At 50.6% G+C, this 62,362-nt stretch overlaps 1 protein-coding gene and 1 non-coding gene across 2 annotated transcripts; both read left to right on the forward strand.

Annotated features, from left to right (window-relative positions):
• Window positions 1-27,729: 27,729 nt before the first annotated feature.
• On the forward strand, window positions 27,730-31,998 carry C28H10orf71 (chromosome 28 C10orf71 homolog). Its single transcript, XM_069460899.1, has one exon. It carries the CDS (start codon window positions 27,730-27,732, stop codon window positions 31,996-31,998), a length of 4,269 nt encoding a protein of 1,422 aa, XP_069317000.1.
• Window positions 31,999-37,140: 5,142 nt separating this feature from the next.
• LOC138376709 (U6 spliceosomal RNA) lies at window positions 37,141-37,247 on the forward strand. The gene has a single exon (XR_011231692.1). It is a non-coding gene; the product is annotated as a U6 spliceosomal RNA (small nuclear RNA).
• Window positions 37,248-62,362: the final 25,115 nt, after the last annotated feature.

Here is a 62,362-nt window from a genome sequence, read left to right on the forward strand (position 1 = left end):
CTGTATCTGGAAATGGAGCTAAGAACGCCTCCCCCAGGTGGCTGTGAGGACCAAATGCGCGCTGTGTGTGAGACGCCAGCCCCGCGTGCAGCTTCTAGTGGGCACTCGGAAAATGGAAACAGCACTTTTTTCTTCATTCTTGATTTCTTAAGGCCCGATATTTTCTAGACAATGGTAGAAGCGAATAAAACACCAGTGATCTAGGAACAGTTGCCCATGTTCCTATTTAACGTCTGAACGCAGAGCAGTTGCCGACGGAGAAGCTGAGACCCTCTCACCAGGGGCACCACTGCCCGATCCCGGGGTGGGCGTGGTGCCGCGAAAGGGGGGGGCCACAGTGGCCCCATTTTAGCGGTGGGGGCGAGGGGCGTGGCCCGGGGCACAGCCAGCCCAGCGGTTGCCAATGGACACGCGGTGTGTCATTTTAAATTTCCTAGCAGCCAAATTCCAAAAGCAAAAAGAAGCTTATAAAAATAAATTTTAATAATATGTTTTATTAAGCCCAAAATATGCAAAGTATTATCATTTTGACATGTCACCAATATAGAATATCACTGAGATGTTTGACAGGGTTTTCTTCTTACCGAGTCTTCGACATCCAGGGTGCATTTTACACTTACAGCACATCTCGATTCTGATGAGCCGTGTTGCAGGCGCTCAGTGACCACGTGGGGCTGGTGTCCACGGAAGTGGACAGAGTGGCTCTGGGGCAGAGGCCGGCAAATCCAGCCCTCGGGGTCTGTGCAGCCCTGTGAGCTAATGTGGTTTGTACATGTTTCAACAGTTGAGGGAAAAAATCAAAACAAGATATTTGGGACATGTGGAAATTATATAAAATCCAAATTTCTGAATTTAAATTCTGAAATTAAAAGTTTTATTTACAGTGTTTACCCCTCCTATTTGTTCAGAGAGTCTCTGATTGCTTTCCTGCCACCGTGGCAGAGCTGAGCAGTTGCAACAAAGACTCTGGCATGCGGAGCTGCAAACTCCTGTGTGTCAGCGGTGCTCTGCAGGGCAGCTGCACTCGACCTGGTCTCCAGGAGCCCCCGTGGGGAAAACAAGCCGCACAGACCCAGCTCCACCGGGAGGCAGACCTCCCGGCTGGCTGCCATGGCTTTGTTGTATTTGGTAGTGTTTTATTAAACTCGATTGTCTTCATTTCACACTGCAGGTTCTGTTTCTTTTGTTTAAGCCTTTTATTGTAAAGTCCTAAGCAAATAATCCTAAAGGAAAGGCCTTGAGGAGAGGCCCCTGGCCAGGGTGGCCCTCGGGTGACTATGACAGTCACCATCCTGGCAGCAGGCTGGTCAGATGGAGAGGATGGCAGTCCTATAGCAGGGGCCTCAGTGACCTGGGTCTATGGGCTGTTTTCAAGCTGTGAGCTACAAACAGTGCCCTCCCCGCTAAACCCAGCCCCTCTGAGCCAGGCATTGGACGGGCATTAGCAGGCAGCATCCCTCCAGTGGGCACCAGCCCGGTGCTCCTGGAGGAGGGCTCCGACCGCACAGCCCCTCACCAGGTGAGCCTCCCAGCTGGGCCTGAGCCCAGAGCACCCTTCTCCGGTGATGCCCATGTTGCCATCAGCCCTGGGGACACCATGTACTGTGCCCACACTGGGGCACAGAATCCCCACGGCTCCCATAACAAACCAGCAGCTGAAGAGGTGCCCTGGCACACTGTGAGTTGAAGGAGGCTGCGTCCTGAACCCGGGCTGGTAGAGTGGTGAGCTGGGGACGTAAGGACAACAAATTGGCTGGACAGGCAGGCTGGCAAACCCTCTCTGCATCCTCAGTGCCACGGTTAGCTGCGTGGCATCCCGGGACCACTGCCAGCCTCAGTTTCCTCCTCTGTAAAGAGGATGCATTGGATGCTGTCACACAGGACAGAATGAGGGTTCTGTGGAACTAAGCACAGAAAGTGTTTCCCTGGCACACAGTGGGTGCTCAGGGAATATCAGGTCCTTTTGTCTTGTCTTTCCTTGGCTCCCTGACAGGTAGCAATTCATGGGGACAGAACAAAATCATGCCAGGACCTAAGATCAAGGTGTACAGTGTGGAGGTTCACTTATGCAAGGACTGTGCAGCCGCCCAGCAAGCGTTCCGGGGGAGGTGACGAGCATGTTCATGCTGCTGCTGTTCTGATTACTATTAATATTATCAAGCCAGGGAAGTGCGCCAACCTCCTGAAGAAGTTTGCGGAAATGACTCGTGAAGAAAGCCGGGCCCTAGTGCAGAATGTCTCCCTGCGAGGAGCTGTATATAACCAGGACACAGGGGTAGAAGAATCAGGTGAGTGGCCCGTGTTATTTGCAGGGACGTGAGCTTCAGATACCCAGAACCAGCAACTGGCTTGCAGGACCCATTCTGCCTTGCCCTCATTGCCAGCTTTCAAACATTTCTAATTAATACAGAACATTTCTAATTTGCTGCAAAATTAAGTTAGCAATCACCATGTGCGTCGCTGCACTAGCTAGACCAATTTTACCCACGCTGTTAGGCGGATGCGCTGCCTTCACGATGTTCCAGAGGCCTTGCTGAGGGTTGTAGCCAGTGAAGTCCCAGCAAGGATGGGACACGGTGAGCACGCTGCCTGAGGACAGCCTTATTTATGCTCCTGCAGAGTGTGCAAGCCTCCTTGTTTGTTTGGACGGCCAGGGAGCGCTGGCTCACATAGCACCCACGGTTCCACATTTAGAATTGTGTCTTCATTCACATTCTTTCCATGCAGCTCACGGCTCCTGGACCGGGAGAGAGTGGTCACTTTTCCTGGCCAGTCACCTGAACAGATGCCAGCCCCAGGCCACGCAGACCCCGAGTTCTTGATCTAGGGCCTGGGCTGAGCTCTCTGGCTGTGTGTTCTTGCCAGGGGTGGTCCACACCAGTGTACCCACTGTAACTGGTGCAGACATGGGGGTCTGTAGCATGGGACAGGTGGAGGCATTTTCCCGGGAGAAATCAGATTCTGCAGGGGTCAGCAAGTGCCCAGGCCACGCTCTGAGGGTTGCCTGCTCCCAGGACAGGTCCTTGCTGGGCCAACTGTGTTTTATTATTCTCCCCTGACCCCTCCTGCTGACGTCATGGACAGTGCTGCCTGCTGCCGCCCGGCCCCTTGAATGTTCCCCTCGTCATCCTCATCTTCGAGGTGTTCCTTGCTCAATCAGCCACTCCCAGCAAACACCATCAGCTCCTGCCACTTCTGGGATCCCAAACAAGACGTGAGGGCAAGTTCTCCACCTGGGAAGCATTAAGAGTGGGCTGGGGAAAAAAGGTACCGAGGAGGGCGGAAGGCAAGTGAGGAAACTCAGATTCCTGCTGAATCTTTGTGCTCGTGTCACGCACACCCGAAGCAGCCTCCTCCACAAAGTGAGACTCAGTAACGCAACATTTCCTAACATCTGGGACAGAATGCTTGGGGTCAAACAGATGACATAGGAACTGGCTACAGATTTGTTTCAATGTGTAATAGGGAAAAAAAATTAATATGAAATCCATGATTTCTCAGGTATTATTGTTTCCCATAAAATTCTGTTCAAAATAAAAAAAAAACAAGTTGATTTAAATTTTCTTTAAAGAAAAATATTAAGTAAATATTGATACAGATGGTTGAAGATGTGTCAAAAATCCTGGGAAAAATGGGGAAAAAAATAACAAATAAATGACTAATATTTGGGAAGCTTCACAATATAGGAACATATGTGTGTACATGAGCTCCTCTGATCCTCAACCCACAGAGCATGGGCAGCTCTCCACCTCAGAGACGGGTAAACTGAGGCTCAGAAAGGTTAAGTATTTGACCCGAGTCAGATGGCTAGGAAATAATAGAGCCAGGGCTCCAAGTCCTGGGTACTATTTTAAAATGTTGGCTCACATCTTAAGTTGATTTTTTTCATCTGCCAAGTTGGCTGCTGTGTGTTTTGACAAGTAGGGGATGTGGGTGGGCGGGTAAAATTGAGGGGTTCCCTTTGGGGCTCCCTCAAACCAGCTCTGAGTGTTGAGCAGTGAGCAGATGTCCCTGAAGAGACGTCCTGAAGCTCTCAGGGCAAAAAGCAAGTCCCTCGGCTCCGGGGAGGGGGAGGGTCTGGATGCCCCGGCTGGTTGGGCTGTGACACCTCGGTCTGCAGGGCAGTGAGGAGCTGTTCTTGCTGACTTGGTTTGGACAAAAGTGCACAGACCCAGGTCCCTGTGACTCTGGCCGCCAGCGGGCTCAAGGCTGGAGGTAGTGCCAGGCCCCGAGTTGGGGCTAGACAGAGGTTGCTGCCCTTGAGGAACCACGGGGTACAGAAGTGGCAGTCTGCAAATAGATCTAGAGATAGAGTGCACTGCAGACTTCCAGGGGCTTTGAGCACTGCACAGAGCTGGGTACCCAAGGGGACAAGTCACCTCCACTTTCTCAGGTCACAGGGCAGGGGAGCCTGAGAAAGGGCTCTTGAAAAGAAAGAAAAAGTCTTGCGTTAAATCCTGGCAGTGACCAGACTCTTATGGGGCCAGCTTGGGAGGGTAAGGAGGGCAACCCGGGAGCTGGCACGGCACGAGCGAAGGTACGGCAGGTGGAGGAAGTTTGGGGGTCTGCGGGCAGTTTGGGGAGCACTCGTGACCCCAGGCCGAGACAGAAAGCAGGTATTGGGAGGGCAGGTACAAGCCTATCTCAGAGGTGTGGGGGCCAGCCCCTCCCAAAGATGGAAGGGGGAGCCCTTGCCTGGCAGAACGGGACTTGTCCACTGGACTTGGACCTTGCAAACAACTTGCCACGGCCAGGCTCACCAAGTGGACACTTACCTTGCCTCGTCCCCGACTATTCCATATCCTTCTGCACCTCTCACCCTGAAACCCAGCCTGGCCTTCCCCCGGCCTGCAGCTGGGCATATTATTTTGCTCCAAAAGCACGGCAGAGTATGGCTCCTTACTCGAGGAATGCAGGCTGTGGTCGTCCAGAGCCGATGATGAAACGGGCTATTTCTGCCCCGGGACATCAGCAGGCCTCCGGGCGCTGGCTCCAAGGCACACACTCTCCTGTTTTTAATGTTTCCCTAAACAAATGTTTCCCTTCCCACCTTGGGATATTTTTATTTGACTCTAGGTGCTGGAATAGCTTTAGAAATCGTTCTGGGTTGACGTTGGAATCATGGTTAGGGTCCAGGCAGGCAGCAGCAATTTCTCACTCCCAGAGTTATCTATTACTCGTGGCTGATCTGGATGTAAAAATAGCTGCTGAGGCTGTTTGTTTAATCTGACTGTTACTTGACACCACGCGGGTGTTGCAGTGGGACTGTTTGCCTCTTCCCCACCAAGAGCTCCATTTGGTTTCCCCCGGCTGGTCTCTATTTAGGTAAGCTTCTCGGACTTCCAGCGTCTGGCAGGCTTCTGGGCACTGATTTTCCTCAGACGGGTAGGTTTGTGAGAAGCAGGAGGCTTGGGGCTTGAATCCACTCTCCTCTCCTCTCTGGGCAGCGCAGCTGAGGAGGGAAGAAGTTCTGGCCACTGGGCAGCGCTGGGTCTCTCGTTCCTGGGGCAGCCTGAAGGGTGAACGGCCGGGACCCGCGGAGAGCGGAAGGTACAGTCGGGACACTTGTCTGGCTCCTTGGCGTGGGCAGGGAGGCCCACACTCATGGCAGCAGGGCCACTCGTGCTGGGCAGGTGGTGTGCTGGGGTGCTGTTCAGCGCCAGGCCCTGTGCAGGGCAGCGTGTGTGTCAAGGGTCGCTGGGCGTGGGGGTTCTCGGTGTGCTGGACGTGCCTCGTGGACCGTGTACAGTGGATGTGGTACATACACACGAGACTTTGTCCTTACATGTTGTCTGCCAGGGTGCTCTGTTCCCACACGGCCGAGTGAGCACAACGCCTGTGGATGTGCCCAGGGCCCTGCATTGCCAACCGGGGTGACCCCATGGTCACAGGTTTTGAGGCTGGCTCTCTGGTCTCCCCCAGGTCTCGGCCTGGCAGGGTCATACGAGCTGTAACAGAGAAAAACTGGTGGTTGGGACGTTGTGGCTCATGGACTCTGTGAGCACGTGTGTCCCCAAAACAAATCCTCCTCGGCTGCCTGTTCTCACGCACCCCAGGAGGTCCCCAAGCAGACGCCCCCGCAGGGTGGACTTGAAAACTCTAAAGTCATCTCTCTCTCTTTTTTTTTTTTTTCTGGTGGAGGAGAATTGGTCATTGATTGAGAAGAGCAGTGCTGACTGTGTGTGGCAAGCTAGAAAGGAGAATTACTATTCAGGACTTTAGAACACCTCCCTACGGGTAGGAACCTGGAGAGCAGATTAAACAAACGTGCCTGTTAAAGGAGGCCCGGCTTTCCAGCATTGGAGTTCCCAGTATGGTAGCGGTTGGTAAACTACAGCCTGTAGGCTGGGTGTCTGGTTTTGTAAATAAAGTTTTATTGGCACACACCCAGGATTGGTCATTTGCATATTGTCTGTGGCTGCTTTCACACTGCACCAGCAGAGACCACATGGCCTGCAAAACTGAAAACATTTACCACGTGGCGCTTCACAGAAAAAGTTTGCTGACCCCTGCAATATAAGAACGTTTCTTGGCATGGGTCTATTCAATACAGAATGTATTAAAAAGCAGTGAAAGTTCTTGCTTGGAATAGGCTGGGGGCCAGCCGCTTCAGGACCAGGTGCTGGCTGGACCAGCACCTCCTGCCCCTGCCCTGGGCCCATTTTTCAGGTCTGGCTGGTATAGGAGATGCCCAGTTTGCTGTTGTGGTGCTGGGAGGGTTAGTTTAGCTGTGGAATCACCAGATGCACAGAGTGTCCGTGTGGCCTGGGCTGAGCTGGGCAGATTGTGCTTATCGGGGTGGTTTATAAATAGCCATCACTGGGTGACCAAGTCCAATACGCATCTGCCCCTGGGTCTTTGGGGTGGAACAATTGTGCCTGCTCTTGCATGACCAGAAGCTCGTTGGGAAGGGAGCCACTGTGCACGCTGGGAGGAAGGGGGCTGGTGGAAAGCTGCGTCCTAGAAGCAGAGGGGCTGGGGTCCCCTGGAAACCCAGGGAGAGAGAACTATCTGAAGGAGACAGGGAAGGCAACGCCGACTTTGCATCCTCTGCCTTGATGCCTTTTCGCCAGGACATGGACAAGTGTCTGCGTTTTCTGCTTCTTTGCTCCTGGCCCTAAAGAATCCCTGGAGACCCTTACTCAAGAGGGGAAGCCCCACATCTTGAATAGCCCTATTCCTCCAGCCTCCGCCAGAAATCTCAGTAACTCAAACCTGCCAGCGGTGCCAGGACTGGGCCGTCTTCCTCATTGGCTCTTGGGACATTACTCCATCTGCCCAGGGTTATGGGAGGGAGGTTAAAGCTGTAAGAGAAGGCCACCCTGCAGGCACACAGTGCGCCCCAGCAGGGCTCACAGAGGCTGGAGTGGGTCTAGGTCTTATGTTCATTTGAGGGTTTAAGCCCCATTTCACCAAACCCAGCCAGTCCAGAGCCCTTAACTCAACCTTATGCTTCATTTATTAATGGTTAATTGTAAAAACCCAAACACATCTTAATTTCTACTTGGTTCCAGGGATTCACGACACGAGCTGGTGGGGTGCAGAGGGGGAAGGACAGGGCTCAGTGGAGGCACAGTCAGGAAAGAGCCAGAAACGAGTGTGTGGAGCCCATGCTGGTGCTGAGATGTGTCACCCCAGCGTAAGTCACTCGAGCATACCCTGGAGGGGCTGCGTGCGTGACGCACACGGTGTGAGTAATACACGGCCTCCTGATGCCAGGTGGAGGCAGAGAGGCTCCTCAGCAGACCGCGGTTCTCAGGGGCAGCCTGGAGACGGCGTGGTGCCAATGCCTTCCCCTCTGTGCCTGCGAGGGACGGCCTGGGGGAGTGTGCTGGCAAGGGGGTCTCACGACCCAGATGGCTTTCTCCCCAGGACTTGAGAGACCTCCCGTAGTATGAAGGGAAGGGAGCTCCTTCCAGACCATGGCATGTGACAGTGGGTGGGGCCTTCCTCGACATCCTCCTTTCTCTGCATGGTGGATCCCTGAGGGTCAGGGTCAGCCCAGTAGGACGTGAGCCCAGCTCAGGCAGCCAGGGCCCCAGAAGGGCTTCCAAATCCCACGGAGGTGCCCACAGGTGGCTTCCGCGGGACCCCAGGGGCTCCCTAGGGCCTCCCCCCTCTGGGCCTTCTTCCTCTGCCTCAGTTGTTCCACCCTTCCCTGAGAGGCCCCCACAGGTGGGCTTGAGCTGCGAGGGACTGCAAGGCTGGGCTGCGGGCAGGGTCTGTCTCTGCCTTAGCAGACTAGGAACCCCCTTCTCCAGCCATCTCAAAGCCTCTGCCTGAGGCTTGAGGAGGGCAGGGGAACGGGGGCTCCTAGATGGCTGAGGAAGCCGCTAAAGGAGTCCCGAGGCTGCCCTGCCCTCCCCGCTCCCAGCCTGTCTGCAGCCTGGTTTCAGACCTGGCACCACCGAGCCCCATCTGCAAGGGCCGGTCACAGCCGGGTCATGGTGGAGCTGCCCCTTGGCGTGCCCTGGCCTGAGGCCGCCAGGCCACAGAAGCACCACCAGCTTGTCCCCTCGCCTGGCCCTGTTGGCCCCTCTCAGAGGCAGGTCAGGCCCAAGGCTGCAGAGGTTGAGGGGCCGGATCAGAGCCACTTCCCTCATGGCAGGCGCTGGCTGTGCTCCTCCACGTGTCTGTCTGGCTTTAGTCTCCCTCACCCAGCGTGGAGGTCTGGTGAGCCCTTCAGAGAGGCAGGCGCTGAGGTTTAGGGAGCTGAAGCCATTTGCCCGGGGATGCACGGTTAACGAGGGGCTGAGATTTTAACGAGATCGGAGGCCAAAGCCCAGGGCTTATCCTAACTGCCTCCCCATCTCCAGAACCCCTGACAGCCCCAGCAGATTCTCTAGGAAGGAGGCCGTGCCACGCGACAAAGGTCAAAATCCTCCTAGAAGAGCCAAGCAAGCCCAGGGAGGCACACGGGCTTCACCCAGCTCCTTAGACCTTCCAGAAGCTGCCCAAGGAGAAGCCTGCTGGGACTACAGGACAGGCAAATCCACGCTTACAGGCCAGCTCTCCCTTCTCTCAGCAAGCCCCGGACCTCAGCTTCCTCCTCTGTCAAATGGGAATAAGAACAGCTCTCACCTCAAAGAGTCCTGCGAGCATTAAATGAGCAAATGTATGAAAAGCACCAGGTATATGGTACAAATACAAGAACTGCTTTCTCCACTCGATTGTCCTGTTTGGCGATATTTTTTCTGCTGCTTAAACTCAGGCTTGGGTCTGTACCTTTCAGAGGCCACCAAGGAGAAAGCCCAGTGCTTCCAAGCCCGGCCGATCTGTGCTTACTGCTCAGCCAGAGAGCAGCTGGCGCCCCGCAGGGCTGAACCTGCAGTCACAGTGACCGCCAGGCAGTCACATGTCATGATTACCTCCCCTCTGTGCCAAAGAGGGTCACAGGTCTGAGCACCTTCAGTACTTGGGGCGGAGGCCTCGCCCTAGAGGGAAGTGATGCTCCCACCGCACGGCAATGCCACAGAGCCAGGTGCAGGACGAGGGCAGACACAGCAGAAGCCATGGCCATTGACAGCCATGAGAGCCCCGCAGCCAAGACGCCGTGACTCATCAGCACAACCTCAGCTACTCGAGACCTGGAGCTCCTTCTGCAGGTGTGGTCTTAGGACTCGCAGGTGGGACCCAGCCCTGTCTGACCAGCCCCAGGGCACTCTGAAAAGTAGGAGGACCCTGCCCTAGGAAAGGAGAGGGTGGCAAGGCTCTGGTATTGCTCTCACACACAGCACCAGGTGCTCCAAGGAGCTGTTTTCACATCAACACAGCCACAGGTTTAAATAACCGTGGTTGTTGGAGGAGCATCTTTCAGCTTTAAATTCCAGAAGGATAACCTGGGTGGTCATTTCTGAACGCTCTTTCTTGCCATGAGGAATTCCGTGAAGAAGGAGGCTTGATCAGCTTCTCCTGACTGTGTCTCCACAGCAAGGAGGCTCCTGCCCTGTCCTGCCCTTCCCCTGGCTGAGCTCGCCTCACGATGCCTGGCGGGTTGGAGAAAAGACAGCAGTCGCTTGCCATCTACCTCCCAGCCTCCTCCGGCAGGGATGCAGGTGCAGCTGGCCTCTGACCTGGGCAGGAGGCGTAGGAATTCCCAGGGGTGCTCCGCACACAGCTTCCTGGCATCCAGGTGGGTGTGGCCTCTGCAGGAGAGTCGGTCCTGCCTTCTCTGGCTTTACTAAAGCAAATGCTCCCTGGTGGGACGACAATGGCAGAGAGAGAGAGAAAAGAAGGTGCTAGGATAGGGGCTGCCCCCCCTCCTCACCCTGCATGAACCTGGTGGCAGTTGGAAGACCACCCTGTCGTCTGTCTCTCTGCTGTCACTTCATCCCACAGAGACCTGGGCCTGCATCCTGGCTCTGCTACTCTTAGCTGTGTGACCTTGAACTCATTTCTCAGCCTTTCTGACCTTCACTTTCTCCACCTAAAGTTCCTTTGGCAGCAGCCCAACCTAGTTTGGCAGTTGTGACCATCGAGCAAGGTCGTGGGTGCACAATGTGTGGCAGGGTGGATGTGGGGGTCCTGGTAGAGTGCTAACGCTTGGGGGAGGCGCTTCCAGCTCTGCTTTTCTGCCTGTGGCACCAGTTTACACATGGGGGGACTGGGAGCATGGACAGTTAGAGGTCTCTACAGCACCCCTGCCCTCCATGGCTCTGGGGGGTCCTGCCTGAACCTCGTCTCTCTGCCAAGCCTGGCACGCCCCCCTCCCGATATTGCCTGGCTCTCTTCCCAGGGGCTAGAGAGAGGAGGGTTGTTGAGGGACACCCCCACCCCCATCCCCAACAAACTCAAGTGCCGCTTCCTCCAGGAGCCCCTTAAGTGGGCTCTTCTCTGGACAAGGCCCTCCAAGGTGGAGTTCGGTCCATAGGTTACAACCACCCTGCAACAACCACTTCCTGATCCAAAAGGGTTTCCACAGGCATCAGCTGCTAGGGCTGCCATAGGAATTCACAGGGGCGCTCCTTAGCCAGCCCCACGGTTACCAAAACAAGACCGAGACTCAGACAAATTGAGTGGCTTGTCCAAAGTCTGTCTGGTCCTGAAGCTCTTAACTAGAGAACCGTGCGCTCCGTTAGGTAAGGGGCAGGGGAGTGTTTCAAGGCCTTTGCCCCCGTGCTGTGGAATCCTGAGCATGTTGGGTGCAGGGAACAAAAGGACACCCTGTGTCTCAAGACGAGCTACAAGGAGACCTGAAGATAGAGCCAAGAGTAGGGGATGCAGGGTGGCCAGGGGCAGGGGGCTCCCCAGAGGGGCAGTGTGGTGCTGAGCCGAGGATCTTACCTGCAGCAGGCATTTCAGAAGCTGCTGGAGGAGGCTCTCTAAGTGCAGGAGGCAGGGATCCCTCTGCAGCAGCCCCAGGTTCGAGCCCCACACCACCAGGTATTAAACTCTAGGCTCCACGCTCCCCTTCTGTAAAGAGCAAGAGTAATTCCTGCCTCATGATGGAGCTGTGAATATTAATTAAATAATAATCAATAAATATTAATCAATAGCACTGGGTTATAAAGTGCCTTTATACCAGGTGCTCAGTAAAGGGGAATTTCTCTTATTCATTCATTCATCTAACAAACAAATGGCCCCGTGCTAGGCACAGGCACTGTGTAGCCACTGGGGTCACAGCCCAGAAGCAGAAAGGCAAGGCCCCGCCCAAGGACCCAACCCCAGCCGGGGTCTCCTTCTCTTCCCCACGAAAATCTGGTCAGACCCCACCCGTCACTGCATTTGGTCCTCGGGTCTCCAGTTCTCCATCCGGATGAAAATCTACCTGACTATAAACAGGGCAGCGCTCTATGGGGCCTAATTAGGGACAGCCTGAAAATGCCACTGCAAATCATAAGTCATTACTGAGTCCTGGAATCACTTACTAAGTTGCAAATAGTTTTCTAAATGAAAGAATAGAATAGAGTAGAATAGAATAGGATGGAAATCATTAGAGCAGTATAGGTAAGAAGGGCAAGTTTTGCTTCCTGAAATTGTCCTTGACACATACGTGTCTCTGAGCAGTGATGTGTGCTGTGATGCCGATATGTTTCTTACTGCGTGTGGGGGGAAACTTCCGCTCCGGGAAGACGCGTAGAAGCTCACAGGGCATAGGCGTCGCTCACTCGCTGCCCGGCGGGCGGGCAGGTAAAGCGCAGGGCTGCAGCTCCAGAGCTTTCTGGGCCTCCTTGTGGCACAGGCGTCCCCCAGCTGGGGTTGACGGAGGACCTGGTGGGTTGGGTGGCTCTGAGAGTCTCTCAGCAGTGCCTACCTCAGGACCAATTCCACGGAAATTCCTTCTCTGGAGTGGGGAGCCATCCTGGGGCAGGGCAGTTGTCATTGTCCCGATTTTACAGGTGTAGTGACTAAGGGACGTGCCCACTGTGGCGCCACCTGAGAACCAGGTCTCAGCAATCCCTACTGCCCAGATTGCCTATGTAGTTCCTCTCTTGTGTCAGGCCCTGCCATCTCCGGAAGCCAGGGCAAGATTCCCGGGAAGTGTGGGAAGGACGGGCACACGAGTACACGGGTGAATAAATAAGCAAAGAGCCAGACGCTCCCAGGTCCCAAAGCAGCGGCTCTCAGCCAGGTGTGATTTTGTCCCCAGGAGACTTTGGCAAGGGCACGTGCCAGGTTGAGCAGCCCCGTTAGGAACAGCTCCACGGGTGCGCAGCATGAGCTGCGACTTACAGGTGAGAAACCCGAGGCCCACACGCCTGGTGTCCTGTAGTTGTATTCAGCGAATGTGAGGCAGCGCTAGGGTCCCACCAAGATCCCGGATGGACCCACCAGTTTTGTGGCTCCTGCATCTCTGAAATAGCTGTGTGTCCCTCCCCTGGTGCTTGCCCTGATCTGGCCTGGCAGCGGGCGTGGCCCTGCACTTTGGGTCTAACAAGGAGGTCCGAGGGTCAAAGGCTGGGCAGCAAAACCATCTCTGCTCATCTAACCCTTTTGTCTTCCCAGCCTCCCCATCAGCCGATGCCCCTCCCGGGCAGGGCAGTGGGACCAGTACTCACCCAGCTCTGGGAAAGGCGTGACGGAGCGGGCAGCAGAGTTGTTTGGGGTCACCTGCTGTCCATTCCAGATCTTTTCTGCTCCTACTTTCACCTTTGATGCCAACGTAGTTGCTCCTATAAAAGTAAACTGGAGCATTTCTAAGCCTCCAAGGAGAAGCTAAGAGCCCCTCATTCGGGGGGCACCTGGCCACTGAGGCTGGGCCCCTCGGCGTCTGCAGAGAGCACCTGAGGGAGCACCACAGAGATGCTGGCAGTGCCAGGCTTGAGCTCCTTGCTGGTGGGAGGGAGCATCTAGAGACCCAACTGCCCTGGCCAAGTCCAGCCCGTCTAGCCACCAGGAGCTCCAAGGAGTGAGCCCAGATAACATTCTACCTGCAAGAAGTGGTCAGAAACAGCGTGAGGATGTACAGCTGACAGCTCTCGGGTCAGCCTCGTGGAGTGAGCCTCCGCCCCAGTACCTTTGTCAAAGCAAAGGCAAGTGCAGCCACAGCCTGCTGAGACTCGGAGGGGTGCCGAAGCCCCCTGCACCGTGCAAAGCCCACCAGGGCACACCTTGTCCCAGCTCTGCCTCGGATGTCACATCAGCCATAGGAAACTGTGCTACAAGCCAGTGTTTTTGCCCCAGAGAGCCAGTTATTAAACATTGCTTGGCCTGTCCTAGTCATCAGAGAAGAGGAACGGAAGCAGGGAGGGGACAGGTTGTGGGGGACTCCTTAAGCCCAGCCCGATTCTCCTTCTCTCTTCTTTTCTCCTACGACTGGGGCCGCTCCCTGAGTCTGTGATGCCAGGTGTCGGGCACCCTTGCGTGCAGGGTGGCCTGAGTTAGACCAGACCGGGCCTTTCCTGAGCCAGGCTCCCTGGCCTCTCACTGCAGACACGGCTCTGGCCCAGGCCTGAGCTATATTCAGAAGCTCCTGGGAAGGACCTGTCTAGACACAGAAGACCAGTTGCCCAGGCCAGAGTCAGCAGAGAAAGCGTCTCTCCTCCACACTGTCCCTGAGGGCAGCAGAATGTGTGCAGCCCCTGCAACTACCAGGGCCCTCCGCTCACAGCCAGTTCTGCAGGTCTGGCGAGCCCAGGCAAGCCCAGGCAAGCTGGTTTCTTCAGCCACAACCCCTGAGGTGTACAGGGATCAAAGGCCTCTGTGCATGTGACATGGTTTGTGGAAGGTTCAGGCTCCTGCCAGGCCGGTGCTGCACCAGGGCCCCCGTACCAACACCAACCACATCCTGCTCCTGGGGCTGCGCACAGCCAGCCTTGCTCCCCGCAGGGCACAGGAGTCTCACGGTGAGTTTAAGAGCCCTTGGCTTGCCTGGGCCAGCACCTGGGTTGTGGGCCATTCAAGCCAGGCCGGGCTGCAGGCTGACACCCTGTCCCCTGGGTGCCAAATATCAGACCAGTGGAGCCAAAATGGCCAAACCAGATGTGCAATGACTCGTGTGCAAATCAAAGCTGTGTTTTACACCCATAAGAGGCACTGCCCAATGGAAGCCAATCAGAAGTAAATGTGATTTTACAAAGCAGCACCCTCCCAGGATTCATCTGCTTCCAGAGGGAGAGGGCCCAGGCCAGCCCTGCCCATGGCTGTGTCTGCTGCCCCAGAACAGGGACGGCACGTAGTACTAATAGGTGCTCAATGAGTCACTGCTGAATGGATGAATGCAGGAAAGAGCTTCCAGTTTGGCTTCGAAATCCCATGTTTTCTTCCAGTAGAATCTAAATGAACTTAAAATTTCTGGTTTCCAAAAGTCAAGAGGGGTTGCAAAGAAAAGCAATTGCCACATGGCGGAAGAGCTGAGCAGGACACAAGTGCACCCAGGCCAAGGACTGGTGTGGCCCTGCCCCAGCAATCACGGCGGTAAGCAAAGGACAAGCGACTGACCCAGCGAGCCTCAGTCTCCTCGCCTGTGAGATGGGGAGGAGGCCTCTCCTGCCGAGTATTATTGAGAAATAAGTGAGCACAGGCAGGTGCAGCTGTAGACCTGGGGCTGCCACTTCACAGACACTCCTCCTCTGCACCCCGACAGAGGAAGTCAAAGAAGTCACTTTTGCCATTTCATCATTCACTGCTATGGACAGAATGTCTGTGTGCTCCAAAATTCATCTCCAACAGGATGGGGTTAAGAGGTGGGGCCTCGCAGAGGTGATTAGAGCATGAGGGTGGAATCCCTCATGACAAGATTAGTGCCCTTATAAGAAGAGACATTAGTGAGCTTCCTTCCCCTTCCCCTTCCCCTCCCTCCCTCTCTCACTCTCTCTCTCTGCCATGTGAGGACACACAAGAGAGTGTCCATCCACAGCCAGGATGACAGCCCTCGCCAGACACCAGATCTGCCAGTGCCCTGGTCTTGGACTTCCTAGTCTCCAGAACTGTGAGAAGTAAATGTGTGTTGTTTGGGCCACCCAGCCCATGGTATTTCTGTTATAGTAGCCAGAGATGGCTAAGACATTCACCTCATAAAACGTAGAACATAGACAAGGACATTCCCGCTGAAACAGGAGGGCTATTGGCAATTGCACAGAGAGGTCAAGAGCTTGCCTGAAAACTAACCAGCAAGTCATGGGTCCGAGCAAAGCAACCAGTGTTGTGTGGGGTGGTGGAGGCTGTGTGTGCCGTGCAATGTGCATTTGTGGCCTGGAACAGGGTCTCCAGGCACCACAGACAAGGAGCTGTCACCACTCACTGCACTGAACTGCTCCTGAGCAGGCCCGAGTCAATGGCTCAGAAAGCCAACCCAGAAAGAAGAGCAAGAGGAATCAATTGCAATCTGTTAGAGCCTTCTGGGTGCGATAAAGCCAACCCCGTCATCCCCACTGTCTTCCTGCTTCCCCTTCACTAAGAAGTGAAAACACCATTCAATTAAGGTAATTAAATTCACCCAAAGATCTTGGGCTCAAAACCACACTACAGGCAAGTGGTCAAACCTAGCAGCAGAGCAAACCCCAATGGCTTCCTGTGGAAAGTCGGCAGAGATGGAGAATGAAACGGCATCTCCGCAGCTCAGGAGCCCAGGCAGTCCCAGCTCTGCAGAGCCCGGCTGCCTGAGCACCCCGCAGCACCAGGGCACCCCAGACAGGAGCAGCCCCGTGTTTAGTGGTCAAATCAACAGTTCCACCCTGGTGGTTGTCTGGAAAAGCTGAGCTGAGAAGATCCCTGGGAAGGAAATGAAAACCTTCTTTCCTCCACCTGAATCCCCCGTTCTCCTGCGCATTCCAGCCCATGGGCCGTGAGCGGGGCTGGCAACACCTCCCAGGACACATCTGTAGGAGCCCAAGCCCGCAGGCCAGAGGCTCGGGGTTTCATCTAGAGAAAGCACAGTGTAGTCCAGTGGTGAGCGCACGCTGAATCCCAGCCCCAGTTCTTGTCTTTCTTTACATGTTTCGTGACACTGAGCAATGTCCTATACCTCTCTGTGCCTTCATTACTCCACCCAGAAAATGGTGACAGCATGGCCTACTCAGCCTGCCTCGAAGGGGTCATGAGACTCAAACAAGACAGTGGATGCTACAGTGTGTCATGAACTGCAGGGTGACATGGACACATAAGCATCATTGTCACTGTGTCATCCCAGTATTGACTCACCATACTGGCTTCTTCTGATTGTGGATCCACTTTGGTTGCTAAAAGTTGGTGAGGCCCTTAGGTTGCCAGATAAGAAAACAAAGTCCAGTGGAATTTGAATTTCAGATAATGAATAGTTTTTTAGTATAAGTATATCCCATATATTGCATAGGACATACTTATACTAAAAAAGTATTTATTGTTTATCTAAAATTCACATTTCACTAAAGATCCTGTATTTTTAATTTGTTCAGTGTGGCAGTCTGGCCATGCCAGACCACCAGCTGTTCCTTCCCTTGCCGTGGGCTGACTCCAAGGTCCCGGGTCCCAAGCCCTGCTCTGTCACTCGCCAGCTATGAGACTCCTCCCCTCTCTGAGGCTCAGTGGTCTCATCTCAGAAGTGAAGCTGAAAGTGCACAGCCACATGGGTGATTATGGTCCCTGAGCTGGGGCCTCCAGAGTCACAGTCCTCAGGTGTATGTGGAGCATCTGGAATAGGACCTGGCACATAGGAGTTATATGCATGAGTCCCCTCCCCCGGCCGCTTCCTGTCCTCACAGCCTGGAAGGAATGAGGATCCAGGTCCCACCAGCAAAAGTTTGGCTGCGTGACTCTCTTAGGCCGGGAAGACAAGGAGACCATGGGGTGCAGAGCCTTTGGCCCTCTCTCCACCGGCACCCTGAACACCTGCAGCAAACCTCTGCCATCACACTCTGTGGCCCAAGAGCTGCACTCAGCAACAGCAGCTGAAAACATTTACAAGTTACCAGCATACAAAAGACACTGGGCCAAAGACAAGCCAGGCCAGAGACCCCAATCCAAGGATCTCAAAGTCTAGTGGGAGAGATGGACTAAGGGGGAAGGGGGGATGAGATTCTACAAGGACTAGGAGAGCAGAGGAGGAAGTGGTCCCCAGTTGTGGCCAGGGGACAGAAAAGAACATTCCAGGCGGAGGGACTCCCACTCGGAGGAGCCAGTCCAGGACACGGTGGGTCCTGTAGCTTCCTTGTTCAGTGCACCACAGGCCAAGCCCCCCACAAAGAGGAACTTGAGGGTCATGCCCAGGCATCTGTAAGGGACTAGGGGAGAGAGAGTTATGTCTGCAAAAAGCAGCACGTCCTGGTCCATGATAGTTCAACAGCCTCATGTGGTGTGGCATGAAAAAAGCATCACGTGGGAAAACCTTTTGGAAGAGTTAGAACCCAGCAATGACTGTGCAAAGGGTATTTCAGTGCTCATCTTGAGAAAAAGCTTATTCATGGCGAGGCATGCTCAGATTTGATTGGTTTGATATATTCTGATTCAAAAAGATGACCCTGCAATAAGGACAAGACAAAACACATGCTTGAGCATAATTCTCCCCACCCCAAGGCTACAGAAGCACGCATACGTGCCCAGTTCACCCCGTGGGCATATTTATAGTGAGTATGGCAACAGACCCTTTGCCCCTCCCCAGGGGCTGAACTGGGAGGTTCATTCCACTAATTCCTGCCTGGGGATCCTGTTTCCTGATGTGCGCTGGTGTTTTGCAAAACCGGCTTGACCTGATGCAAGCTTGGCTCAGATTAGCGGATGCAGTGCTGGAGGTCCCTAGAGCAGGGTGCTGCTGAGTTCTGCAGGGTTGCACACACAGCACAGGGCAGAGCAGCGTGTCACCTGCTGACACCCATAGTTTAGATAATCATCATGTAATGACTATCCGCACTGTGGCTGTGAACAGAACCCAGGCTAATGTCAACAAATGTTTTCTGGAAGCTGGCCCTCCAGAGGGCATCAAAGCTACCCCCAACTTGGAGCACTGAGAGCAGTGACAGGGACAAACTGGGAAGTGGAGAAGTCATGAAGTCGCTTCTCATTTCTCCCTGATGTAAATGCTAACCGGCATTCACCTTGAGACTCAGTCTTGACTGAAATGTGTATGCCGGTGCCAGCTACGCCTTCCCCAGTCTGCCAGCAGTCTCTAAGAATAATCCAGTCCACCTGCTTCCACCTTTTACCACAGGCAAATTTTCTATATTTTAGGGCTTGGAATCAAAAAGCAAATAAAATCCACTTGAATTCAAATTCACTAGTTTAAAATTAAAAGTATCACAGAAGTGATACTTCTGTACTTATTGGATTGTAATTGACTGTCAGTACAACAAACCCTGCTAAGCCAATCAGTAGTGTGAATAATATCGGGACAGAGGTGGAGGGGTTTGCTTGTTTACTAACAGATGCCTCTTGCACTGTGCCCTGTGCTGTCAATACACGAGGGGCAGGGGTTGCAGGGCCAGGCAGACCTGGACTCCACCATCGTGAAGCCCCCATACTAGCAGGAGAAACAAAAACAACAAACCACTCAGTTAAATACTTAATTATAATCATGGTAAGTGCTGCAAGAGAAACAGGTATAGACTATTATGAAAGTATATCACAGGGGACTTGAAATAGCCTGAGGAAGCTGCCTTGTTGAAGGGACATGTAAACTGGTCTCTGAAGTCTATGTAGGAGTTAACCAGGTAGCAAGGAAAATAAGGAAGTAAAGGATTCCAAGGGGAGGGAACAATATGTGCAAAGGCCCTGGGGCAGGAAGTAGCACGGCCTATTGAAGAAGCTGGAAAAAGGCCGGTGTGGCTGGAGAGCCAAGTGTGTGGGGGAAAACAGTCCAAGATGAGACTGGAAAGAGGCTCTGCATTGAAGAGATTGATTTTCATTCTTTAAAACTGAGAAGCCATTGAGGGATTCTAAGCAAGAGGGTGACATGAACAGATCTGGTTGTTAAAAGCAGTATGTGGGTGCAGTGCAGGAATGAACAGGGAGACAGGACAGCAGTGTAGGCCACACAGCGACCATGGAGACCAGCGTATGGGAGAAGACTTGGAAATGGACGGGAGGCACAGGAGGAGGGAGAGGGAGAAGTCACAGGTGACTCCCAGGCGTCCGGGATCCCAGGGAGAAAACTGGCTTGCGGCAAGCTCCTGGGTTTGTTTGAAGGGCTGCGGGACTGGGGCATGGAGCTGTCCGGTGGGCAGTCGGAGGGGGGACTGCAGCCGGACAAGAGCCGGGCCTGGAGGCGGCATCAGCGTGCAGATCTCCAGGACACCACAGAGTGGGGAGTCACTGCGGAGTGAGGAGAGAAGAGGCCCTGGGCTGGGGGCCGAGGAAGCCAGCGGCTGGGGAGAGGAAGAGGAGAGACGAGCAGCCAGGCCGGGAGGCAGAAGCGAGGGGTCCAGGCATGAGTGAAGCTCGAGACGACAGTGGCCGAGAGTCTGGATGCAGCCTAGAATTTACAGCAAATGACCCGTCCAAGATCATCCGGGAGGAGCGGGGGTGGGAAATGACGGCGGGAGGAGCAGATGGGGCGTTTAAGAGATCAAAGCTGTTTCTGAAGGCCACAGACACGAACGGGAGTTTACCGTGCCGTGACTAAATACTGGTTTTTATCTCCATGTACTCATTAGACCAGATTCCAGGACCTTGTTTAGAACGCAGCTTAGCCACATGTGATTTATCCTCGGCCATGTTTCCTGAAGGAAGCCGCACCCTTTTTCCTGGAAAGTGTTAATATTCTACAAACCGGACTTTCCACCAATTCAAGTTCGCTTCCTTCAGACGGTTCAAAGTGGTGAGCAAGACAGCGTTCCCGCCGCCTCTGGACCACGTAGTTCAGCAGCGACAACAGCAAGTGGCTTAGGCAGCTGGCTGGGGGGAGCTGGAGCACAGGGGCACGGGCCCCCTAACTGTTCACGAGGTAAATGCCACCATGTCGTTCTGTACCTACGTCTCACCCACGTGCAGCACCAGATGGATTTTATCCTCAGAGCTCCGTGGGGCTGCAGGCGGTGGCGTGGGCTGATCAGTGACTCGGACGGGTCCATCTCAGTTTTTCAGGTGGCTGTAAGACGCAAGGCCGGGAATCTTCCTCAATAAAATGCTTTTGTCTTGTTCCTTTTTTCCTGTGCTTCAGTCTGCCTTTGAGGGAAAAAAATCATAATAAAGATAACCCAATTCGGAGCATTGCCATGAACACTTATTGAGCTCCTATTCATTGAACTCAGTATGCAAAAGCATGTAAGATCCCTTCCTGGGTTCAGGGACCTTTCTTTCTAGTTGAGGAGAGAAACAAGAATCGTCAGTGTCTGAAACACACGGTTGCACTACCCAGCTGTGATGACGTGGCAGGAGCTGTGGGAAGGGTAAAGCCAGCAGGCTGTGGGGACACGGCAGAGGCCCATCCGAGCCAGCCCGGCAGTCGGGGCAGGGGCTGCGCCCTATGGTGGCAGACACAAAGCGCCTCTGTGATTCTCCAACGAAATTGACTTCACGAATTTGCTCTATTATGATTATTAATATCATTAATAAACTACCTTGGACTAGATTCATATCCAGGAGCTACGAGCTGGGGAAGGTCTTATGGAAACCCCAGTGGTCTGAATTTAAAATTTGCACAGTAGATTTATTTTAATTAGTGTGCACTTCATTCTGGGCATTCTGAAAATCCTCCTGGGCAGCTTTTTGGTTCTTTTAGCTGTCAAAATAGATAGGCAAGCCTCCTGCCAGCAATAAATCGAACACTGTGCCACAGCTTGATGAGTGGACTTGAGTATGGCCACTCCAGTTCCCTCTGCTGCAAAACCCAAGTTGTCAGTTCAGTGGGAAAAGGACCTTTGGTCAGATTTTATACCATAAAGTAATTCACAACTGGGCCACTCATATTAGAAATCCCAAAGGCTTAAAACAGGTTCTTGAAGACTTATTGGACCATGAGCAAATTAATGAATATTAGAATGGATATAAATTGACTCTATGTTGGTTTTCACCAAAAATGGCTATATAGAAATTTTGTTGAGTTCAAGTGTGGATTTAAAAAAAATATTTTTTTGAAAGCCAACTGCATCATTGTATTACTGACATTTAAAGATCTCTTGTCCACTGACCACGGGCTTGGACCTTTGGTCAGTTGGGTTCCACTGAAATTATTTTTCTTCTTCTTTCTAGATGGGCAGTGAATATAAGCATGAAAAGAAGTTTTAATACTGCAAACCCGAAAAGCCAGCAAGGCAGGCAGCAGCAGCCCTCACTGCTGTAACAGGTATGGAACCCACCCAAGAGCTGGCTTCTAGAAACAACTGCGGTTTGGGCCACTGTGCTGAAGGGTGCCCCTGTGCGGGGCTGTGGGGAGTGAGGCCAGCTTTATGGCTTTCCCATCAGACTCCAGGTATATTAAATCAGAACTGAGAAATTATCTGAATAAAGCTAGCAAGGGCAGGAGGTGGCTCTCTTTTCCCTGCAGCAGAAGTAATGTGGTTATTTTCCGAATGCTCTGAAGATCGGATGCTTCATCACAGTTTGGAATTATAATTAAAACTCAAGATCAGCTAGGGCTCTTTGGCCACAAGCACAGTAACAGGAAATGGACAAATGAAGCAGAAATTAAGCAGTGTTAAAAGGCAATTGGAGGTCTTGCAAACTCAGGATAAAGGCCAAAGTTCAGGCTAGGAAAGATCAGGGACCAGGCAGCCCCCAGGACATCCCAGAAGCTCTGGTGCTGGGAAGACTGCCTGAGCTTCCCCCCAGCCTGCGTGACTCCGGGAGGGTCATCGCGGTTGATGGGCCCATCCTGGGTCTCACATCTGCTCTTGGCCCGGGATGCCTTGGCAGGCACCTTGACTTTCAGCCTCACCAAGACCAAACAGCACAGCAGGAGGAAGTTTCCCAAAAGGTATCAAGTGCTTTTACCCAAAAGAGGAGGATGGAAGCTGAGCGTTCAAAAAAAAAAAAGCAAATACTTACTTGCTAATAGTCAGGGGTGTTTAATCGGGTAGAGGTTGTTCACTTGACTCTAAGCTTCTAAACATGGGTGTTCAACCATCCTATTTTCTCCTTAATATGGAAGTGCAGAAACCCCAGTATCACTGAGTTTGGTCATTGCCAAGATGAAAAATCCAGCATTCGGGACACCAGGAGACTTTTGACTATATTGGTAGGATCTCGAAAGGCAGAAAACCTGACTTTCAAGGGCCGAATCCACTAAGGTCCCCACAGCCCCAGCAATACAAGTTCAAGCGGGTGGTGCTATCACGGGCCCACAGCTCAGCATCGCTGGCCGGGGCCTGGCGCTCCTCATCTGCCCACGCTCCGCGCCCAGCAAGTTGGCCTTCAGTGGCCATCGCCTACGCCTCAGGCTTAGGGCGCTCAGTGTTGGCATCCCAACCCTCAGTACCCTGGAACGTGACCTTTTTTGGAAATAGGGCTGTTACAGATATAATTGGTTAAGATGAGGTCATTAGGTGGTCCCTAATCCAGTGTGACAGATGACCTGATGAAAAGAGAAGATTTGGACAGGGACAAGCATAGAGCAGTGACAACGTGAGGACACATGAGGTAAAGTCTGCCGTCCCCAAGCCAAGGAGAGAGGCCTAAGGCGCGTTCCCCTCACAGCCCTCAAAGGACCAACCCTGCCGGCACCTCGCTTTTGGACTCTCAGCCTCCAGAACCGGGAGAAGTGTCTAAGCCGTCCGAGTGCCGCCTTTGTCACGGCAGCAGCAGAGAAACGGACTCTGCTTCAGGCTTTGCTCTGCATTCAAAGCAAGAAGAAAGGCACCGACTGCGCAGAGACGACAAGGATTGTTGCTTGGACTAGAAAGGCCAGCACTTTCCCAGAATTCTGCTGCTCCCCTCCCTGCGACCAGAGCCCTGTCCCCCGCCACACTAGCTGTGTGGGAGGCTGAGGACAGCTTTTCTAGTGGCTGCGGGCGAAGGGAAGGGTGTGTGCTCGCCCAGCCCCCAGGGTCTGCCTCCGCCCGCCACGTGGGCCCACGCTGTCCCCTCGCTCGCTCGCAGCCCTGTAAGAGCACATGAGCACGAGCTTCCCGGGGAGCTGGCAGCCCAGGGCTGCAGGGCAGGTGCAGAGAGGCCATCTCGGAGCAGGTCAGCGGCTCCTTGTTGGTTCACTCAGTCCGCTAGGACTCAGGGTCCTGTCCTTTCTCCAGAGCCACAGCTCTGTGCTGTCATTCACAAAAGCAAGCCGCCTGCCCACGAGTCAGCACTGGCAACTCACCAGAGTGCCGTGGTCAAGAGACAGGAGACAGCAGACCCAAAGACGGCTGGCCACCAGGACAGAGGGCAGCACTGGCAGCCCAGCAGCTCCAACCAACCCTGTGACCGACGGTGACCAGCCCTGTGTGGGGACGCTGTCCCTAACCTCATGGGGCCTTGCAGGGCCACGTGACCCCCATTCTCCGGAAACAAAAGAGTGATTAGAATCACGCAGCACCCATGCAGGTGGGGAAACACACTGAGGCTGCCCAGCCAGCCGTGGTCACAGCAAGGCCAGGTGGAGCCAGGCAGGGTCTGGGCTCCTTGCGTGCAGCCCTGCTCCTGGTGGGAACACTCTCACCTCCCGTCCCCCGGAGTGCTGGCAGTCTCGTGGCCAAGGCCAGCCAAGCCAGGAGGGACGAGCACAGCCCCCTGAGCTCCTGCTGCTGTGTGCAGGGCCACTGTCTGACAGTGTTTCAGCTGCCAGTTGAGGACTCAACCACACCCTGCCACATGTTCACTGACCCAGGCACCCCCACCTGGGCCCACTCCAGGGTCAATACTTGCAATTTTGTCTAACTTTTTATGCCCTCGTTTTCTTATTCCTTGTCCCAGGCCAGGCACTGTTCTAGGCGTTAGAGGTATGTGGCCCAGGAGGGAACAGTAAGGGTCCCAAAAGCAGCATCCTCAGACAGGATCCGGAAGAGCATGTTACGATGTGCCACCGCCCGCCCATTAGGGCGGCCACGATCAAAACAAACGAATAACAAGTGCTGGCAGGATGTGGAGAGAGGAACCCTCGCACGCTGTTGCGGGGAATGTACATTGGCACAGGCACTACGGAAAATAGTCTGGAGGATTATCACTAAATTAAAAATGGAACTATCATATAATTCAGCAGTCCCACTTCTGGCTATATACCCCAAAGAACTGAAAGCAGGTTCTCAAAGAGATACTTTCATACCCACGCTCATGGCAGCCTTACTTACAGTAGCCAAAAGTTGGATGCAACCCAAGTGTCCGTCAGTGGAAGAATGGATAAGCAAAATGTGGGGCACACACACACAAACATACACACACACACACACACACACACACACACGGTGGGATATTCAGCCTTGAAAAGGAAGGAAAGTCTAACACATGCTACAACATGGATGAACCTTGAGGACATTATGCTTAGTGAAATAAGCCAGTCACAGAAGGACAAATACTGTATGGTTCCACCTTGACTAGGTTTCTAAAGTTGTCAAATTCATAAAGACAAAAAGCCAAATTGTGGCTGCCAGGGAGAGGGGGAAATGGGGAGTTATTGCTTAATGGGTGTAGAGGTTCAGTTTTGCAAGATGAAAAGGTTCTGGGAGGTTGGTTGCACAACAATGGGAATGCACTTAACACTACTGAATGGAATACTTAAAAATGGTTAAGATGGGAAATTTTATATTACATATATTTCACAATTTTTTTAAAAAAAGAAGAGAATGTAATGAAGGGGCTAGACAGAATTGTAGGCAAAGTTAGGGGACCCCGGGGTTGCAGAGACACTCAGAGAGTGGGAGCCAGCCTCACCAAGACCTCGCAGGCAAAAGGGAGTGCTGTTGGAACCCAGCCAGAGGCCGGGCGAGGGCCGCAGTGACAGAGGAGCAGAGTGCTGCCTGGTCCCCACGCCGCAGCAAGGGGGGTGGGAGGAGATGCTGCTCCCCATCCCTCCAGGCTCCCACCTCCCACTGGCCACACACAAGGGCAAGTCAGAGTTAAGAGGCCCAGGTGATGCGGGCCCTGGAGACTGGATCCTCTTGGGGTGGCTCTGGGACAAGGCAAATCAGCGAATAGACATCCCAGCCATCCCTAAGCTCCTGGCACTAACAATCCAATGATGGGATAGGCAACAAAGAAATTAATGTAACTTTAGATGGTGCTCAGTACCATGAAGAAGATAAACTGTGCACTGTGAGACAGGTGACTGAGGAGGGAACACCCCGCGGACTTTCAGGGAAGGACTCTTCAAAAGGACACATCTGAGCTCCAGGCCCGTTTTAAGGAACTGGCTCACGGCACTGTGAGGCTGGCAAGTCCAAACTGTGCAGGGCCGGGCCGCAGGCTGGGCACGCAGGAAGAGCTGACGCTGCAGCCCCAGTCCAAAGATGCTCTAGAGGCAGAATTCCTTCTTCCTGGGGGACCTTAGTCTTTTATTTTTTTCTAAGCCATTTTCTTGAAGATTGACATACAAAAAGCTGTATGCATTTAATGTGTACAGCTCAATGAGTTTGGAGATAAGAACACACCCATGAAACCATCACCACAATCTATGCATGAACCTATCCATCGCCTCCAAAGGGTTCCTCCCACCCCCTTTAGTTATTACTTTTGGGGTGTGTGATAAGAACACAACATAATCTACCCCCTTAGCAAATTTCATGTATACAATACAGTATTGTTAACTGTAGTCATCATGCTCATCTCCAGAACTTACTCACCTTGAATAACTGAAACTTTATCCCCTTTGACAAAAAACTCTCCATTGCCCCCTCTCCCTAGTCTCTGGTTCTCTCTGTTTCTATGAGTTTGACTTTTGGATTCCTCATATAGGTGACAGCATTCAGTATTTGTCTTTCTGTGACTGTCTTATTTCACTTAGCATAATGTCCTCCAGGTTCCCCCTCTTGTCACAAATGTCAGAATTTCCTTCTCTTTCAAGGCTGAATAATATTCTACTGTATGCATATATCGTGTTTTCTTTGTCCACTCATCCATGGACAGACATTTAGTTTGCTCCTAGTCTGCTACTGTGAGTAGTGCCACAATGAACACGTGGATACAGATACCTCTTTGAGATTCTAATTTCATTTCCTTTGGATGTATCCAGAAATGGGATTGCTGGATCATGTGGTAGTCTATTTTTTATTTTTTGAGGAATTTCCGTACTGTTCTTCCTAGTGACTGCACCAACTTACATTCCCACCAACAGTGTACAAGAGTTCCCTTTTCTCCACACCCTCACCAACACTTGCAATCTTTCATTTCTTTGATAACAGCTGTCCTAACAGGCCTGAGGTCATAGCTCACTGTGGTTTGGATTTGCATTTCCCTGATGACATTGAACAACTTTTCATATACCTGTTGGCCATTTGCATGTCTTCTTTGGAGAAATATCTGTTCTGTTCCTTTGTCCATTTTTAAATTGGGTTATTTGGTTTTTTGCTACTGAGTGTAGGAGTTTCTTACATACTTTGGATATTAACCTTTTATCACATACATGGTTTGCTCCTATTTTTTCCCATTCTGTAGGATGCCTTTTCATTTTTGTGATTGTTTCCTTTGCTGTGTAGAGCTTTTTTTTTTTTTTTTTTTTTTTTTTTTTTTTTTTTTTTTTTGTTGAGACAGAGTCTCACTTTGTTGCCCAGGCTAGAGTGAGTGCCGTGGCGTCAGCTTAGCTCACAGCAACCTCAAACTCCTGGGCTCAAGCGATCCTACTGCCTCAGCCTCCCGAGTAGCTGGGACTACAGGCATGCGCCACTATGCCCGGCTAATTTTTTCTATATAGATTTTTAGGTGTCCATATAATGTGTTTCTATTTTTAGTAGAGACGGGGTCTCGCTCAGGCTGGTCTCGAACTCCTGACCTTGAGCAATCCACCCGCCTCGGCCTCCCAGAGTGCTAGGATTACAGGCGTGAGCCACCGCGCCCGGCCTTTAATTAATGTAATCCCATTTGTCTATTTTTGCTTTTGTTGTCTGTGACCTCAGTCTTTTTTTCTCTTAACGCCTTCAACCTATTGGACGAGGCCCACCTGCATTATGGAGGCTAATCAGCTTTACTCAAAGTCTACTGATTTTCCCAGTCACATCTAGACTAGTGTTTGACCAAAAATGGGTACAGTACACTAGCCAAGTTGACACATAAAATTAACCATACAGGCACCATTATACACCCAGACCAGCATGCAGTCTTGCATAGTGCTACTAAATTGGATATCCTGTTCACACTGTTCTTTCTTTTGCAGAGAAAAAATAAACCCGCTTGGTAATTGCATCTGGTTGACGAAAAGCTCTAATTTTGTGGGAACAAGGCTACATCCAACCCTTGCCAGAATCATCACCAAAGGCGCCCACTGACTGACGGGGACAGTCGTCCTAGAGCTGACAGATAATGCAGGGGAACAAGAAGTGCACGGATGGGTTCAGTGACTCCTCGAGCATCGGCAGCGTGCTGGACGATGCAGACAGGGAGGTGAGCAGCCTCACTGACCGGGCGTTCAGGAGCTTGTGCATCTCGGAGGACACATCCTTCCAGGATTCCGATCTGGCCCTGTCCCCGGATACCACTCGCCAGGTGTTTGGGACTTTCCACCAGGGAACAGTGAGCCACACCCACAGGAAAAGTGGCATTTGGAGCCAGTTACCATCACAAGGCACGGAGCATGCAGGCTGGGCAGCCACCTTCCAGCAGCTACCTAAGTATGTTCAGGGGGAGGAAAAGTACCCCAAAAGCAGCCCCCCGCTGACGCCAGCCCAGAGGAGACTGGAGGTGCCGATTGCTGGCCTGAGAAGCAGCAACAAGCCGATCTCCAAAGTGTCATCACTAATCCAGTCCTTCAACAGGACTGAGAGCCAACGTTGCGAGATCAGGCCTACCACCAGCAAGCCCCCGGCTCTGAAAAATCCCCCCAAATTTGCTCCTCTTCCAGACAACAGTGTCAACTTCTGCTTCGATTCTGCCTTTCTGACAGTTAGGAGGGTGCCCGCTGAAGTTTCCAGTGCCCATCAGAGCAGCAGGAAGCACGGAGAACAGGAGTCCCCCAAGAACCCTGAAATGGCCTGTCACGGCTCCAGCAGCTTCCTCCCAGCGCCTGACAATGCGGCCAGCTCATTAGAGTCCAAGTTCCCCTCCCCACCCCACAAGCCAGCCCTGGGTGAGGCTGGAAGAAGCAAGGAGTGGGCTCACAAAGGGACCTTTCTACACAGTGAAAATAGTGCTTTTGAGTCTTGGAACGCCCACCAACCAAAGCTGCTCGAGAGAAAGGACGCTGCTGAAACTGTCCCAGAAAGCCAAGCTCCCAAACATTACGAGGACGTGCCCTTGCTACGAGAAGCCCATCCTCCTGAGCGCAAAGTCTCGCCCTGCCAAGGCCAGGCCAGAGTCAGTCAGACCGAGAGCAGAGTGGCTGCAGGGGCTCTGTCGGCTTCCGGACCCTGGGGGTGCAGGGATCCAGGAGCCCAGGCGTCTGCTATGGAGGGAAAAGCTCCCAGCTCCCAGCCTGACCCTCAAGTGAAGCCAACCCAGGCCCCGTGGAGGAAACCAAAGACTGGCAAAAGAGGGAAAGAAAGTCTACAAGAAGCCACAGAAGAAAAGAAACAGACCAACAGGAGAGGCCCACCTCTGTACACAAAGCACAACCCCCAGGGGCAATTTCCAGAAAATGATACTCTTGACATGCCTGTGGACCCCGGTGAGCATTACAATCCCCCTTTCAACATCAGCAAGCTCCTGACGCCCATCATACCCACCAAGCTCGCCCCGGATCCGTCAGACAGTCCACCCATGGAGACAAGCCCCTCGCCCCCAGGACAGCTAAACGGGTACCAAGAGAAGGAGCCCAGTGAATGCCAGTCTCGAGACAGCTACAAGTCCAAAGCTCCTAGCCTGCTGTTCAACCTCAAGGACGTGCGGAAGCGTGTCAAGAGCACATACAGCCCCTCACCTCTCCGGCGAGGCCTGGATGAGAAAAGCAGAGGGAAGGTTGGTGGGAAGCAAGAGCCCGTGAGCAATGGCGTCGTGCTTCCCAATGGGCTCGAGGAAAGTCCCCCAAACGAGCTTTCTAAGGAGAGACCTGCAGATGCCCCTACTGCGTCACAGCTCGGTGCCCAGGAGGACCCTACAGCCGACCGCAGCGAGTCCCCAGAAGACAGCTATCTCACCCCTGGCACACCTCCAGTCATCGCCAACACCCCCTTCTGTGTCAACGGCGAGGCTGCCGAGGCTGCCGAGAGGAGCAGTCACGAGCACGCCGACGCCCACGGAGGGTCCGAGCCGGGGCCCGGCAGGGCCGGATGGCGTCCAGACTCCAGGGAGCGCCGCCCCAGGAAGCACCTCTCCCTGAAGCTTTGCAGCAGGGAGCCTGAGGCCGCTGAGGCCCCAGAGAAAATGAAGAGCCAGCTAGAGAACGGGCCCTCGAGATCCATCTCGCAGGAGACAGACCCAGAGAGAGAGGTGGGCCTTCAGAACCCACACTCGGGCCAGAAATTCTCCCCGGGGCCCCTGTCCCCTGAGGAGGAAGATGTGTTTTACAGCGACACCCAGTCTGATTTTATGCCGGGCCTCCAAAGCAGGGCCAAATTCAGCACCAGCTCGTCAGATCAATCCTTTGCCTCGTTTGATGATCAGCAGAAGTCGTGGTTTACCGAGAGCCAGCGGGAAGACAGGAGGAATGACGTGAGTGCAGGTGACCGTCAGAAGGATGAGAAGGAGAAGGTGATGGGGGGAGATGAGCCGCAGGGCCGCGCCTCGGGCGCTGGGCGCACACGCACGGAGGAGCCCAGTGAGGGGGAGGTGCTGCAAAGAGAAGGGGAAGATGTGTCTGGAGGAAGGCCCAGGAAGGCGTCAGCAGAAGAAGCTAATTCGAGAGGCTCTTGGGTTGGGGGACATAGGGGTACCTCCCTTTCACATGCCAAAGACCCTGCCCCCTCGTCTTCCGCTACGAACAAGCACATACTGTTTACGATTAAAGACAACACGCTCAGAGCCACCCCGGTAATAAAACCCATCATGCTGCCTCTCCTGAGGACCATGTCCTCCGAAGACTCGCTCGGCGGTGGCCATAGAGAGGAGGACTCGCCAAGGCCAGGATGGGGTGAGGATGCTGGTTTCTGTGCCCCTGAAAGCCAGGAAATGCCTGGCACGCTGACACCTGCTAACATGCAAGGCACACACATGAAGCTCTTGGCCTGTGATGTCACAGAGGACCCCGGGCAGGTGTCCAGCACAGCCAGGATGGAGACCTCCCGACTAGTCCCAAAGGGAAATTTCCCATCTCTGCCTCTTGGGAGAGAGGGGGACGGGATGAAGCCACCCCTGGATGCAGCTCATACAGTCTTGGCACGCGATGGCAAGAGCAGTTCCACAGACTCAGGGAAGCCGGTTGCCCCTCGGGGCATCCCAACAATTGCTTTACCCGAGGGTGACTTAGAAGACGAGCCACTCCCGTGGCAACCTGGAACCTGTTGGGAAGAACAGACGCAAGGCGCCAATAGTCACTTTTTGTCTACGCCCAGAGCAGGGCCACCCGGGAGAAGACCGGTGCGTGGTGAGATGGCAACTTCCCCCAACCCCAGCTCCCTGGAGGAGAGCAGCGTGTGCTCCCCTGATGCCAGTGAGCTGGAGCTGCTGCCCGAGGAGCCCCCTCAAGCGAGCCCCGGTCCTGCCAGGGTCACCAGAAGGGAGGACCTGACCCACGCCCTCGTGTGGGAGGCCAGCTCAGACCCTCAACTTGAGCCGCCGGCAGAAGACCTCCGGGCGCTCTCTCCACGAGACTCACTGCCAGACGTGGCCACCAGCTCTGCAGGCCCCCCTGGGAGGCCGGAGCTCCCTCCTCAGCTGGGGAGGGCTGCCAGCAAGCCACCCGCAGTCCCACCCAAGACAGAGAAGGCCCTGCGGCGGGCAAAGAAGCTGGCAAGCAAGAGGAGAAAGACCGACCAGCCGTCAGAGAAGCATGGCGAGTCCCGGGAGGGAAAGCCCTGCCCAGAGGACTTGGAGTGGACAGAGCAAAGGCCGCCATCCCCCAGAGAGAGGCCCCGACACAGTTTCCCCGCGGTGCGCTCCGTGCCCCCTCCCCTACACCGCCACTCCGTGTCCGGCTTCTCGGAGCCTATCGGGAGGCAGCCTGGGGGGCCCCAGTCCCTCAAGCCCTTGTCCCCTTACCCTGCCACCCAGAAGGTGCTCCAGGACCCCCAGTCTGGAGAGTACTTTCTCTTCGACTTGCCACTCCAGGTGAAAATCAAGACCTTCTACGACCCAGAGACGGGCAAGTATGTCAAGGTCTCCATCCCCTCATCCGAGGGGGCCTCCCCTGAGTCACCCCTGCCGGATGCCCCGGCCACTCCCTACGTGCTGTATCCCGGCTTCTGGCCCGTGCCCGTGACAGCCCTGATGCCCCTGCGCTGCTCTTCTCAGCTCTCCGCCCCCACCTTCCTCAGGCAGGGCCCTCGAGCGCCGGGGGCAGCCCGAGCCAGGCCCCAGAGTGCCCACGAGGCTGGACTCCAGCTGGCCCCGGGGCCTCAGGGTGACCCCACCCAGCACTCTGCAGACAGGCACCCCCAGGGGCCTCCCCAGGGCCCAGAAGAGGAGGGTGCAGAAGCTCCAGGCCTGGGCATCATCTCCACAGATGACCTGGAGGACTTTGCCACAGAAGGCATTTCTTGAGAATTGCAGCAGACGGACCCCCATCCCCAGATAAACCCAGAAGAGCTTACTTCCCCCTGCCCCAGAACAAGTAACACACACACACACACACACACACACACACAACACCACACGCTTAGCCATCTGAGATCCCTAGAGTCTGAAAGGAAGTGGGGATCCTGAGACAGCCACAGCTGGAGGCCCCCTGGGCTCCCCTCTGATGAAGGGCGCTGCTTGTGTGACATCCCCTCCACGCCCCTCCCCAGATCCTCTTCACTCCCCTCCTCCCCGCCCTCCCTCCGTGTCCTGGCCATCCCTGGTCCTGAGGGTCCCTCTGCCCCTGCGCCCACCCAAACCTCTGAGCCCCCCTCAGACACTGTAGCCAGTTTCCAGGTCCCCTCAGGAAGAATTGGAGGACCTCCAAGGCAATCTCGCAGAAATGTTTATTTGCATAGAATGGGTTTTCTTCACAGGCCACCTTTTAAAACGTGAAACAGGTTTGTAGCTGTGGTTCTGTCCCTGGACTCCTATCCTCCTCCTGTGGGCAGCGGGGGTCAGGTCTGGCCGGAGCTGCCTCCTCATCCACTGCAGCCCCGAATCCCACCTCATTCCTGCACTCCCTGCCTCTGCCGTCTAGGCGCCAGGCTCTCTGCCAGTTCTGGGGAGGAAAAATGAGGAAGACCCAAGACGAAGGCCAAGGATGGGGAAGCTGAGTCAGGCCCTCACCACCCTGATTTAGTGACCTGCACTTGTGCCCTGCATTCCAAAGGAAATTGTGTCCTGCCCCTGCCCCCAAGTCCCCAACCTTTGGGGATCTGGAGGGAAATATCTGAATCACCTCAAGGGAGTAGAGTGTGGCAACTGCACCCTTAAGGCTTTGACGGTCGTGGAGGGATTTTGAGGACATTCCACGTCATGATTTGGATTCAGGATTTTGTACCTATTTTTTTTCCCAAAAAGTATAGCCACAATTTGGCTTTCATTGTGGAAAATACCAGACACACACACACACACACACACACACCCAGCCCAATGCCATTCAATTTGGCCACCTGATGAGTCAGCCGGATGACCAGCCAGGAGGGCAGGCAGGCCACTGTCCCAGAAATCTGGCTCCCCTGAGTCACTCACTGGGTGCAAGGGACAAGAACAAAGTTGTGTTTTTGACTCTGCCACCAAAGCACCTCAAGCATCCTCTCTACTTTATTTTCATCTTACTAAAATATGAAACATAATGTCTCATTTAAAAATTCTCAGGGCCCCAGGAAAAGAATTGCCCGACAAAAGAAGAATCCCTCAGTTCAGTAATAACCAGAGTTATAGTACCTATGTCCGCACAAAGAAAAATATTGCTTTGAGGAACTTATTTGGAGAAGCAGTCATCTTCTTAGAAGCAATATTGGCAGGGCCGTGGGCAGAGCTAAAAACACAAAGACTTTCCCCCAGCAAGTCAGCTAGAAGGAAGCCCTCGCTCGCTTACAAGCAAAGGGCCTCTGTTCCTGGAAGATTATGCCCCACGGAACACAAGGTGAGAGTCCCTACCCAGGGAAGCCCGACTCTCTGGCCAGGGATGTCCTCTTCTTTCCTGAGGGACGTCAGTGCCTCCTTCCCCCCTCCTCCCTCCTTCTCTCTGTCTCTCTTCCTTTCTTCTCTCTCTCCCTCTTTCCCTTCCTTCCTTCCTCCTCTCTCCCTTTTACAAACATTTGCAATGTGCCAGGCACTTAGGTGGGTGCTGAAGATAACATGATAAGATCCTGTCTCTGCACTCAAGGAGTTCAAATCTAACAGAGAAGAAAGACAATTACAAGCCCATGTGTGAAGTAAGTTAATAGGTTGCTCTGAGGAGCACCGAAGGCTGCCTGGAAGGAAAAGGGGCTTCCTTCAGGAGAGGGCACCTGAGCCAAGTCAAGAAACACAAAGTTTCTTGGTGCATCAACTTAGGAAGAAACCAGAATCTCCCAGCTTTAATCTGTCTATTAAAGATGACATATTAAATACTAATAGGTTTGTCTTGCCATATCAAAGTGCATTGATTTAGCTAATTGTTCATCAGCATTTCTAATCAGCACAAAAACTGAACCAGTGTAGTCTAGTAGGATAGACCTTTATTGATAAGTCCTTCAGCTTCTGAATTGATATTTCTCTCATCTAGATTGCCCAGAACAAACACTATTTCTAGCGTTGTGTTTAATAGGAGGGGGGGAGAGGCATGAGCGTGCTGCTTGTGGAAGCTATGGATGTTGCCTGCGTCTTCCGTTTAGGACCAACACAAGTAGACATTTGATGAACGTCACTGACCATCATCGTCCCCAAGCAGAGAGCCACACTTCCTGTGCTCAGCACTTACCAAAATGCAGTTTTAAATTTATTTATTTATTTATTTATTTTTTACTGTCTTAGCATTTTTCTCAAGCCCTGGCTTGCTCTGGGCACTGCCACACTGACCCTGATTTTCCAGGTCCTTCCCCATCATCGCTCCCCTCCTGGACCCCCACCCGACCCCTTCTCGAGAACGCCATCCCTCCTCCTTCTCGAGAAGGCCACTCCTCCCCCTTCTCGGAAGGCCACCCCTCCCCCGTCTCCAGAACGCCCCTGGAGGGTTGCTGTGGGCGCCTGCCCTCCTGCTGTCCACCGCTCAATGTCTTTCTCCCAGTCCGGAACTTCGGGCTGCTGTGCGGTGCTTTCCCGCTCCCAAACGCCGGGATGCCCCGTCCGTCTCGGTGTTCTGTGCTGAGCCTGTTGTTCTTCCTCACTGAGGAAAACAGAAAGTGTCACCAGCCAAGCCAGGCGTCAATCAAGCGGTCTGCTTCTCGCGGAGACTGCAGGCCGACGCCGCTGTCCGCGCCTGTGACCCGCGTCCCTGCGCGGGGACTGGCCGGCTACACAGGGCAGCGTGAGCGCCGGGGCCTCCCCGTCTGTCCTGGCCGCACGCAGCTCCCGCAGCTCTGCCGCCTGGTGTGCTGGTTTCCCAGAAGGTGGCTGCGTTCTGATTGGAACCTCTTGACCAATGCTCCACGTCACTGGCCATGAGGGAAATGCAAATCCAAACCACAATGAAATACCAGCTCACGCCCTGTAGGATGGCTACTGTTAAAAAAATAAAAAGGAAAATAATAAGTGTTGGCAAGGGTGTGGAGAGATTGTGCACTGCCTGGTGGTCCAAGCCACAGTCCTGGGTGCCGCCCACCCTGCTCCCAGGCTCTTGCCCCTAATTCTGTCAATTCTGCGTCCGGGTCTCTATCAATCCCTCATCCATCTGCGCCCCCTACCCCTCACCCAGACTGCTGTCGGCACCTTCTCAGTGCCCCCACTTCCAGTACAACCTCCTTCCAGACGGCTCCCCGCAGGGTCACCGTTCCCCAGTGCATCACCCTGACCCAGAACCTGCCAGAACCTTCCTCTTCACCGCAGGATAGAGCTAGGCTCCAGGACACAGCGTGCAAGGTCCCCACACACTGGGACCTCTGTCCCCTCCAGCCCTATCACCTGCCTGTCCCTACAGTTGCCTCAGGCCCCAGCCACCCTGAGCTTCTTTGAGGGGACCAAACGCGCCATTTCCACCCTGTTTGTTGCACATGCTCTTTCTTCCGTGGCTGTGTTAAAACATGGCAGCCAGTTCTCTGACCTGCTCCCTCAGGAGATGGGAAAACACCAGGCCACTTCCACTGGCCTTTGGGAACACACACTCCTGAAGTTGCAGCCGCCACGCAGGCAATCCAGGTACGCTATGTCACTCGCGGTAAGGAAGCCCAGGCCAGCCGGTGTGGAGAGATGGCCTGGGGAGGCCCTGGGACCACACGGAAGAGAGGGAGACGCACGGCCAGCCCGGCATGCTCAGCCGGGGCTCTAGGTCCAGCCAGGGGCTGATGGAGCCCTGCCAGACTCTTGAGCCACACAGCTGTGAAAGACACGAGGTGTGGGAGTGTTTTATTACGCAGCGACAGATAACCAGAGCCCTCCCTCCCAGTCTCCTCGCCTTTCCAGCCTCGCCCTCTCCCTGCCCTCCCCTATCTACTTCCTGCAGGTCCAAACCTTACAGCCTTCTCTTGTCTACCTCCTACGTACCCTAAGGTACCCCAGCCTAGACACCGTGTCCTCTGGGAGGCAGTCCCTGATGCCTGACTCCTGAGCCCGCACCTCAGTTTCTGAGTCTGCCAGCACCACATACCCCCCATCACTGGACATATCATAGCTGCCTACTGACCCCTTTGTCTCCCTCGCCCACGCAGTGGTCAGTCTGGAGGGAGGAATCTTGCCTGTCCACATGACTGCTGCATCCCCAGCGGCTGACACAGGGCCAGGCACAAAGTAGGCAACCAGTGAACATCACTGAATTCAGTAGAATTGTTTTAAATTGTTGGGTTGAAGCCAGTAAAAATAGTCTTTGGGGACAGCAACCCAAGCCATTTTGACTGCTTCTTCACTTTTCCCAACTGGTTGTTGGACACCACGTAGGTGAGCTCCAGTCCCAAGCCGGAATGGGTGCTCTGCTCCCCCAACCCGTGTGGGAGGCAGGCTGCACCCCACAGACAGGTCTCATGGACCCGAGGCCCAAGAATAGGTGTCCCACAATGCCACCCCTAGGTAAGTACTCACACTTCACTAATGTTGTTTGATGAGAAATTCCACACCTGCCAACAAAAGGCAGCTGAAAGGACTTACTGGCACTCACAATGACATCCAAAACCCACATCAGAACCAAATTATTATTTGGTTTTAGGAAGAGGACATTAGGCAAATTGTATTAAGCAAATGTGGTGAATATTCCTGAATTCTGTGTTTATTACCACGGGGAGAACTCAACATCAGACTATAGTTTCCTGAAGTATTTCATCATTGTTTTGTTGCCAAGTGGGAAGGCCAGGTTAGTATAGAAGGATTTTAACTTTTGAGTCACCTAAGAAAAATCAGGGGTGCTACCCTTCAGGACCAGGAGAGTAAATTAAGGTAGCTATTTTATCTCTCTTCCCATTTCTGCTCACACCAATGAATCTTTCCGTTAATAATTTTAGTCCCATAGATGGGGAAATAAATATTATCACAGTAAAAGTGGCTCTAAAAGATAAATAGCATCACTACCTAAAGCATCCACACATCTAGGTTTAAATTTGTTAATAGGATTTGAACATTACCAAGCACCAAGGAGCTTTAAAGAATTCTAGAGTGCTCGTTTCAGCAGCACTTATGCTAAAATTGGAATGCCATAGAGAAAGTTAGCATGGCCCCTGTGCAAGGATGACATGCAAATTCATGAAGAGTTCCATTTTTTTTTTTATTAAAAAAAGACACTTGCATTTGAATGTTTATAGCAGCACGATTCACAATCACAAAGATGTGGCAACAACCCAAATGCCCATCAATATGTGAGTGGATTAATAAAATGTGGTATATGTATACTATAGAGAACTACTCAGCCATAAAACAATGGTGAACTAATACCTTTTGTGACAACCTGGATGGAAATGGAGACCATCTTCCTAAGTGAAGTATCACAAGAATGGAAAACCAAACACCACATGTACTCACTATAAAATTGGAACTAAATGATCAACACTCATGTGTACATATGGTAGTAAAATTCAATGGAAATCAAGCCTGTGGGTAAGGGTTGATTTCTTCAAGGGTTACCCATCCCTTGAAGAAGGGATGGGTAAATTCATACCTAATGGGCACAATACACACTATCTGGGTGATGGGCACACTTATAGCTTTGACTCAAACTATATAAAAGTAATCCATGTAAACAAAACATTTGTAACCCCATAATATTCTGAAATTTAAGAAAAAATTCTAGAGCATCCAGAGAATGCTTGACATCTTCGTATCTCAATAAATTTTTCTATGAGTTTTTGAAACCAGTGTCTTTTATGGTTTTTAGGATAAGTCACAGAGAGATTTTTTTAATGCCCCAAAAAGTTCCAGCAGCTTCTTTTGAGCATGTTCTTGAGGTTCCAAAAACTTGAAACCAGTTGACCCCAGCTAAGCACAATTGTAAAAAAAAAAAAAAAAAAAAACCCAGGCCACACTCTTCCCGGAGCATATTATCTTCGCTGACAGGGCTGACCCACCCCACCCTGCGAAAGACCTTTGCCTTTTACACTCTATGTATGGAAGCGGTGTGGCAGATGCCACCAGAAGGTGAGAAAAAGAAGGAATAAATTCCCTCCAAAATGCCCATGTCATATTTGAAACTAATCTGAGTCCTCCACGATATTGGCAGAAGATGCTAAGTGCTGCAGTTTGAAGGTGTCCCCCAAAGTTCATGTGTTGGAAACATCCCCCAATGCAGCAAGTGTTGATAGGTGAGACCTTTAAAAAATGACTAGGTCTTGAGGGCTCTGCCCTTGTGAGGGATTTAATGCTGTTATCCTGGGAGTGGGTTGGTTTACGAGGGAGTGTGTTCCTGGAGAAGGGGTGAGTTCGGCCCCTTCCCTCTCTCAAGCACTGCCCTCTCACCCGGTGACACCTTCTGCCATGTTATGACACAGCAAGAAGGCCCTCACCAGATGTAGCCACTTGATCTGGAATTTCCCAGCCTCCAGAACCATGAGCCAAATAAACTTCTGTTGTTTACAAATTAGCCAGTCTGTGGTGTTCTGTTATAGCGGCACAAAATGGACTAAGATACGAAGTCCACCATAAACTTCTCTGAGACTGACTTGATCAGTAATCTAACTAGCAAAGATCATGTCCATGTGTATGTGGTTATACATGTTTATTTTATTGAACTAACCCAGGACCACTTAGGTGAAGCAAACTGTGTGCCCTGTGGTTTAGCTGAAACAGCCCTGGACTTCTCAGAAACCGTGATGGAGTATCCCCCAATTGTATTAATTGAACGATTTAGGAATTTTAAACTTTAGATGATCATTCATTTTCTTTTCTTTTCTATTTTTATTTTTGTTTATACAACAGGACTTAAGCAAATGAATTTAATCTTGGTTTTAAAGATTACAAAAAAATTTTGTGTCTATACATAGGGCCATTGAGGACATAGCTTTCACCACACTACAGAATATGATCTCCATGCAGTCCATATAAACCTGCAGATTAATTTTCCCTGAGTGCCTTTATTACTTCTCCACGTATGGCTGAAAAGAGTGACCTACGTTTCTACATAAAGCTGTGTTGCTTTTGATGTTGTGTTATCGTACACAGAAATGTGTACACTAAGGTTCTTTGCGTGGCTCAGATCAAAAGGCTGGTAACCTTTCTAGTCAAGTATGCTTCCATTCATTATTTATGCTGGAATTTTTCTCTCTATATCACCAGTAAATGGTAACATTAAATTTTTTTATTAATTTATTCTCAAATGCCACTACTGCTAGGTTGATCCACTCCCAACTTGCCCACTACCTTTTTTGTTTTTAAGAAAAAAAATTGTAACACTTGTGATTCCATCTGGACAAAAATCTGAAGATCTGAAATAACTTTACATAGAACCATAATCAATAAACAGCTACTATGAAAAGTGGGAGTGAGATCCAAGAAGTTCAACAAACCCCAAGGGTTTTTCTAAGTAAATCCGACCCTATGTTTATGGCCCTGGAGAAGATTTACTAGGTCCAGTGAAACTCTCAGAGTGATTCCTTCTCTCTGCCCCTTGGGCAGAGACTCCAGCAAGCCAGGTGAGATGTGTTCATCTAAGGTGACGTCAGTAGGCCCATACAACTAGGCCATTCTGATTTGCTTTTGGACTTTAAATGGGAATTTGGTTATCAAAAGGAATCTGCTTAAAAATGATTTTATCATACTCCATGAATAAGCTCTTAACTGAATTCACCAATCACTTAAATTAACCACAATAACTAACTAAGCTACACATAGTGTAGCATGCCTCTTCTACAGTCCCTGTTGCCAACAGGGGTTCTTCTTCATGAGACAACAGGAAGTTTTAGACATTGGACAACAGGTGGCACGGGACTGGAATCCTGAAGAAAAGGGAAACACACAAGGTGAGCCCTGTGATTCCACCAGCTTATTGTCTGCAGGCAATTTCAGTCTGGAGTGCAGGGAGGGGGAACCCAAGCAGAGCCTGGGGGGTTGTCTTTGTGGCCACAGAGGTCAGCATTTCAGGAGGCCCAGAAAGCCAGAATTTGCAGGGCAGGATACTTGGGGAGGGGGGCGGCGGCGGTTAGCTTAGGAGAAGGAAAGCTCTGGAAATCTGCAGAGGGGTCTCCTCCAGTCTTTGGCTTCCATATATGTATGAGAGGAAACTACCAATGTCAGGAAAAGAACCACAGCAATGCATGAGCAGAACAAGGCCCAGCACTCGGACAAGTTGGGAATAGCTCCCGTCCAAATCTTCAGAGCGGCAATGCCTCACAAGACACAGGGCATTGGATGGAGAAGGGTCTCACCTTAGTGGTGGGGCTAAATAAATCTTAGAATAAAGGCTCCCTAGATCTACCCTTTAAAAAGCTCAAAAGTAAGCCTATAAAGCTTCAGTGTCCTATATGGTAGCCACTAGCCAAACGTGGCTATTTAAAATTAAATTAAAAGTCTAGTTCCTCAATTGCACTGGCCAAATAGAAAGTGCTCACAAGCCACATGTGAGTAGTGACAACTATTTTGCACAGCACAGATTACAGAACATTTTATTACCAAAATAAGTTCTAAAGGATATAGCTGATTTCGAGTAACTCAGTTGTTCACCAGACAAAATATAACTCCATTTAAAATAATACAACAAAATTCAGCAACCAATAATATAAAAATCACAATGCTTAGTATCCAGTAAGATATCACCAGGCATGCACAAGCTGGAAAATACAACTCATAACCAGGGGAAAAATTCATTCAATAGAAATAGATCCTGAAATGGAAGAAATGATGAGCTAGCAGTAAGAACATGAAAACAGCAGCTCTAAATATGTTCCATATAGTCCAGAATGTAGAGGAAAACATAAGCATGATGAGGGGAGAAATGTAAGATATAAAAAATAACTCAAATATAATTTCTGGAGATTAAAAAATACAATCTGAAATGAAAAATACATTGGATGAAATTAACAGATTAGACAATTAGGAAAAAAAATCAGTGAACTAGAAGATATAGCAATGGAAATTACATAAAATGAGACACATGGAGAAAGACTTTTTAAAAAGTTAACAGCATCAGTGGCCTGTGGGACAATATCATGAGGTTTCATATACACTTAATTGGAATCAAAGGTGGTGGGGAGGAGGGAAGAGAAAAATTTGAGGAAATAATGGTAGATTTTTTTCAAAATTTGATAATAAATATAAATCCAGGGATCCAAACAGCTCAACAAACTCCAAGCAGTATAAATCTAAGGAAAACCATGCCAACTGGTGATAAAGAGAAAATTTTAAAAGCAGCCATAGAAAAAGATACATTACATTTAAAAGATCAAAGATAAGAATTACAGCAAACTTGTCACCAGAAACTATGCAGGCAAGAAGACAAAAAAGCAACATCTTTAAAGTACTAAAATAAATACTCCATCAACCTGGAATTCTTTGCGCAGCAAAAATATATTCCAAAAATAAGGTTAAATAAAGTCTTTCAGACAAAAATCTAAAAGAATTTATCTCTGGAAGATTTGTAGCTCAAGAAATAGAAAAGCAAGCTCCTCAGGCAGAAGGAAAATGAGACCAGATGTCAATCTGGAAATCTGGATATGTAGGGTGTCCCAAAAGTCACTGTACATAAGGGAAAATGGGAAATTGTAGCTAAATGTACATTTATGTACAAAATATTCATTATAAAATTTTACAAATTTTTTCCTTTGTAAGGAGACTTTTGGGACACCCTGTACACTAAAGAATTAAAAAAACCTAAAAATAGTAAATATGTGGGTAAATGAAAAAAGACTTTTTTCTTACATTTAATATATTTAAAAGATAATTGTTTAAAGCAAAAGTAATGGCAATATAGTGTAGGATTTTTTTTTTTTTTTTTTTGAGATAGAGTCTTGCTCTGTAGCCCAGGCTAGAGTGAGTGCCGTGGTGTCAGCGTAGCTCACAGCAACCTCAAACTCCTGGGCTTAAGTGATCCTCCTGCCTCAGCCTCCCGAGTAGCTGGGACTACAGACTGCGCCACCATGCCCGGCTAATTTTTTCTATATATATTTTTTAGTTGGCCAGATAATTTCTTTCTATTTTTAGTAGAGACGAGGTCTCGCTCTTGCTCAGGCTGGTCTCGAACTCCTGACCTCGAGCGATCCACCCACCTCGGCCTCCCAGAGTGCTAGGATTACAGGCGTGAGCCACCACGCCTGGCCACAGTGTAGGATTTATATGAACAGAAGTAAAATATATGTCAAAATAGTCCAAAGACAAAAGGAGGTAAAGAGAAGAATGCTGTTGTATAGTTCTTATGATGTATAAGTGTGATAATATTATTGGGAGGTTGTTTTAAATTATGGATTAAATTAAAAATCCTAGAGCAACCACTAAAAAAACAAAGCATGAGATTAAACCAATAATGGAGTAAAATAAAATTACAGAATATAATTTATCCAAAAACAAAGGAAAGAGAAAGAAGGAATAAACAGGATATAGGGTAAATATCAAGATGATAGACTTAAACCCCAAATATGTAACTATATTAAATAGAAATGGCCTAAACAACCCAATTCAGAGAAAGAGATAATCAAATTGGATAGAAAAACAGAAACACAATTATAATCTGTCAATAGATTTTCACTTTCAATATAAAGTCACAAGCAATTTTTAAAAGTAAAAGCATAGAAAAAGATATACTATGCTAACACTAACCAAAATAAAGCTAACATGCCTACATTAATATCAAACAAAGTGGGTTTCAGACAAATAAATACTACCAAGAATAAAGACGGTGAATACATTGTGATAAAGGGTCCTAATTAAAAACAAAGCTTCAAAATGCATGAAGCAAAAAATTTATAAAATGAAAAGAAGAAATATAAAAAAATATATAATTATAGTTAAAGGTTTCAACTCTTAGTATAATAATTGATACAAGTAGACAGAAAATCAGGAATGATATAGAAGACTTGAAAAACACTATCAACCAACTTGATATAATTGACATTTATATAGTACTTCAACCAACATCATAAAAATAAAAAACCTTTTCATGTGCACATGGAACATTTACTAACATAGATCATATTCTGGGCCATAAAATAAGTCTCAATACATTTCAAAGAATTCAAATAATAAAAAATATGTTCTCTGACCAAAATACAATTAAATTAGAAATCAATAACAGAAATATATCTAGAAAATGCCCAAATATTTGGAAACTAACATACTTCTAAATAACCTATGGATCAAAGAATAAATCTAAAGGGAAATTAGAAATATTTAACTGAATGAAAATGAAGACACAATGTACTAAAATTTGTGGGATGCAGTTAAAATACCACTTAGAAGGATAGTTATATTAATAGTATTAAATGCCCCTATTAGAAAAAAAGAAAGGTCTCAAATCAATGACCTCAATGTCTACCTTAAGAAACTAAAAAAGGAAAAGCAAAATGAAATTCTTAGTAAACAAAAGAAAGGAAAAAATAAACATCAATAATTTTTTTAAAAAGACCAAAAAAAAAAAAAAATAGAGAAAATCAATGAAACCATAAGCTGATTCTTTAGGAAGCTCAAAAAAAATGGGTAAACCTATAGACAGACTGATGAGAACAGAACAAGAGAAAACACAAATTGCCGATAACAGGAATGAGGTAAGGGACGTAACTACAGATTCCACAGAAATTAAAAGAATGCAAAGAGGATCAGACACAGTGGTTCACGCCTGTGGTCCCAGTTACTCAGGAGGCTGAGCTGGGAGGACCACCTGAGCCCAGGAGTTGGAGGTTGCAGTGAGCTATGATTGTGCACTCCAGCCTGAGAGACAGAGTGAGACTCTGTCTCTTAAAAAAAAAAAAAAAAAAAAAGAATTCAAAGGGAAATATTATTCACGTCCCTTGTGCCAAGAAATTTGACAACTTAGAGGAAAAGGGGCATATTCAAAGAAAGACACAAACTATCAAAACTCCCTCAAAAAGAAATATGTAACCCAAGTAGCCCTACATCTATTAAAGAAATTAAATTAGTAGTTTAAACACTTTCTAACAAGAAATTCCCCAGGTCCAAATAGCTTCACTAGTGAATTATATCAAACTTTTAAAGAAGAAATAAATAAACTACATAAACTCCTCCAAAAACCTAAAAAAGAAAAAAAAAAACCTTTGCAAATTGCTTTTTTTTGTATTCTTATACAAAACCAGACAAAGACATTACCAAAAAAAGAAAAAGAAAAATACTGACCTGTATTTCTCATAAATATAGATGTAAAAATTCTTACCAAAATTTTAACAAATTTTATATATAGTTATATATGGTTATGTAACTATATAATATGAAGTTATATATAATAATATATAATTAAATAGAGAGATAACATATAACCTATTACATATAATATATATTATATGCATTTATTATACTAATTTATATGACATGTAATTATATAAAATGAGTATATATAATGCATCATGACCAAATAAGGTTTATTCACCCCAAAAATCCCTAAAAGTCCTCCAACTGATAAATAAATGAACTTGGTGCATCTGTGCAAAGGAATGCTGCTCAGTGATAAAAAGAAAGAACACCCACGAATCTCAATTGCATTTTTGGCAAGAGAAAGAAGCCAATCTCAACAAGCTACCTATAAAATGGAATACCATATGATTCCATTTATATGACATTCTAGAAAAGGCCATAATATAGAGACAGAGAACAAATAGGTGGGTGCCAGGAGTCAGAGTTTAAAGGCCGTTTAACTATAAGGCAGCACAAAAGAATTTTGGAGGGTACTGGAAATGTTCTGTATCTTGATTGTGGTAGTGGCTACACAACTATACATGTGTTAAAACTCATAGAATTATAAGCTACAAAGGGTGATTTTTACTGTAATTATTCCTAAAAAAGAAAAACCTGACTATAAAAAGATAGTACTACTACACACCCATCAGAATCGCTAAAATTTTAAAACTATCAATGTGAAGCATTGTCAAAGGGAACTTTTATGCATTGCTGATGGGAGTGAACGTTCATGCAGCCTCTGCGGCATTATCTGCTAGAGTTGATTCCTGCCTACCTGATACCCATCAGTTCTGTTCCAAGGTCTGTGTCTAAGAGAACTGCATACATGCGCTCACCAGAAGGCAGGTAAAAGAATATTCCTAGCACCATTCTTTGTAGAACACAAGATTGATAACAATGCAGATGAAATTGATGAGTGGAATGGACAGACATTGTGGAACATCTGTTGGAAACTCACAACACAAAACCCTATGGGCCGGGCACAGTGGCTCACGCCTGTAATCCTAGCACTCTGGGAGGCCGAGGCGGGTGGATCGCTCGAGGTCAGGAGTTCGAGACCAGCCTGAGCAAGAGCGAGACCCCGTCTCTACTAAAAATAGAAAGACATTATATGGACAACTAAAAATCTATATAGAAAAAATTAGCCGGGCAGGGTGGCGCATGCCTGTAGTCCCAGCTACTCGGGAGGCTGAGGCAGTAGGATCGCTTAAGCCGAGGAGTCTGAGGTTGCTGTGAGCTAAGCTGACGCCACGGCACTCACTCTAGCCTGGGCAACAAAGTGAGACTCTGTCTCAACAAAAAAAAAAAAAAAAAAAAAAAAAAAAAAAAAAAAACCCTATGGACTATGGTTGCAATCAACACCACCACAGGAGAGTCTCAGCTGAGGTGAGCTAAAGAAGCCAGACTTAAATGTCTGGTTCCCCTTCTGTGACATTCAAAAGAAGTACAAATTCTTTTTTTTTTTTCAGAAGTAAAAATTCTTTATGAAGTTACAAGCCAGATAGCAGAGGGAAGGGCAGCACGGAGAGGGAAGACCAAGGAAGGCATTTGCAGGATGGTAATTTGATTTTATTTTCCCTGATTGGGTAGTGATTAGACAGGTGTGTTCACTTTGAGATAATGGGTTGAGTTTTATGGGCTATGCACTTGCTGTTTACGTGTTATATATATTGTTAAAGAGTTCTGTCAACTATAATGAAATAACATTTTCTGTTCGTCAGTTTAGTAAAATACCTAGATATCTAGACAGGTGGGTGGGTGGATGATAGATGGTGGACAGATAGACAGATGCACAGGTAGGGACAGATATAGATGGACAACTGACAATACCTTGTTTAAAGAACATGGGGGTAAAGAAGAGATTGTGACATTGTTTATAGAACTTTTAACTGACAAGTTTATAGAACTTAAAACTGAACTTTTAACTAATTCGGGAAGCAATTTGGTGTTTTCTAGTAAATTTGAGATGTTAGCAGCTACACAGCAAATCTAATTATTAGGCAGATATCTGAGTAAACTTCTTCTCACGCACTAAGCGACATTGAATGGCTTCAGACACTGTGCTCATGCCCATTAGATGTGACCAATGTGCTCCCTCCCATCTGTCTACTACAGAAACTTCCCTAGCGAAACCACACTGCACACATTCTGTACTGATTAGGCCTATCATATGGGTGGTTTAGTACAAATAACAGGAAATTAATAAATATCCATAGAAATAATACCATGCTTAAAACTTTGTGTACTCTTAGTACAAAAATGGTTTCAGAGGTTAGTTGTACTTGCAAAAATTAAAGCAAAACAAAATAAACTATAAATCAATAGGGTAATAGAAATACAGAATATAGAACATTCCTCCAGTTAAATATCATACAGCAAGAAATACAAGTAAACTGAAACTACACACACAAACACAAATAACTCTCATTGATTTTATGTTCACAGGAATGGAATAAATTCAAGTTGCAGAAGACTAAAAAAATAAAGAAAACTGGAGTGCCCATATTAAGATCAGTAAAAGATTTTAGAACAAGGAATAAATAGGGACATTTCAGAATGATAAAGGAGTCAGTTAATTAAGAAGACATAACAATCCTAAATGTGCCTAACAACAGAGCTCTAAAGTATATGAAGCAAATTAAAGTTGAAATGAAATGGCCTCACCAACTCATCAGATTGGCAAAATCATAAATTCTGACAGTACCAAGGTCACTCATGAGATTGAATCAAGATGTTGGCTGAGTCCACATGTAACTGGCCTTCCTCAGTCAAGGGAGTCTGATAGAAGGTAGATCCTCCTCTCCCAAAGGGGAGCCCTGAAGATGTGTGGCCAAACCATGCCAGGGTAGAAAATCCCTACCTACACCCCACCCCACAGAGGCAGCTCACGGGCATTACCAAGGAGAGGCCCCACATGTGAAGAGCTAAGGTACAAGCTTAGAATCATGTTGCCTGGGTTCACATCCCCACTGGAGCATTATTTACTCAGCGACTGAGCAGGCCACTCTGACCCTCAATATTTTCATCTGTAAAATGAGCATCATGCTAATCCCAGCCTCATACAATGATTATGAGGGTTAGGTGTGTCACTATGCCCAGTGCCTGCCACCCACTAAGCGCTCAGAAGTGTCAGGCACGGCCACTATCACTCTCTGGTTTCCTTGGCCACAGCCCCTCACTGCTGAGCAGAGACCCTGCAATCTAGGGATTGCCTGCAGCAGACTCGAAGCATGGGAGATGGCCCCATGAGCCCAGCAGGATGGCCGGGGGCAAGTCCCTCCTATTCCTGGAGAGTAAGGAGGTCACTACTCACTGCGCTTCCTCCCACCAAGCAGGCCTGAAAAAGCCGTGAGAGGAAAACCTGCAGGAATGCAGGGCCCCCCCGCACCTGGGGGAGGCCTGGGATTCTGCTGCAGCTGCAGTTGGAGCCTCACACATGCAGGGAAGCCCGAGTTTAATAAAGGATAACTCCTAGGCCAAAGGACTGAAAGGGAAATGGGTTCAGATGACCAGGCGAATATGGCTTAATTGAAAAAAAGTATCTCCCTCCTTCCTTGAGCCAACTCCAAGAGCAGAATCCGGAGAAACAAGCTTGACAGGAGTGTCCACAGCCTCCGAGGAGCAGCCTTGCTCCTGAGGCAGAACCAGGAGGCACCGCCCCAGCTGTGGCCCAGCACGGAGTCCCCCTTCTAGGGCAGTGCCCAGGGCTTGGGGCTCAGGCCTAGGGCAGAGAACCTTCTTTCACTCTCTGTGAGAAGTGCTCACTGGGAAATGTAGGCTGGTGCTCCACCTGAAGCTCCCGGGCAGGCCCTGGACTGCCCAGCGTCTGGTGTGAGAACAGCCGAAGGGATTTGGCTCCTAGAGTTCCTGGGATGGGGAGCGTCAAACCCCATGCAATGGCCCAGCACCCCCACCCGTGAGGGCTCCCCACCTCTCTGTCACCCTCTGGCTTCATCTCCCATCACCCCAGTGTCCATGATGCCAGCACTGCCAGGCTCTGCTCCTCTTTGCTACTTTCCCCAGGGCTGGTCACCTGCTAACACGCCATGGGTCTTAGTCCACGTGGAGCTGCTATAATAGAGCACCTGAGACTGATAATTTATAAAGAAAAGAGGTTTATTTGGCTTATGATTCTGATGGCTGGGAAGTTCAAAATTGAGCAACTGCACTTGGAGAGGGCCTCAGACTGCTTCCACTCCCTTCAGAAGGAGAAGAGGACCCGTGTGTGCAGAGATCACATGGTGAGAGGGGAAGGTGCCAGGCTCTTTCCAACAATCGCTCGCAGGGATACTAATGGAAGGAGAACTCACTCACCTGCGGGGTGGCATCAATTTGTTCATGAGGAATCCACGTCCATGACCCACACCCACATCCTACTGGGCCCCACTTCCAATATTCGGATCAAATTTCAACATGAGGTTTGGAGGGGACAAACATCCAAACCACAGTAACATATAATTTAGGATTAAATCATGTCTACTATTTATTGTCTCTTTCCCTCCAACAAGAATACAAGCGGTAGAAGGCAGGAATCTCTGTCTGTTCTGTTCTCTGCTATAGCCAAAGCACCTAGGACATAGTTAGAGCTCAGTAAATATGTGTGTGTGGAAAGCAGGAAGGAGGAATGGAGGGAGGGAGGGAGGCAGAAGGACAGGAGCAAGGGTCAGCATCGGATGGCAGACCTCCAACCACAAAGCAGGGTCTAGGGCCCCTTGAAACCCACAGAGACCAGGGGGCAGCTCAATAGCCCAGCCAGACCCCACCCACCCAGGCCCTGGGCTATGTGGGAAGGTCACAGTCAGAGCCAGGCAGGAAGGGGAGGCTGTGGACCTCACGGGGTGGGGTGGGGGGGGGAAGTGTCAGAGCAACAGAGGAATAAGAACTTCTCCTTGCTCACTTCCCATGGAATCATCAGAAGAGAGGGTCAGCACCCTCTGTGGGCCCCAGGATGAAGCCGCCTCCCCTACTGGACCAGCACTCTTTGGCAGACGAAGCTGGGGGAAGGGGGCGTTTCCTGTGTCAATCATGGGGAAAGAAGCAGGTCCTTAGACAGGAGGTAGATCTTGAAAGGAAGGCCTGGGGCACGGAGACAGGCCTACCTGGCTCTCAGACCTCACTTTCTGAGGCCTTGACTGAGGACAGGGATGGTCCCTGTTGGGAGATTACTGACCTGCTGCCTGTGATGGAAGCCATGGGGTGGGACGGAAGAGGATGCAGTCATTGTTGTCTCCAAGCTGAAGAAGGGGCATTTACCCTGTGCTCTGATGGCCCCAGGTCGCAGATCTCTTTGCAGTCCATTTCTCTGTAGGATGAATGTGGCAGACTGTGTTTTCCAAAATGCTGCAAAAGCATTTCCCATTCCATATGTTGTCCTGGAAACTGGCCATTCCCCTGTTAAGAGTAAGAGTCTGTGTCCCTCTCCCTTGCCCTTTGGCAGGCCTTTGTGACTGCCTCCCTTCACAGAGTGTAGCAGAAGTGACCCTACATGACTTCTGAGGCTGGGTCAGAAAAGGTGATACAGGTTCCACCCAGCCATCTCTCTCTTTGGGACCCAGGGATGCCAAGTAAGAAGACTGAGGATGCCATGCTGTGAGGAAGCCCAACTATCTCACATGGGCAGACCACAGGGAGAGCCCCTGAGACCACTTGAGGAAAGAGATGCTGGTCCAGCCCTGATCTGCCCCACCCTCACCCTTCCAACGCCAGCCACTACCCCAGGACAGCCACATTAGAGAGCTGGTGCAGAGCCTCCAGCCAAGCCATTCCTAAACTGCTGACTCACAGATCCATGAGATATAATAAAGCGCTGGTATCTTAAGCCACTAATTCTGGGACAGTTTGTCACTCAGCAATAAGATAACTCAGCAATAGATAATCAGAGCAATGGAATACTCCAGCTGTCTTCTATTATGCTCCGCTGTGCTAGGGGAAAGATGGATATCTGTGCTTGAGTTAAAAGAGGAGAAGCATCCCTTGGGGACAGCGTGGAGGCAGCAGCTGGTTAGTAAGAGCACAATAAGGGAATTCTGCAGGGCAGAAGTTGAGGCTGAATGCTCTGGCCGGCCAGCTCTCCTTGCCTCGAAGAGGGAGGCTCAGTTTTTAGGGGCCTAGCGAGCCCCTTACAGGTATCTCCATTGTGCTGAAGACAAACCTGAGGCCCAAGCAGTTCCATGCACGCCAAGGTCATTGTGCTCATGTCGAGTGGAAGTAGGACCTAAGTCCCAGGTTTCTCAACTGCAAAGCCTAACTGGCTCTGCCGACACCATGGATCCTCAAGGGAGAGCCCAGCCACGCTGTCCACACTGCGCAGTGTGAGGAAGCAGGGAGGAGTCCTGCGGCAGGCACGCGAGGCCAGCTCAAGAGGACCCATGCTTGGCCAGGCCCACGTCCTGCACGGAGGGTGAGCCCACTCCTGCCCAGTAACCTCATCCCCACTCCCAGGCAGATGCGGACACTTCCATCCGCACAGGCGTGCCCCTCCCCACACCCCGCCGTCAGCCTGCCCCTCCTCTACTGCTCTCCCTTCTCTGTCAGACAGGGAATAGGTGCATTGGGAAAGATGCCCTGTGCCCAGGCAGGTTATAATGAGGATGAGAATCCCACACCTCGGCCCTGGCCTTGGGTCCTGCAGGCTTCGGGCAATGCCCAGAGGCATAGCTGTCATTGAGGACCACTGCAATGGAAGGTCAGATTCATGCAAAACCAGAAAGCTCCATGCCTGGGACCTGGGTGGGGTGGGCAGCAATAGTGGGACGGGCAATGGGGAATCTTAGACTTCATGGTGGCAGCAGCAAATTCCCCACAGCCCCAGGTCTGCTATAGGAACACCTCCCAGCTGTGAAAACCTCCTAAGAATTAGATGTTAGGAGGTGGCGCTGGGAGGGTCAGGGAGGAGAACTCAGAGGGTGTTACAGGCAGAGCCGAGCCTGCAAGATGGGAGGGCTGGTGCTTAGAGGGGGCAGCCCGAGGTGCTGGAGGCACAGGGGACCTGGGGCCACCCGGTGAGGGAGGCCAGCAGGGGCCAGACTCTGCCCCATAAACCCCACCCTCCAAACTCACCCCACTGAGTAAACAGAGATGAATCTTCCCCATAAAAAGGGACTCCAACCGATGCCATTACTAATCGCTGGCAATAAAACTGCTAAATAAAGAACAGAGACGGAATGATGGATCTACGGGAGGGATGCCCGACAGAACAATTAGACTTGAGAGACGAACATTCGTTCACAGACATCACCATCAGGCATGTATTATTAATAAAATAGACATTGAGCTCAGTCAATAATGAAAGGAAAGGGGACCCCAGCCTCCCCCACCCCAGTAGAGTCTTCTGCCAGCTCTCTGCCTTGGCACCAAGCACTAACTGCTCGAGACCAGTGAGGCCACTGGACGTTGCCCCACCACGGGCAGGTGGCACTCCCTGTCCCACTCCTGGAGTCACAGGCAGGACTCCGATGTTTCCCACTGCCAACTCACATCCAGGTGCTGCTCCTCCTGTCCAAACTTTAATGACACTGTCCCCCACTACTGTTGCATAAAAAATTATCCCAAAACTTAGCAGCTTAAAACAATACTTACTCTCCTGCAGCTTCTGTGGGCCGGGAATCGCACGTGGCTTGGCTGGGTGCCTCTGACTCAAGGCCTCGCGTCTTCTCTCCTGGCACTCGTCTGCCCACAGAGAAACAGGAGCCAAGGGTCAGATCACTTTTCCAGTCCAATGCACACTGCAACTGGGGTCCCCTCTGTCCTCGGGGCTCCATCCTCCTCGCCCCACAGGGGCTCATGCCAGAGCAGCCGTCACTCTGCCCAGTCCATGCGAAGAGGGAGCCCAGAAGGAACACGGGCCTTTGGCCCAGGACCCACACTGGGCAGCCAGCCCTGTCCAGATATCCAGACACTAATGAACGCTAGAGAGCGGGCGTGCCGTTCATTTCCACGAGTCACTGAAGACCACGTGAGCTGGAGCTCCGGAAACTCATAGAGCCAGGGTGCTGGGGTGGTAGGCAGCCTCGGGGGCCCCAAAGACAAGTGGAGGTGTCGCAAAGGCCCTCTGCTCAGGACCTTCCGAACTCACACGCTTCCTTCCACATCTTATTCCAGCACCTACCCACCCCCACCTCCGAGTTGGCCAGGGGAGGGCTGGCCAAGGGTCGAGCTTCCCTCCCCTCGCCGAGTCAGCAGGAGGACCACCCTAGACAGGCTGGGGACAGAATCCAGATCAGCGCCCCAGGGCACCAGCAGGATGGCACGCTGCCGGTCTCCAGCTGGCCTCTGGTGCCCCTCGCCACAGTCCCCAGGCCACTCTGCTGCATCGACAGGCAGAGAAGAACGGGCGGGAATCAGCAGGAAGGAGGTGGGGCAGGAGTATGTTCCCCTGGCCGCCGGGCTGGACCCTGGGGGCTCGGCGTGGCTGTCTTCCTCTCCCGGGAACCAAGGCTTCTGTCCAGCAGCCCTCTCCAGGCGACAGGGCACACTGGCTGCAGGGCCTTCCAGCCCTGGTGCACTTGGGCCCAGGGGTACGAATGGCTGCCCACTGTGGCCAGCCCCTGCTGCTTCAGCACCTCTTGTTGGCTTCCCTTCTCCCCTACACACACTGAACACCCCGGCCCCGCTCACCTGAGAAGGTACCCACGCACCCTGGCTGGTGGAGGTGGGGTGCGGTTGGCCCAGAGCTGGGAGCTGGTGGACACAAGGCAGGAGTGAGAAGGGGACAGAGAGGAGGAGGAAGTCCCAGTGAGATGAACTGCCCAGGCCTGTCTGATGTCTGTGCGGACTTGTCAGCAGCTGCAATGGGCTGAGGTCAGTGTGGAGTCTCCTCCTGGGACGCCACCTGGCCACGCAGGTCCCGCTTGACTGTGCAGCTGCCAGTAGGTGCAAACAGAAGTCACAGCTGTCCGCTGCCTGGTGACGGCCTTCTCTCCAGCTCAGTCTGTCCACTCGGCTGCCTTGGCTGAATACTACCATGACCACAGTTGACTTAATATTTTTTCTTTAACTCACTTTTTTATTCAAACAAAGTATTCGGAAAGGAACTTTATTTCAAAGGATTGCTGTGCCTGTTATCTGTTTCTTAATACATGTTAACACCAATGCATATCCACATAAAAGCAATGTTGATGCACACACAAACCATCTAAGCATTTGCCATAGCACGAATGCAACGCACCCCACACGCGGGGAAGCTGTGCTCCGCTCTGTGCTTGGGACACCCAGTCTGCTCCCAGAAAGAGGCGTGGCTCCCTCAGCAGCTGAGGGTGCTAGGAATGGGGTGCCTGGCTCCCCATGTTAGCAGACAGGGAATAGAGCCGTCTCGTCTACCTTAGAGCAGGAAATCCAGTCCACCCACAGCACTGCAGACAGCAAGATGCCTTCCTCCCTGCAGCAGGGCAGGAGGGCTCAGGACAGCGTGGCACTCACTGAAGACCACGCCTCTCTTCAGGACGACAGTGACAGCGCCAGCAAGGGAAGGAGCCCAGGCTTTGGCATCAGGTGACTGAAGTGGAAATTTTGGCTCTACCGATCTCTAGCCATTTGCTTGACTCTCAGTAAGTCACTTAAACCCTCTGAGCTTCCACTTTTTTCAGATGTAAAGTGAGAACATAAAATAATACCAGTCTTAAACAGTTACGGTCACTTAAAAAATAATAGATGAGAAGTAGCTGGTAGGATGCCTGGCACAGAGATGGCATCCATAAATAACCTTTATTTTCATAATGAAAGACAAAGTCCACCCAGCATATTCCGATTGATATTCCGATTTTTCCCTGCATCCCTTACAGGGCAAGACTCAGACCCTTGCCCTGGTTCCCAAGGCCTCTGGCCTTACCTGTGCTCCCGACTCCTCCCTCCCCAGCCCCAGCTCCTTTTGCTCTCTCCCTTGGGACTACACTGACTCTTGACATAAATACATCAACTTGCCCACAGACGTAATTTCCAAACGTGATAGTGGCATCCCCACATCAACTTTCTCCTGCCAAAGATAGACTTGGAAACACCAGCTAATGCATGACACTTTCAGCTAACAGTGCATGCTTAATGTCAACAGAATACAGCAGTGCGGGTGTTATACCAGACCACTGGCCCTTACTATCTTTAAAAAAAAAAAAAAAAGTGGAAAGGGAGAAATTAAGTTGCCAACTAGAATTAAAGCAGGGAAAAATAAAAATCATTAGGCACACTGCTACCAACAACCTGCTGCTTTCACTCCGATAGTCACTGGGCCAATCTGGGCACGGGGTGTTCATCTGTGTAAGAAATAAACCAGTTGAAGAGCATTGGACAAAGGCAGGGAGGAAACAGGGAAGAAGTTTCTGGAGGTTAAGTACAGGGAAGGGGGGAATGGAGACCTTCCAAGAGAACCTTCCAGAAGCAAAACCATGTGTCCTGCTATGGAGCGCTCTCCAAATGTATTTAAGAGGAAAAAAGCAAAGACCCAACAGTGTATAGGACATGTCACTATTTGTCTGAAAGGGGGTTACAGTGAAATCATACCTAACAGGTACAATGCACACTGTGGGTGATGGGCACACTTATAACTTTGACTCAAGCAGTACAAAAGCAACCCACGTAACCAAAACATTTGTACCCCTGTAGCATTCTGAAATAAAAAAATTATTTTAAAAAATCATTTCTAAAAGAGGAGAAACAAAAGGGGGATGCGTGTATACGCATATCTCTAGAGGGACACAGAACCCAGCAGCAGAGGGCGCCTTGAGAGAGAGAGGCCAGAGGAGGGAAGGCCGGCAGTGGGGAGGGAACGTGGAGCGTGATTTGCCACACGTCCTTGTTTGCCCCTCACCACGTGAGGAGGGTGCAGCATAAGGACCCAAATGCAGAGAAGATTCAGGAGTCCATGTGCTATGCTATGGCTGCCACAGAGTCCTGTGCCAACGCAAGCAGGCTGGCATGCCATCTCCTCTTGACAAATTGTTCCAAAAAGTTAATAAGACATCACCAAACTCAATTTTGCATTCTCCTATTCAATCATCTGCAGAATCCCCATCAGCAAGGTTTTTTCTACGTTAAAAACAATTTCCTCCAATAAACACGTGAAGAGATGCTCAACATCACTAATGCTTAGGGAAATACAAATCAATACCGCAATGAACTGTCATCTCACACCCATTACAATGGCCACTGTCAGGAAAAAAAAAAAAAAAACCAGAAATAACAAGTGTTGGCTATGAGGTGGAGAAATCGAAATCCCGTGTACCATGGTGGAAAAGGTAAAACGGTGCAGGCGCTGCACAAATAGCGTGGCAGCTCCTCAGAAAATTAAAAAGAGAACTGCTGTGTGACCCGGAAACCCCGCTTCTGGGTATATGCCCACAAGAGCCGGAGCAGGGTCTCAGAGTGGCATTTTCACCCCCGTGTTCGTAGCAGCACTGTTCACAATGGCCAAAAGGTGGAAGCGACTCACCCAAGTGTCCATCTGAGATAAATGGATAAACTAAATGTGGTTCATACATGCAATGGAATATTATTCAGCCTTAAGAAGAGAAGGAATTCTGACACGTGTTACAACATACATGCCTTGAGGAAATTATGTTAAGTGAATAGCCAGTCAAAAAAAGCAAATATTGAATGATTCCACTTATATGAAGTGCTTAGAGTAGTTAAACTCATACAATTGAAAGTAGGGTGATGGTTGCCAGTGGTTACAGGGAGGGGGAATGGGGAGTTATTATCATTTAATGGAGACAGAGGTTCAGTTTTGCAAAATGAAAAGTTTTGGAAATGGATGGTGGTGACGGGTGCACAGCAATGTGAATATAATTAACACTACTGAACTATATACTTAGAAATGGTTAAGACGGTAAATTTCATATCATGTATATTTTACCACAATAAAAAATTTAAAAATTAAAAAATAATTTCCTCTGCCTCGTGTCACTGTATGTTACCTAACAGAACTAGATTCAGGGGTAAAAACAAGTCTTTTTAGAAGTTATGTTGTGTTATTGACTGAACATTTGTGCAGCTCCCCCATCCCAAAATTCATATATTGAAGTCCTAACCCACGGTGTGGCTGTATTTAGAGATGGGGCCCCCAAGGAAGTGATTAAGATTAAATGAGGTCATCAGAGTAAGGTCTTGATCCAATAGGATTAGTGTCCTTATAAAGATACCAGCTCTCTCTCTCTCCACCCCCAACCCCTTCCTTCCCTCCTTCCCTCCTTCCCTCTCCCCTATCCCATGAGGAAAGGCCACTAAGGATGCAGCAAGAAGGCTGCTGTCTGCAAGCCCAGAAGAGAGCCCTCACCAGGAGCCAACACTGCCAGCACCCTGCTCTCAGACGTCCAGCCTCCAAAACTGTGAGAAAATAAATTTCTTTTGCTTAAGCCACCTAGTCTGTGGTATTTTGTTATAGCAGCCCAAGCTGACTACTGTATGTTGTATATGGTTAATGTCTCTCTCTATATTTAAAGTTTTAAATCATAAATAACACATCATGTTTAACACTCTTTTTTAAAGTATATATTCACTGTATGACCTCATGTATGTTAACAATCTTAAAATTTAAAAAAGTATAGTGATGGAGCATAGACGAGTGACTCCCCGGGGTTAAGGCTGGGGGCAGGGGGAGTAGCATGAGACAGTCTCTTCAGGGTGAGGGAACAATTCTGCATCCTTACCGTGATGATGGTTACCTGCGTCTGTCTATGTGGACATCTGCACGTGTGCTGACATTTCATACAATCATCACCCTCCTCCCCCAAAATGAGGATATGTGTAAATTTATAAAATCCAGATAAGGTCTGTAGGTTATTAATACTATGGTACCAGTGTCAATTTCTGGTTTTAATCGTTATACTATGGTTATATCAATGTTCTTTGGGGGAAAAGATGGGGGAAAAGTACCTGGGAACTCTGTACTACTTTTACAAGTTGTATGTGAGTCTAAAATTATTTCAGAATAAAAAGGCTTAAAAATGTATCCACAGTTAAAGTGGCTGTTATCAAAAAGACAAAAAGCGGTTGCTGGTGAGGATGCAGAGAAGGGGGATGCTCACACGCGGTGGGTGGGAGTGTAAATTAGTACAGCCACCATGGAAAACAGTAGGGCGCTGCCTCAAAAAACCAAAAACAGCATTACCATGCAATCCCGCACCCCCACGGCCGAGTGCACGTCCAGAGGAAGGGACACCAGCACACTGGAGAGACAACTGTGCTCCCGTGTTCACCGCAGCACTGTTCGCAGTCGCCACGATCCGGCATCAATCTGAGTGTCCATCGACTCACGAACGGATAAAGAGAATGTGGCGATATGCACACGATGGAATACTATTCGGCCGTAGAAAAGAAGGAAATTCTGTCATTTGCAGCAGCACGGATGAAACCGGAGGGCGTTGTGTGAAATGAAATAAGCCAGGTACAGAAAGACAAATCACACATTCTCATTCCTGTGTGGGAGCTGAAAAAGAATGATGCTTCCCAGAGGCTTGGAAGGCTGGCGGGGAGTGGGGTTGGTTGATGGGTGCAAAAATACAGTTAGATAGTAGGAATAAGATCTGGTGTTCGGTAGCACAGCACTTAACAATAGTTCATTGTATATTTCAAAATAGCTAGAGTGGATTCAGAACGTTCCCAACACAAGAAACGATAAATGTTTGAGGTGATGGATATCCCAGTTACCCTGATTTGATCATTACACATTGCACGCTAATACCTAAATATCACATGTGTCCCATAAATATGCACAACTATAATGTACCCAAAAAATTAAAAATAAAAAACTATTCAATAACTGGAGAATTTGTGATATTTTGTAGCCTCCTGGAGACAGAACCCACTTTATAACGTGTGAGGTGTTGTTAGACTTCTGTACATAGGTCTCTCGCGCCACCCCAGGTGCACAGCACGCCAGGTGCCCCGAGTCGCCAGGATCTTGCGCCCCTCTCACCTGCAGGGGCTTCTCTCTGCCCAGAGGATTCTTCTCTGGCTCCCTCCGTCTGAAGCTCCTCACCCTTGTCTGGGACAGCTCACACCCTCCTCTGCCTCGCTCCCCCGACAGTGCCCCTGGCCTCTCACCCCACCTCATCCTCATCACCTCTGCCTTGCAGATGAGGAAACTGAGGCTTGGAGAAGGCAAGGGACTTGCTAAGGTCCCACAGGCACTGGGTGGTATGGGATCCTGGATTCAAGGCCAGGTCTGGTGACATCCCCAGCTGGGCTTTCATTCTCCCCAACCAGCCCCACCGGCCACCTCAGGCTGCCACCTGCAGGCTGGCCTCTGACAGCAAGTGTGAGGCAGCCAATGGGGACAGGGCGCTAATTCAAGGCTGCTAGCAGAGCAGCTGTGCTCTGAGTCCCTGCGGCCTGGGGCCACGCTGCTCTTACATTCCAGGGTAGATAAAGTGCCCCACTTAGGAAGAGCTCTCTCCGGCTGCAGGGCCATTAGCTCCCTGACTCCTGAAACAACCATTTGGCCAGCCCTGACAGATGTGGCCATTACACAATCACTTAGCCCTCTCGCTGCCCGGCCAGACCTTGGGAGGGGGAGGGGCCTCGAGGCGGGCAAAGCCCAGGGGAGGGTCCGCACAATTCACTTCCTGACACTCCCCTCCTCTCCGCTCTTAGGTTGCATTTTGCCAGGCCACTTTGATGCAGCAGGAGGCAGCTTCAGACAGCATGGTGTGCTGCCAATGACCTTGTTCTGAGAGTGGTTCGAAACTGCCTTCCCATGCATCATTGCCTTGGCTCCCTGGACCATCCTATGCACTCAGAATTAGGATGGTTATCTCCCATATCCAGATAAAAAAAAACGAGGCACAGAGGGGTTAAGTGGCTTCCCCTGCCCCATGCTACAGTGATCCTGCCGGGGTGTTAGTCCCAAAGCAGGGTCTCCAGGGCTAAGGCAAGGGCTGCTCCTCTCTGCTGGCTGCAGACATGAGACCACCAGAGGCTACAGCCTTCCCCCAAGGAACGCCTGCCTGTTGGCAGCAGCCAGGCAGCCCTTGACCTGGAAGGCCCCCAGCTTGGGTAGTTTCCTCCTATACAGCCCCCACCATGCTCTCTGGACCCTCGGCTCAGGCTGGATGAGTGCCCTCCAGCCCGCATGGCCCAGGCTGGGCTGGCGGCCCTCCAACAGCTGGCACGCCTCCTCTCCCAGCCAGCAGCAGAGGCATCTCAGCATAGGAGTTGCTGTGGCATCTGGGGCACCCGCCTGAGCCAGGCAGGGCTGGGCAGCCACAGCCCCAGCATTGTCTGACAACGTGCCCAGCACTGGAGCCCTGGAGGCACCCAGCACAGAGGGAGGGAGCAGTGCCCAAGTCCTAAGGAAGCATGCTAAAGAGCAATGGCCCGTCTCCTGCACACAGCCAGCCTCTGAGAAGAAGCAGATTAGCCCGGCAGGGGCCGTGCTCTCGGCTCAGAGGCCTGAGAGCAGATGGCAGGCAGCAGCAGCTAGCGCAGCTCGACTCCCAAGCCCAGTTTCCTCGGGTCCACCCAGCAGAGTGCAGAGACCCTGAGGCTTCCAGTGCACCAGTCATTGCTGCTTTCCAAGGAGATGCCTTGCTTTGTCTTGGGGTGGCTCAGAAGAAGGGGGTTTAAAAGCCCATGTCTGGGTAGAGGGCAGCCCCTTCTCTAAAATGCCCTTCCCAGAAGTTAGGGGGATGGATCCTGGTTTATCCCAACCCATCACCCTGCCTCCTGCTCTGGGACGGAGAGAGCAGATGAGCCTGGCTTTGCTGAGGGAACAGCTCGGGCTGGGAGCGAGGATGGAGCCGCTGCTCTTGGACACTGAGATTGCAGAGCCCCGGGCCGCTGGCCAGCTCTCAGTGCACCATCCCCTTGGACAGCAGGTGGTGGTGCTGAGGCTCCGGGGATCCAAACTCAGAAGCCAGAGTTTTGCTGTCATTGGGAGGGTGATCTGGACTCAGGTGGGCAGCTGAGACGGCCCATGGGGACACCAGGTGTTTCATGGCCCCAGGGCCCATGAGTTTCCTGGGGGCAGGCCAGGCCGGGCATACCCCATGTTTTCGCAGAAGCTGCCATAGAAGGTTTTGGCCAAGTTCTGGAGAGAAAAATAGCCAAAGGTTGAACTCCCTGAAGGAGGGCTGACAGCGTGCAGGAGTGGGCCCCAGAATGCAGCTGTATTACCATTTTTGAAATGAATGTTACAAGTCCCTTAAAGCCTCTGTCTTCAAGGAACATAGTATCATCCTTGGGTTTAATTTGCCTCAGCAGGGACTAGTTTTTCCGTATCTGTGCCCTTCTCTGCCTCTGATGTGGTCTGGGGGTGGAGGTGCACGTTCTGGGTGTGTGCTCAGATCACAGGCCCTGTGGTGTCTCCTCCCCAGGGCAGGGCAGGGCCAGGGCAGCCACGCTGGCCACACCTGATTGGACCAGAGGTGTTTGCCCCAAGCTGGACCAATCACATTCAGTCCCTGGGGGGGGGAGGTGCCTGGCTGAGCCAATCACATTCAGCCCCCAGAGGGTCTGGCTGGGGGAACCTCCGCCTGGCTAAACCCCGAGTGAGGCTCTCCCTGAGAGAGCTGGTGGTATGGGACGCTTCTGGTGGCAGAAGCAGACGAGGCAGAGCTGTCCGGGCAGCAGAGGGGAGCACCAGAGAGGAGCAGAAAGAAGGGAGGGTCCCGACAGCCTCCAGTTCTTGGTGCCTGCCGCACTAGAGTCCCGGGACTAGAGTCCCAACCATCCTGAGCTCCATGAGAGTGGATGGCATCCTCATAAAGTGGCTTTTTGACTTAATGATTCCCGTTACTTGACACTAAACGAGCCTTCACAAGACATTCTCTTCCCTGCCCCCTCCCCAGCACGCCCTACACCCCTGCCTCTGGGTACCACAGGTCCCATCCAAGGTGTCTTTCAGGCCTAAGAGCCTGAGCCTTCTCCTGGAAGTCACACCCCCTACAGCCCACAGGCTTTGTTCAGGAAAAGGGTGTGACAATCCCAACTCCCTCTGCAGGCTCAGGCATGGCTGATGCCAGCCCGTCCCGTCTCCTTCTTGAGAACATAAGGTTTTCACCTGAAAAACGTCAAGACTTTGATATGTGTGAGCCTTCGTGGGACAAGAGCTAGCCTCTGTATTGCACTTCCTCTGTGCCAAGCACCACTTGGCTAACCACTCATTTCATCTTCAGAGAACGCTGTGAGGCTGGCTCCATTATTACACAAGAGAGAACCGCAGCACAGAGAGGTCGAATGAGTCACCCAGAGTCACACAGCCATAAGAACTGGGATTCTGGACAAGCAGAATGGGCTCTTAACCACTTCAGTCAGGCTCTGAATTTGTCTGAATTTGTCACTTTTTCCAGTGAAGCCAGTTAACTCTTTTTTTTTTTGAGACACAGTCTCCCACCGTTGCCCGGGCTAGAGTGCTGTGGAGTCAGCCTAGCTCACAGCAACCTCAATCTCCTGGGCTCAAGTGATCCTCCTGCCTCAGCCTCCTGAGTAGCTGGGACTACAGGATGCACCACTATGCTCAGCTAATTTTTTCTATATATTTTTAGTTGTCCAGCTAATTTCTTTCTATTTTTAGTAGAGACGGGGCCTCGCTCTTGCTCAGGCTGGTCTTGAACTCCTGAGCTCAAATGATCTTCTCGCCTCGGCCTCCCAGAGTGCTGGGATTACAGGAGTGAGCCACCGCGCCCGGCCAAAGCCAGTTAATTAAGAAGAGTTTTCATTATGTGGATTGGTTGAGTCTCAGACTCATCCTTGGTGTCCCCTCTTGCAGAAAAATCATATGAGGGGCTCAGATGCTCTGGGCACTGTTGACATTGGGAATTCCTCCTGAGCCCTCTCCTACACAGGATAGAACACCTGAAGGCCAGGTGCACTGGCTCAGAGGCAGATAACATGGGGCAGGCTCACCCCTGTCCCTGCCAGGCTCGAGCCCAGGGAGAGGGAGGCTAAGTAGGGTCTGACAGGGGCCTGGGGTGGTGCATCCTCCCCTCCCACAGGCCCACCTAGGACAGAACCCACAGTGACCAAAAACACAGCATGGTTACCCCCGACCCGCATGTGTCAAACCCGCCAGCTCCAACCAGTGCTAGTGTGCGTCACGGCCCAGTTAATCTCATCGCCTCATTCATAA

Source organism: Eulemur rufifrons, chromosome 28 (genome assembly GCF_041146395.1).
Source record: "Eulemur rufifrons isolate Redbay chromosome 28, OSU_ERuf_1, whole genome shotgun sequence".
NCBI lineage: Eukaryota > Metazoa > Chordata > Mammalia > Primates > Lemuridae > Eulemur > Eulemur rufifrons.

What these genes read in the sequence shown, in the direction of transcription:
- C28H10orf71 (XM_069460899.1), top strand. Translation starts at nt 27,730, where the DNA reads ATGCAGGGGAACAAGAAGTGCACGGATGGGTTCAGTGACTCCTCGAGC.